The sequence below is a fragment of the Vigna unguiculata genome, chromosome 9 (assembly GCF_037176805.1).
Source record: "Vigna unguiculata cultivar grain cowpea cultivar isolate G323 ecotype 2 chromosome 9, ASM3717680v1, whole genome shotgun sequence".
In the NCBI taxonomy this organism is placed as follows: Eukaryota; Viridiplantae; Streptophyta; class Magnoliopsida; order Fabales; family Fabaceae; genus Vigna; species Vigna unguiculata.
Window position 1 is genome coordinate 27,788,792 of NC_140800.1, and position 63,685 is coordinate 27,852,476.

The 63,685-nt window shown below is 35.7% G+C and overlaps 2 protein-coding genes and 2 pseudogenes across 2 annotated transcripts; all 4 read left to right on the forward strand.

Moving 5' to 3' along the window:
• The first annotated feature begins 27,660 nt into the window (after positions 1-27,660).
• On the forward strand, positions 27,661-28,976 carry LOC146883843 (disease resistance protein RGA2-like; annotated as a pseudogene).
• A 15,001-nt stretch (positions 28,977-43,977) lies between these two features.
• Positions 43,978-47,335, forward strand: LOC114163593 (putative disease resistance protein RGA1). Its single transcript, XM_085666417.1, has 2 exons — positions 43,978-46,981; positions 47,102-47,335. Exon 1 carries the CDS (start codon positions 44,010-44,012, stop codon positions 45,807-45,809), a length of 1,800 nt encoding a protein of 599 aa, XP_085522543.1. The 5' UTR covers positions 43,978-44,009; the 3' UTR covers positions 45,810-46,981; positions 47,102-47,335.
• LOC146883844 (disease resistance protein RGA2-like) lies at positions 45,987-46,985 on the forward strand. Its single transcript, XM_085666737.1, has one exon. It carries the CDS (start codon positions 45,987-45,989, stop codon positions 46,983-46,985), a length of 999 nt encoding a protein of 332 aa, XP_085522863.1.
• Positions 47,336-57,704: 10,369 nt separating the features above from the next.
• Positions 57,705-60,707, forward strand: LOC146883845 (disease resistance protein RGA2-like; annotated as a pseudogene).
• Positions 60,708-63,685: the final 2,978 nt, after the last annotated feature.

Sequence of the window (63,685 nt, forward strand, 5' to 3'; positions counted from 1 at the left end):
TAGTTTAAATTCTCTTTACTGCTTTCCATGTTTAATGTACAGTTTGTGATGCTATGATGGTGTTTGAGCTTGGTTCTTATTTTGCACACAATTTTGGTTCCTTTTAGGAATCCATGTGACCCCAAAGTGGGCATAACCTCACGAGATGTCTTCTCGAGTGCAAAGAGGGCCATAGGTTGATCACCAAACCAGTATTCAATTAGTCATTCTGCAATTTTTGATTTTGATTTTTCCTATGCTATTTTAAGATCATGCATCAATTTACCTTTACTATCTTGCTTTAATTTTCTAGAGTAATTAGTTTGATTCAGGTTTCTATTATTATTTTGGTTGAATTCCTTCTTCCATGCACTTTGTCAGTTTCTTTGCATTTTAGTAGCAATCTTGATGTTGTCATAGGATGATTATTGTTGCCATCAAGTTTCTATCTTGCATCTGCATTGTGTTAATCATAATTTCACCACTTTGCATTAGTTTTCAGCTATGCACCCATTTTGCATTCATGAGTTGAACTTATTTGAAGCTAAAATTAGGATCTCAAGCAGTGCATGTAGATTCTATGGAAGCACATTGTATCCTGCATAGATTATTGACTCTATCATGATCTATCACTTTAGTTTTGCTGATTTATTCTTCTACTGACATGGTATGAAATCGCCTGCTGCCATATAGTGTTTGAACCTGCCTTTGAGTGATTTAATGAGAATTTCTACTACTAAGGTCTATATATATACTTTTAGTTGTATATATATATGTATATGTATATGTATATGTACATATACATATACATATATATATACAACTAAAAGTATATATATATATATATATATATATACTTTTAGTTGTATTTTTTTTTCTTATTTATGCTTTATTTTTATTTATTAACTAGGGTTATATAGACCTACTGAGCTCAAAGAGGATCTAAATTCAAAGTTTAAGTTAAGCAATATCAAGTGGACACCAATTAAGGTAGATTAGAATTGTGTATTTGAAGATCAAATCATATTTTATTTGAAGGTTAATACCAATTGTATTTGTAAGACCCATGAAATTTAATTAATTAAATAAATAAATAATTAATAAATGCGGGTAATGGGAGCCTTTATTGTAGGAATGAACCGTGACTCTAAACACGTGAGTGCAGCCTATTGGATCGCAAAACGATTAAAAGTTGTTAAATGGTAAATGTTGATAGGCGGCACCCAGTTTGCCGCCAGGCGCCCTACCAGAGAATTGGGTTCGTGTGCTTTGGTGTACAGTGAAGGTTAGGGATCAATTTGGATAAGGTGTGGCGTGAATTAGGAGTTTGGAATGTGGGGGGGGGGGAGGATTGGTATAGTGGAAAGGTAGTGTACGTATTACTAAGGCCTAATGGAGTTGAATTGGAGAGGAATTGCAAATTTAGTATGAATTAGCATTATGGATAAGGTTGGAATACATTATAAAATGGTGCAGTGGCTAATTTAGAGTGACCATAAGTAAGATGATAATATTCAAAGTTTACCTTGTAAGTAAGTTGATCATGTGTGCGTATAAAGGAGTTATGGAATGTTAATGGGTAATCCAGTGAGTTATAATAGGTAATGTAAATTTAAATTGCTGCTAGGACCATAACAGAAAATATATATGTACGGGTTTGGGTGGGGAACACATGGATGTTACCTAACTGTTTTAGAGCCCTTGGGAGGGAATAACCTTGTGGCAAATTGTTGAAATAACATAGCTACGTGAATACCCATACATGTATATGAAAGTAGCATATTAGTACAGAGGATTGTTGTAAGACCGGAGAAATTTAAATAATTAAATAAATAATTATTTAATAAATGCGGGTAGTAAAAGCTTTTATGACATTTAATATTAATTGTTGTGACGTGGAAAAGTACTAGCTTTAGTAGTTGAGAGTACTTTAATTGTGTGAGAGGACTTGGGTTCAAGTCCTATGTATGCCAATTATGTGTTGTTTGATTTATTATTAATTTTAATAATATGCAGGATTATGTTGAGTGATAACATATATAGAATTATAGGAATTATCATGAAACATGAATTGGTTGAATGGTTGTACATTGACTTTGTGATTCCATGGTTGTGTGTTCAAACCTTGCTGAGAATGGAAATGACTTGTTTATTTTTGCTAACAAGTACTTATTACTTCTTGGGTTGTAATTGTTATCTTATTGGTTTCAGCCATTCGAGTTATTCGAAATCTGCAAACCATTCCCACTTTCGGTCAGAATTTATTTGAATATGTTCTTGAATTCATTCGAGACGTGAGCAAAACTCAGATTGGAGAAGAATATGGTCTGTGGGTTCCTTTTATTGGAACTTTGTTTGTTTTTGCTAATTTAAGTGTAGTCTGAATGTGAAAGGGTGGGTAAACCCTAGAGACATTGGGCAGCCAGCCAAGGGGATGGGAAAAACAACCCATAATGAGATATGAAAGACAATTAAAAAGCCCTTTTCGTTTTTTTACCATTTACCATAATTAATGATCATATAAAAGGGAAAAATCAGGCAAATAGAAGGGTTTTTGGAGTCTGAAACCTAGAGTGTGGTAAAGAGCACGAGTTTTGGAGAGAAAAGTGAGTTAAAGGGAGTCAAAAGAGCTGAATTTGGAGGGCATCAAGGGAAGTCAATTTTGATGCAAGAAGAGCTATCATCTTCACTGTTTTAAGCAAAGCAAAAACCAAGTTACGAGAGCTCTATGCTTTAATGTTTACGTTCATGAATGATTTGCATGATTTTATGCTTGTGTGCCATGAATTTTCGTGATAAATCTGTTGTGAGTTTGGGGTTGGATGTTTGAGATTGTTTGAAAGGTATCTTATACCATGTATGACTATGAGGGGGTATTATTTGTGATGTATGATGGGTTATGTCAAATCTCAAAATTTGGTGATTTCTTTTGGGTCTAAATCGTGTCCATATGATTTGTGCATTGCTTAGGATTGCTAGGTAATGATTGAATGTGGTTTGGGCATTGTTTTCTGGTGTTTGCGTGAGTGAACAGGGGAGACGTCTGATATTTTCGCTCAGGTGAGCAAGACTCGCCCAGGCGAAAATAGCAGAGACTCAACTCTGATATTGCTCGAGTGTCTCGCTCAAACGGAAAGCCCAGGTTTTGGGCGACATACTAGCTCGCGCAGGTGAGAGTTACTCGCCTAAGCGAGAAATCGTGAGAGTTTGGGTATTGATGTTCGATTCGCCGCCTAGGCAAAAGTGGTGTGTTTTGGGCGAGGAGTACTCTCGCCTAAGCGAGAAAGGCCTCGCCTAAGCAAGAATTCGTACTCTGTCACTATCACATGCTCGCCCAGGTGAGAGAGCCTAGCTTAAGCGAGTGAGGCCTGATCGATTGAGCGAAAGCTTCTAGCCTAAGCGAGATTTAAATTTGTGGTTTGTGTGTGTTGTTTGGATACATTTGATGTGAACTTGGGTCAGGAGATGTTGTGCCATGAGCAGGTAGGTTCATGGATGGTGGTGAACACGTGATGATATGAGCGGGGAGGTTCATATCCAGTTACTCTCATGTGAGGATATGCGCGAGGCATGTTCGTATGGTTCGGCTCACACTTGAGAGATGCTGTGTGCGGGAAGGTACGTAGTTGGTGGATCACGTGTGCTTGACTACGGGCGGGTAGGTCCGTGGAGTAGGACTACGAGCGAGGAGGTTCGTAGAAGCAGGAACACGAGCGGGCAGGTTCGTGTGAGCATCTCAAATCCTATGTCCAAGGCTAACCATGTTATGTGAATTGAAGGTTGAAAAGCCTCGGGGAACTAGGGACTTGGCCAAGAACTAACTAAAGTTGAACCAATGGGTGCATTGTTTTTATTTCTATTATATTATATGTTATTTATTTATTTATGAGCTCACCCTTTCTGTTTATGTTTGGCGATGATCGTGTAATTCGTTACACAAGAGCAGATAATGCCATAGGTGATGTTGGTGATGCTTAGAGACGGAGAGAGGGTTAGCTTGGGACTCTTGATATATGGATTTTTACGATGTTATTTCATTATGTTGGATTTTAAGAACTTGTAAAAAGATTATTACTCAGTTATTTTTTTAATTATGGCGCCTTGAAAAATAATTTGAATCTTCCCGCGTTTGGGAATGTGAAATAAAATTATGTCGTTTGTTTTTTCTAGTTTTTTTTGTAATATCTATTTAATTAAGTATATTTCCTAGTAGGGATGTTACAATTGTTATGTGAATAAAGGTTGAATCCTATTGTAGTATTTACACGAACTTGGGAAAAATCAGGATGCAATGGAATAAACAATATAACTCCTTGTACTGGTGCATCGCTTGACGAAAAGCTTGGAGCCGCCATGCGGTAGCTTCAAAATCAGTGGCCACTGAAACGCATGGCGCCTGGCGGTGAGGATCGTTTCGTAAGGCGACATCTGCAGGTAGGGTGGTACCAAAGGCGCTTGGCGCCTAGCGGTATGTGTCCCCCGCCAGGCGGTCATAAGGCCTATTGCGCCTGACAATTAGTGTGCAGCGCCAGGCGATCTTGGTAAGGCAAAAGTGGTTTATTCGTCTTGATGTGCATGGTCTACAAGACTTCTATGATATCTCGAAGGTCGGCTTGCTGGTGTTCCTTGAGTTGTGGCTCAGAACGTATCCCTTGAGTTGTGGCTCGAAATAGGGGTTAAGCACGTGGCATTCCTTGAGTTGTGGCTTGGAATGGCATCTCTTGAGTTGTGGCTCGGGATGGCGGATGAAGACGAGGAACTATTGAGTTATGGCTCGGGTTGGCGAGTGTTGCCAATGTGAGTGTGCGCGTTGTGGCGTGTACGAATTGGTCCAGTAAGATTACCCTCCTTAGTATTGAGCTGACGAGTTTGGTAGTCTTGGGATGTTACAAATGTTATTCGTATTGGGAACTCCACCTGGCGTTATAGAGTGTGGTCCACAACATGGTTTCCCGCACTTGCTCTATTAGTTTTGGCTGGTAGGTGTGGCAGCAAGACATCTTGAGGTATTCATCAAAAGACGTAGAACACGGGTAACATGGTGGTGGCCATGTGATGTGGAACTAAAGGATAAGAATTCCTTTGGTGTACTTGCATATTTTATTTGGTGTAAATATATGTATTTATATATGTTTGTGTTATTGTAAGCTCACCCTATCTGCTTGTGTTTGGCGATGATTGTGTATGCGGTACAAGGGAGCAGATGATGTTGCAGGTGGATCTGGTGAGGCATAGAGACAAAGCATGGGCTAGCTTGGGAGATTTTTATAGAGTGGTTTTTATTATGGATTTTACAGATTGTAACCTTTGGTTTATGAACACAGATTTATTTTATAATTGAGTTTATAATGTGAATTTGAGATACTTTATAAATGAAATAAATTTTTAAATTTTTCTGCGTTTTTCGAAAATGATGTTTAATAAATGTCGCTGACATATTATTTACGTAATATTTATCTATTTTATTATTTAAATCAGTAATATCCAGTCGGGATGTTACAGTATTCATGTTTCTACTTTTGGTTTTCTAGTGTCCAAAACATACCAACGACCATGATTGTGGGTATTACATTTGTCACTATATGAAAGAAATTGCCACATATTTTGAAGTAGAGACAATTCCAATATGATGTAACTTATCTTTATTGTATATATAATTCATCTGTAATAGGATTTTGATTGACTAATGTAATTTTATTTTTCTTTGTTGTATTATTTTTCTAGTTGCAAATGTTAACAATATTCTAACAATCAAATCATTGAAGTCGGGGAAGATTGGTGTTTTTCTCATTAGTAAATGTTTATAAGTTAGTTGTATATTGCCTTATATACCTAAATAGGAGAGGTTAGGAACAATGTTTTGTCTAAAGTATTTTGGCCCCACAATCTGCCAAAAATGGGACATGATGGATGAGTGCGGGAAATTTGAGCTCTTTCTTATTTTTCACCTAATTTTATACTTTTTTTAAATATATCAATTTCATTAAGTTTTGTGTAACTGTGTAAGAATTTCAATGCCCTTTCATTTTAGTTTTGCTTGATAATTGTGTTGTTTGTTTCTGTTGGCAGAGGATCTAGTGAAATTGCTCATGTCTTGTTGGTTCCGTTAATCACATTATTAATTAATTAATCAACATGGTCATCATTATCATTGAGGATGCAATATATCCTTTAAACTAGTCAGTCTATAATCTGAATCACATTTGGTTAGTTTTTAATTGGTTGTTATAGTTGTCATAAATGTTTTTACAAAGTAATAATAAAATGAAAAGGAATGAACAAAATATTAAATAATTATAAAAAAATTAACCAAACCAATACACAATCTTTGTTTCAATAAACGCTATCTATTGATGAATTTACACTTTCCATTAATGAAAAATAGATAGCGCTTGTTTGAACAAACACTATCTATTGTTGAATTAAAAAACATTATCTATTGATGAAAAGTGCTCTGATAGACAACGCTTGTTGAGTTAAGTGTTGTCAATGAGAGCCTCGATAGACAACAATTTTTGTAAAAAGCGCTATCTGTTGGAATATATATATATATATATATATATATATATATATATATATATATATATATATATATATAGTGTTGTGTATAAGATGTTATTAGACGTCGCTTTTTTACAAGCGTTCTCTACCAATAGACATCGCTCCAATAGACCCTTAAAAAGTGCTATCTATTAGAAAAAAAAGTGTTGTCTATTAACAATTTTGGCGTAATGGTTGTCATCTCTTCGGCAACAATGCCATTTTGATAAACCTATCGTCGCACAGAAATTTAGCAAAAATTGAGGTTCCCCGTAATGTAGTAAGAAGTAAAGTGATATGGAATTGTGTAAACTAGTTTGGATGATTGAAAATATAAAATTATACTTAGCACTACTCTAAACTACTCTCAAAATGCAACAAGGACGATAAATGTAAATAATCCTAAATGCATGTGCAAAACTAGACAATGAAAGTTTGTTATGGTTCAACATGCTAAAATGAATTACAATGCATGTAAATGAGATACTAAAGTTTGTTATGAGTGAGTGAATGATATGCAATGTCTTTTGAGTGTTGGCATGATGTAAAATAGCGTAAAAATGTTAAATACGAAAGTGTTTGTGAAAATGCCTATGATAAAACCTAAAATGTAGAACATGTTTAATGAAATGCCTAAATGAAATAGGAATTGTGATTATGCAATGCAAATGTTGTGAACATGATTTAGATATTAAAATTAAATAGAATATGTATTAAGAACTAACTTTTAACATCAAAATCACTAAATTATAGGTCATATCTAAAGAAAATGTAGAAAAATTAATGTAATAGCAAAGGTGTGTGTTTAAAATGTCAACATGTTTGGAAAAGTTTTGAATGATTATATAAAATGGTAAAATAATGTAGCACAATGCTATTTGAAATATGAAGTTGAATTTATAAAAAAAAAAAAAAACATTGAACATAAGCGTAAATCCTAATATTAACTAATCTTGTGTTTATGAGATTAACTAACATAACAAAAACACCTACCTTAACTACCGAGTGCTAGTTTATGAGGTTTTCAATTAAAACACAGTCTAAATCCTAAAACACACTACAAAATGATAGAGCAAATCATGAACATCAAACATTGTGAATTAAAAAGGGCTAAAATTGGAATTACAAAGCTTAAAATGAGGAAACACGAAAGGCATGAACTAGTTAGCTAAGTCAAATTCAGAAATTGAGTTAAGAGTAGTGATAAAATTGTCATTAACGCGATCAAATTAATATTACTTATCTATAACAACTTTAGTATGGTTAAAAAAGTAGCCAACAAAATAGTAAGGATAAAGTAACTCAAAGTTGTCTCCAAACGAACACGAAATTGATTTCTAACAAATTAGTTGTTATAAAAACTATACAAAAGGGTTAGTCAAATAAAATTATATTGGAAAAAATAATAAAAGAAGATAAAGATAAAAAGATATAAAAAACAATGATAAAGAAAATAAATTGATTCCACTAACTTTTCAAAATAGATTCATCATCGGTTATCTAAAGATTATTGCACAATTAATTATTGTTGTAGATTTGCAAATTAATCAATATAAAGTCTCAATTAATTTGTTTGTGTTCTCACTTTTAATCAAAGTAAAGTCTTAATTAAAAGTGAGAACTTTTAGATTATCCATAGTAAATTCAACCAAAGTACAATTGCAATCAAAATTTATTGTCTATTTCTAATCTTTTATCTCCTCACCAAATAAAAAAGCTTAATTAATCAAAGTAAAGTCTTGACTAATTTCAGTTAGAGTAAATACCTTTAATCAAAGTCTCAATTATTGGTAAAAACTCATTTAATCACATGAAAGTTTCTAAATAAAATAAAAGTAAGTCTCAATTAAATTTAAAAATCCTTGGACTCATATGATTAACATGTATATATATTTAAAATCATTACTTTTTACGTGATTCAAAGATAAAAGACATAGATGAATGAAAACCACAACAATAATAAAAAGAACAAAGAAATTATTTCATTCTAACATCAGAATCCATAATGAAATTTTAGTGGAACAAACCCTTGAAGCTCGGAACTTCATGTAATCAAAATAAAATAAAAATAAAAGAAGATAAGGTGGAAAGAGAGAAAGAAATTAGGTCCCCTAAGGGTTCCTAAACTCGGAAGTTTCGAGCTTGTTTTTATGTTTACCCTTGGTCTCTGCGTATAGGACTTAGACTAGACTTTTTTGTCGCTAAAATCTCTCAAATATATTTTAAAATAAAGATAAAGATTATTTATCTATATAGTGATTATGAATATTTAAAAAAAAATATTTGGAGAGATATAGGCAATTTGACAAATATAGTTGGTTGAAAATTTATGATATAATTAAATAAATTAATTATTTAAAGATATCTAATATATTATTTTTTGAGTAATATTTGCATTAATTTTCTAAATAGCCCTTTGAAATCCTGTAGTCCAAATTTCTAGAGAAATCTCAATATATCAATAATTGTATTTTATCCCTCTTGATTTGACCAAACTTAGACCATACTTTAGATATATGACCAGCTTTTGAATATTTTGACCAGACTTTTACCAGGTTTGACCTATTGACTTATTGATTGTGCAAAGAGAGTCTGTCACGTGGCATCCCTTTCTCTCTCCAAAATTAGGGTTTCCGCCTCCATTACATGGTTGTTGTAAGTTTCTTCGTGAATGAAGTGTTGTAATGGCTTCATGGTCGTGTTGCTGATTGAAGGTGCATATCTGATGGTGGTCGGTGACGAGGTCTGGTTTGATTCGTTCTACTTGTTCGACGACGTGGCTGTGGTGGTGGCTAAACATTGAACCAAGAGTGTTGGAGGAGTTGTGATTGGTTGTTGTAGGTCCAAGTGCTATATAGGTCTGGTTGAGCAACGAAGTGGTTGGTGGTGGAGTCGCGAGGTTTTGCGTTGGGGGCATGGTGATTTCATGGCAGTTTTGAGCGAGGTTCATAAATTGACGGGGTGGCTTCAATATGGATTTACAGGTGTGTGTTTTCAAATGTCGTGTTACATTTGGGATAGGGTTTCTGGTTTGTGGGGGAGAGGATGAAAGGTTAAAGATGACGATGTGGGAACATTTGGTTGTCTAATTTTTGAGTGCTTTGATGCTGACACGTGTCATGTTCTAGTTGGTTAGTTTAATTAGTGGAGGATTGTCACATGGTATGATCTGGTTGAGTTGAGTTTAAATGATAGGAGGGGTGAAAATAGACAAAAGCAACGGTGTAGAAGTAGGTTTTGAGTGGCCCTCTAAAAATGGTGGTGTATAAGTAAAAACTAGGGATGCATTTAGGTCATGAATTGTTTCTTTCCAGAATTTAATAATTTTGGACTTAACTTGTAACTCGAAACATTTCAATTTACACTTTTAATGACCCAAATTAAATTTCAACTACATCAACAAACGTTAGAATATCCAATAATATTTTATGCAACTAAAATAACTTTTTAAGCCATTTTTATCTCATGAACTCAATAAAGCCCAATTATCACAAATCCCGATTAAATTAATCCTTAAGCACACAAATTCAATTAAATACCCAAAAAATTAAATATTAAATGAGGACAAAAATACAAACTCATCAAGTACTTGACTCTCGTTCTTACTCCAAAGCTCACTATGTTGTCACTTAGATAAGTTGATTGCTCTTCATTCTTTGAGTTTTAGCATGGCTCCACACTAAAATCAGTGTTAAATTGCTAAAACAAAGCTCAATTACTAAAATCCTAATGACATGAACTTTGTAACATCCTAGATAGATATTACTAATTTTTAAAAAAATAATACTAATAATAAATCGTATTTATTATCAATAATCTTTCCCAAAGCGCAGGAAATATCAACATTATTAAAATCACTAAAAACCAAAATTTCATAATTTATCTCAATGTTTACATACTAAAAAACTAATAGTAAAACATGTTTACAAAATCGTAGATTTAAGCCATAGTATAAAACTCCCATGATGCCCCTCTCCAACACTGTACCTCACCATCTCCACCTGCAATATCATTTGCTCCCGTGTAATGAATTACACGATCATCACCACACACAAGCAGATAGGGTGAGCTAACAGAACAAACAATTAATAACATAATAAAGTGAACACACTCTCATCGAAGAACCTAAATTCTTCAATTCCAGAAAACATGGCCACCACCATGTTCATGCACATTCTACATATCCAGATGATGACCTTAAGATATCCTTTGATACGACAAGCCACAACTCGTGGTTCCACCATTTACAAGCCACCACTCGTAGATACACATGCGAGACTATCCTGTTACGAAGCATTATTTGTAACGCCAGGTGGAGTTCCCAATACGAACCATAATTTGTACTCTCGACACAAGATTAGCAACATCATTGGCCACAACCTGTTATTAGAAACCATTTGTACGAGCCACGACTCGCACACTCACACTGGTTACTAGTATCACCAGGCCACAACCCGTGATCGCCACGTGTTTTACCCTCTATTCCGAGCCACAACTCAAGGAATGTCATTCTGAGTCACAACTAAGGGAATGCTTCAACAATTCTCCACCCTAAAGCCATCATCAAAAGCATTTAAAGATGACTCAACCCCTTTTGAGGACTACAAACCTCAGACCCAAGCATTCACTTCTTCCATTGTCTACCCTGATCCTACACCCTTTCATGATATCTTTAAGATGATTCTTGCTGCTACAAGCTCCAACTCATGGCCCCTCCATCTACCGACCACCACCGATAGATCACACGCGGGAATTATCAAGTTACGGACTACAATCTATAACATCGAGTGGAGCTCCCTAATATAGACCATAATCTATATTCATCACGAGACTACCAGCTTCACCGACTCCCACCGTGAAGGGCAATCAAGTGAACCATTCGTACTAACCACAACTAGCATGTTCACATTGAAATTCAAATACGATTAGGCTACAACCTAGAATGGCCACGTGTTTAACTCCCCAATACAAGCTACAACTTGTAAATTCCCTCAATAAGTCATCTCCTCAAGGCCTTCATCCAAACCTGTGTAGAAATCCTCCAACGCAATTTGTCCCTGCACACGTTATCGACTGATGCCATCGCTAGACGAAATATCGCTCCAAATTGCTTTGCAGGCACCACACGCTGTAAGACCCAAGAAATTTAAATAATTATTTAATAAATGCGAGTAGTAGGAGCCTTTATGGCATTTAATGCAGATTGTTATGATGTGGAAAAGTAGTAGCTCAAATGGTTGAGAGTACTTGGTTTTGTGAGAGGACTTGGGTTCGAGTCCTATGGATGCCAATTGTATGTTATTTTAAAATGTGCATTATTTTAAGGTTATGATTGAATGTGAGTAGTGATAATGTAATCCTAAAATTATAAGAATTATCACGAAACATGATTGGTTGAATTGGTTGTGCACCTTCTTTGTGATTGAGTGGGTGTGGGTTCAAACCTTGTTAAGAACGAAATTAAACTCTCTGTCTTAAACGTGTGAGAGCTGAATTGTGGAGAGTAGCAAACGAGAGGCTCTTGGGACTGCCAGGCGACGACGAGGAGTGATGATGTGTTTTATGTCTTTGAGTGGTGTAAGAAGGATAATGAGAGGAAGGGAAATGCTAATACTAATAACAATTTTAGTGCTGGAAAGCGTAGTTTTCTTTAGGTTGGTGCTCTTGGGATGTGTGATAGTCAAGCCTTAATGAGTTAAAGAATCAATCTTAAAAATTGTGAATCTTAATGAGAAGTGAATTGAATAAATGTGGTTGGTATTAATTACAGTATAGCAGAAGTAGGATGCCTGATTTTAGGATATTGGGTTGGTAACTCTTTTCTTATGCTTGATTAAGTCATTTGCCAAGATTAGAGAACTTGATGGATCATGTGCCTAAAATCCATGAACCTATGAATATGAGTTATAGGAAATTGAATTGATTGAGGTATGACCGGGGGATTAGGCCCCTGGTTACTGCCAGGCGACGACGAGGAGTGATGATGTGTTTTATGTCTTTGAGTGGTGTAAGAAGGATAATGAGAGGAAGGGAAATGCTAATACTAATAACAATTTTAGTGCTGGAAAGCGTAGTTTTCTTTAGGTTGGTGCTCTTGGGATGTGTGATAGTCAAGCCTTAATGAGTTAAAGAATCAATCTTAAAAATTGTGAATCTTAATGAGAAGTGAATTGAATAAATGTGGTTGGTATTAATTACAGTATAGCAGAAGTAGGATGCCTGATTTTAGGATATTGGGTTGGTAACTCTTTTCTTATGCTTGATTAAGTCATTTGCCAAGATTAGAGAACTTGATGGATCATGTGCCTAAAATCCATGAACCTATGAATATGAGTTATAGGAAATTGAATTGATTGAGGTATGACCGGTGGATTAGGCCCCTGGTTACTGCCAGGCGATGACGAGGAGTGATGATGTGTTTTATGTCTTTGAGTGGTGTAAGAAGGATAATGAGAGGAAGGGAAATGCTAATACTAATAACAATTTTAGTGCTGGAAAGCGTAGTTTTCTTTAGGTTGGTGCTCTTGGGATGTGTGATAGTCAAGCCTTAATGAGTTAAAGAATCAATCTTAAAAATTGTGAATCTTAATGAGAAGTGAATTGAATAAATGTGGTTGGTATTAATTACAGTATAACAGAAGTAGGATGCCTGATTTTAGGATATTGGGTTGGTAACTCTTTTCTTATGCTTGATTAAGTCATTTGCCAAGATTAGAGAACTTGATGAATCATGTGCCTAGAATCCATGAACCTATGAATATGAGTTATAGGAAATTGAATTGATTGAGGTATGACCGGGGGATTAGGTATGATGTCCTAATAATTGAGGGTCTAGTGATGCCTTTGCTAGTATTTTGGATTAAGGAATGATTTAACCTGCGTGCCAAAACCAGTAGAAATACGCTACTAGTATGGCGCCTAGCGGCAAGATGTGATACGCCAGGCGATAGACCCTGCAACACTAGGTCTGTAAGAGGCTGGCGCCTGGTGGCAAGGGGTGTTCCGCCAGGCGGTCTACACAAATTTTGCTTGGAGAGCTTAGGCTATGCCAGGCGATAATGTTCCAGGTATTTAACTTGTGTGAGTTGTTATACACAAGGATGCGAACTTGGTTCAGGAGATGTTGTGCCATGAGCGGGTAGGTTCATGGATGGTGGGGAACACGTGATGATATGAGCGGGGAGGTTTATATCCTGTTACTCTCGTGTGGGGATACAAGCGAGGTAGGTTCGTATGTTCCGTGCTCACACTTGACAGATGATGCGTGCGGGAAGGTACATAGCTGGTGGATCACGTGTGTTGGAGTACTGGCGGGCAGGTCCGTAGAGCAGGACTACGAGCAGTGAGGCTCATAGAGGTAGGACCACGAGCGGGCAGGTTCGTGTGAGCATCCTAAATCCTGAGTCCAAGACCAACTATTTGTGTGATTTGAATGTTGAAAAGCCTTGGGGTATTAAGGTCTTGGCCAAGAAATATTTAGAATCAAATAACTGGGTGATTTATGATTTTATTAAATTATGTGTCATCTTATTATGAGCTCACCTTTTCTGTGTGTGGTTGACGATGATCGTGTGATTTATCATACGGGAGTAGATGATAATCCAAGTGATATTGTTGATGCGTAGATGCGAAGAAAGGGATAACAGGGGATTTTTCTCTAGAGATTCTATTTTATTTTAAATATGTTATGTAGTCGCAATTTTGGAACTTATAATCACATTATATTGTAGTTTCATTTTAAATTTTGGCGCATTGGATAATGTTTTAAATTTTCTTGTGTTTGGGAATAATAAAAACTATGATGATTGAAATTCAATTATTTATTTATTTATTTTAATTAAGTAATTTCCAATAGGGACGTTACACACGCTGCCATGCACCACACGTTCCAAAGGCCACAATTTTGGCTGTTATCACCTGGCGAAACCTTCCTCATCACCAGGTGTCGTGCGCTCCAAGGGCTTCCATGGTTCCTACTATCGCTTGGCGGCACGGGGTGAGCCGTTAGGTGCCACACCAATAGCGTCAATGTTACTGGTTTTTAGCTCTTTAGAACAGGTTCCAAAGAACCCAGTCACCCCACATGAAATCCATGACACCAAAAATGCTCATCCAGTCATAATAACATGATTGAATCATACTCCAATACAATCATATACATCAATCCCTATATATTCATATATATACTCCACCATTTAAATCTATGGTAGCATTAAATTCAACTTATGAATAATACATGCTCATATAAAATATAAAGCAGTAGCACTATGACAACTTAAGCACATGATTCTATGAACCAATGCAAATTAATATAGCACTTCACACCTCTTATGCATCAATTGCATTTACATAGATACACATGGATTCACCAATAAATCAATTCTCAACATGTGACTAACCCAAAGGAACATTCAAATTCATGGAGACTCACAACAAAATAATGATGCTTCATTTATCCCAATGCATCACACCAAAACCAATATTTTAACTTGACATCATGTTCTCATGCTTGCCCAAAACCCATAATGATCATGCAACACTCGATCATCGTGATATCATCAATAATGACCTTTTTCACGCACTTATAACATCATACATTCAAGCTAACATATATATATATATATATATATATATATATATATATATATATATATATATATATATATATATATGCATTAACCAATCAAAGTCATACCAGCACTTAAGCATCCAATATTAATCTTACTCTTAGTGAATTCAAACCAACAATCATGAGTAACATATATCTCTAACTATAGACCTCCAATTCATATCTCCATCGTTCAAAGTAAAGAACACGTTATGGATCCCCTGTCAAAATTTTCGCTAAATAGGATGGTTAACGAACCGAAAAATGCAGTTTTAGGAAAACTGCACAGACTAGAAAAATCAGTGGCGCCTAATAACTAGAAGTCAGGGTCCTAGCGCCTGGTGGAATAAAACCAACACTTGATGGTCCCTGCTCTAGGAGAACATGAGAAACACACTAGTGCAATAAGGGCTTTTTGTCCCAGTTATTTTCCTCATTTTGCCTTGGGTTTGGAACCGAGGCATATTGAGACGAGGCCAAAAGGCTCATTTATTGTGATTTCCACATTTAAACCTGCATATTTTTTTCACATAGCAGCACAAACCAGAACAGAATATTTTCTCAAACATCCACAATCCAAAAACATTTAAAAGATAATTGAAATATACACAATCAAAATACATATATATATATATATATATATATATCCTAATCAATACTATTGTACATTTGAATTATGAATTTTGCATATGCTATCCTACCAAACTTTATGGACTTCGCGGGAATTGGCAAAGGACTCTTGAATGTCTGCAAAATAAGACATTAAGTTAAGTTAGTATATAGAAAGACAACTTTAGTATACAAAACTTTAGAATATTGCAAAGTAATTGTTTTAATTCAAAAATATATTACCGTTTCCCAATTAGTTGTAATACGAGTACGCACAATTGTTGTCATCCATTGCATTATATAGTAACCGCACTCATATGAACCGGTTTGTCTATTACACTACATTATGTCAACAACATTAAAATCAATTAATGAAGAAAATCAAATCAAACAATTATAAATATATGGATAAAAATATCAAACTTGGAGGGAACACCATGCAAGACATTTTGCTTTAGTCGTTGATCTCCCTAACAACATGTTATGTCCAATTATTGAACTATGATAAAGGGAATAAGTTAGGATACTTTTATATAACATGTCATTTTCATAAGATTGAGATTAGGTTTCTTACCAATCTATCACTTGTCTAAGATGGTTGGAAGGAGGGCGGTGTAAAGAGCAAAACCACACAACAAGGTTCTCCCTTAGGGAAACCACAAGTAATTGCCAATGACGTTTGAGAAGAAAATAAATTCATTATTATGCATTAAAATGACAGATTATATTCATAAATTAACAAAAATGACTTACCTAGCAACATAAGGGACAAAATAAATTTCTTTTCCGCGTTGAAAGCATCCAGTCACATATGATTGGATGTCATCAAACTTGTTGCCTTCATGAGTGAGTTGGGGGTCTACAAACCCATCTACATCATTTAGTCCCACAGTTTCAGTGACACTTGACAAATACCTAAACATAAAATTGATTTGATATAAGTAAATATATAAATAGATAATATAATTATATATAATGACTGAATGACTTACATCATCCATAATTGAATAATGGTAATATTCAGTTCCTCTTGTCCCTGTGCAAGCTCCAAGACATCTTGGGAATGCAAGTAAAGTGGGATGCCAAGATCTCTCCCAAAAATGTTAGCATCCAAGGAACCTACATCGCCTTATCAGCTATGATTTCTGCAAGTTGGAGCAATGCACCAAGAGGATCGTCCAAAGAGAGAAAAATCTTCTTTAATTGAGGTTTTTCCTTTATTGATGCAATTTCAGTTAAAATGGAATATAATTTAAGTTTGAATATAATAAACATGTAAACTTAAAAGTGTAGTATATTTGTGGGTTTAAGAGTCTGTACCGGGGGGGTCAGTAACACGGACAAAAATCTCTAGGCCAGGCGAGGAAGCACTGGAATGCCTGTGCCACAGTATACACCTCATCTGTTGGCACAGGAACTAAAGCAAATGGCATGAGAACCTCCTCTAAGGAAACCATCACAAATAAGATGTTCCCGAACTTGAGTTGCATTCAATTTTCTTCCATTCAAACAGTTGACACAAGGACATCTGAACTTCACCTTATCATCACTTCTCCCCTCATAACGTTGCGCAAATTTTATAAATTCGTCTACTCCATTCTCATACTCAGTGTTGATACGTGGTAAATTAATCCAATCTCGATCCATACTGAAATTGCGTGAACAATTTTAATAATCTTTGAATCAATGCTCACGTCGTAATCAAGGTGTGACCCTATCCCATTTAAGAAGATTCACTTTCTTTATTTTATTGGTACATATTACTTTTAAAATACATATCTTAAATTTCAGGAAATTTTGTCAGCATTTCGCATTGGCCTTCATGATACAAGAAATGAAAGTGATTATAAACCACAATCAAATATGCACCCGAAGATCAATACAAAACACAATTGACAAATATTCATGAATTTTATGATATGTATTTAAAAATATATATGCACTAATAAATTACTATAAAGTGATTAATCTTCTTAAACTGTCCAATCGGATAATTTAAGATTCAATACATTTAAATTATTAGTATTGTATCCCCTTATATCTAATTTTAAAAAAATGTAGTTTTTTCAAAATGAAAACTCGGGGACAATACATAATTTTTGTATTGAATCTAAAACGGGAAACTAAGGCTAACTCATAGTATGTACAAACAATCCAAACAATTTCAATTCCAATGAAAATCAATACTTGCAATAATCGAAATTAAAAATTAATATATAAAAGACGGAAAATGAAACAAAAATGAGTTAGAAACTTACCTTGGAGGAACCGCGGTACGACACTTGCCGGAAAAACCGAGAAGGAGAGTCGTGCACGAAATGGAGGTGCAGCACCAGCGAAGGCAACACCACGATGGTGGCCGGAGGATCGTGGTGGCAGTGACGGAGGAGGGTGGTGGTAGCGACGGTGGCAGGGAGAGAGACGAAAGAGTGACGCGACGATGACGGGAGGTGCAACACAAAGAGGGTTTGCCTTTGCCTTCGCCTTCGCGTGGTTGTAGTGGTCGGAGGTGGTCGGAGACTCTGGTGGCAGTATTGGAGAGAGAGAGGAAAGAGTTGCAGAGACGCGGGGAAGAAGAAGGGGATTCGCGAATTTGAAACCCTAAATAAACCCTATGGCTTCAGTTCCTTTAACAATCGAAGCCATATACCCCATTTTGGCATCGGGTCTTGCTAAACCGAGGCCAAACACCTAATGGCTAGCTCACTTTTTCAAAAATGCAGTCCCTTTTTGGCTTCGAGTCTTGCTGGACTGAGGCATATAGTTCTCTTTGGCATCGGGTTTGGGCGAACCGAGGCCTATAGCTCTCTTTGGCTTTGGGTGTTAGGTGAACCGAGGCATAAAACTTGGCTGGAATTGCAAAAATGCCACCGCGCCATTATATGCTTCAGTTTTTGGGTAACCGAGGCATATAAGGCGAGGTAAAAAGGAATTTCTGAAAAGATACATCGTGATATCATGAAAAGATACATATTCCCCACATCCCAAGCATCCAAATACTCGATCCACTCATGCAATTGCTCGAAAATTCAATCAATCATGCATCCAACATTCGTACACACACTATTAGACTACATTCATACAACTTTAATTACAGCATTGGCACCAAACATCATACTCATATCCACCATGGATAAACCAGAAATAAAAGGGAAGAAAATGGAAAATGTGTTTTCCAAACATAACGAAATTACAACAAAAATTAAACAACGTTTGCAGCTCCTTTAACCTTGATTCCTCCTTCCAATTGCACTCCAATTGTGGTTCAATTACAAGACCTTCTTCTAACCTTCTAATGCTCTCCTTGTTCTCAATTCCAATGCTCTAAAAATATTCCTCCACCAACCCTCATTATTATCCTCTATTTTTCTGCTCCCAATGCCTTTTTCAACCTTAAACTAATCATCAAAGGTCATAAAATGACAATTAATTTACTAAGTTAATACCCATAAACTTGGAGGTTTTTTTAGTCTGTGACGGCTAGGGTTTTTCTTAGCTTACAAAAATTTAAAAATGTGAAAAGAAGCAAGTTTGCGCTAGCCAAGATTCAAACTCACAACCCTCCAATTATTAAGAATATGCACAACCAACATGCCATCACATGATTCTTGATATTTTATGCACCCATATACTTAAACATCATGCCACGCGTTCATATGTGCATCATAAAATAATTAAATAATTTAATAACTCAATAATGGCACACACAAAACTCAAACCCAAATCCTCTCAACACAACTAAGTACTCTCAACTATTTGAGCTAGTATTATTCCACGTCTTCTCTCTCTGCATTAATTAATTTATGGATTCTCTCCCTCACATTTATTAAATAAATATTTATTTATTTATTTATTTTTCTCAAATCTTACGAACTTGGCTTAGGCGAGAGAAATGAAAAAGAAGCATTTTAATCGATGAAATTGCTTAAAATAGTAAGAAAAGTTGTATAGAGAAGAAGCAAACCTAAATTAATGATTGAATTTGTAAATCAATGTGCAAATCTTCAAGGAATCCACAACCAAGCTCACTATGCAGTCATGGAAATGAAATACCTCTAAAAGAATGCTTCTATTCTAAGGAAAACTGAGAAAATCTAAAGTTTAGTGTCGAATGTAATGTGTGTAGTTCGTCTTTTTTGAATATTACATCCTTTTTATGTTTAACTACCTAAGCAAATAACAACTACAAAAACACTACCTACAATAGGTCAATCCAATGCCAATAACAAGTCAAGTCAAGTTTAAGCAGTTTTGACAATGTACTCTTATTCCAGCTTCTACAAAGGGCAAGTTTTCATGTCAACATCCAAATGATGTCACCAATGAATGCAGATCAGGCAGCTCATCAAATTTGCCTCTTGGAAATCTTGACAAGCTAGTCCAAGTAAGTATGCTAGTTGGCTGAAGTTCCAACGTGGTAGTAGGTTCAGATGACTTGCTAAGGTTATGTTAAAATGCTTCTGCCATTTTTAATATTCAGTATTAACTTGGCAACATTCCCTCCTGTTAACTATATAAATACTTTACAGTAGTCACAATTGACTTCTAATTCTTCCAATTTGTTAGTTAGCTCATGTGAATTGAACAACTAAATAAAAACACAAAATTAGAACCTTGAACTTGCGCATGAGAATTTATTTACAAAATTTATCTATATGTAATATAGAAATAATGCCACCATAATAAAAGGTGAAACTCCTAAGATGCAATTAGTCTTTGGTTCTAAAAGTTAATATGCAAACCAAGAGTGAAATGAAGGCTAACGTAGGCTAGATTACTACTTAAGCTAAGCTACGAAAGTTTGACTATCTAAGAACTAATCTAAAAATGATCTAAAATTTGTTATTTAGAACAATTTTATAAAAATCAGAAAAATAACACTCTAAACTAAATTTACACTAAAAATTATGACTTAAGCATTAAAACAATCCTAAAAAGAGTCAAATGGTATAGAAAAATTACATCAAAATGAAACTTAACACACCTTTATTGTTGAACATATTTTCTTCATTTTCTTAGTTTTAACCTATGATTTTGTGATTTTGATGTTAGATATAGTTTTTAAATACAATTTCTATTTGATTTTAGTATTTGAATCATGTTCATAGCCTTTGCATTATATATTCTTTATTCGTAAGTCATTGTGACATTTCATCAAACACAAACACATGTTGCATTTTAGTTTTTGTTGTAGGCATTTCATCAAATGGGTTGCATTTTAGCATCTATGCATCATTTTAGCAAGTTTTAAACCTTAGAATAGATTTCATATAATTTTTTAATACATTGCAGGCATTCATATCTCATTTTATGCATTGTAATTCACTTTAGCAGATTAAACCTTATCATTCACACTATTTTGGACCAATTTTGAGTTTAGACATAGAAATATTTCCATTCATCTTCTCATTTGCATTAGGATCATTTTAGTGTATTTTAAAGTTTTATTTCAAATTTTCCCCCATTGTTTTACATTAAAATTAGTTTTACACATTTTCATTCACTCAAAATTTTGCACTCTCCTTGAATTGATACGTCGGTTGATTTCCTACTACATTAAGGAGAAAATCGAGTTTTTCATGAACTAAATTAAATCTTGTTCATCATACTCAAGATTATTATTATTTTTTATATAATATTAACTTTTTTTCACCATAATTAATGTGTTTTTTAATAATTTATTCCAAAAGCTTAGTGAAAGTCGTAATTTACTCCTAAGAAATTTGATTAACCAGTAGAACATCACAATATATGTTAAGAGTAATTCAAGTATGAGTATAAGCTCTACATTGGATAGAAATAACAAAGTTAAATGCCATCTAAGAAAAAAGACCTATAAACCCAATGCCTTGAGGATTAAAACTTGTGTCAATTTTTTATGTAGAATATATTCAAGTTAGTGGATTCGACTCAAGTCATATATATATATATATATATATATATATATATATATTCCTAATGAACCTCTACGAAAAAAAACATTTGTGGTATAGAGCCAATAATTCTTCTTCATGACCGACTTAGACCGTTATTTTTCTTAACTTTTGCCTCATTCAGTATATTCTTTACATGCTAAAATGTACTACTTTTCTATAACAATGTGAAACGTGTTGTGGTATAACGAATCCCAAATTGATACAAAAATGTGAACATCGGATAATAGATGTAAAAACACTAATATTAGTATTATATATATATATATATTTAAAATGGTTAAATATTTTTTTGTTCTTTTATTTTTAGTAAAAATTGTAATTATCTTTTCTTTGAAACTCTTGTTCAATTTAGTTCCCTAATTTTAAAATTACGTGAGTTTAATTCTTTTAACAAAATTTTGTTAAGTTTCTTTTTTACATTTTAAACGAATTTCAGGATAACATTTGAGTTTTTTTACACTGTTCTATACTTCTTCACTTTAATGTTAGTGGAGAAATGCATTTGAAATTTAGTTAAAAGGTATTAAATTCATGTATTTACAAAGATAAAGACTAAATTAATTCAAAATTTTGAAAATTGACTAATTTCAATTTTTATCAAAGTTAAGTAACAAAATCATATTTAACCTAATTTAAAAGAAGTAAAATATATTTTAGAAAAGTTAAATTTAAAAAATTTAATCATTAAAAATTAGTTGAAATAATTTTAACTAAATGGTAGTGGAATCAGGTCATTATTGCCTATAAAATATTTTTTTTGTTGAATTCTTAGTCAACCGGTGGTTGCACGTTAATCCTATCACTGAATTACAATTTCTGAAGGATATTATCTTTTCCATTTTCATTGTTTGAGTTCAAACTTTGGAAATGGCTGAAGTTGTTCTTGAATTAGTGCTTGAAAATTTGAGTTCTCTTGTTGGAAATGAGTTGTCTCTTTTTCTAGGTTGCCATGATGACTTGGAAAGACTTGCCAATTTACTTACTACCATCAAGGCAACTCTTGAAGATGCTGAGCAGAAACAATTCTCAGATAGAGGAGCTATACAAAGTTGGCTTTAAAACCTGAAGGATGCAGCTCTCACTGTTAGAGTAAGTTTATAGTTAGTCAAGGTAACCATATGTGGTTACCTTCTATAAGTCATGAAAGCTATTTAAATAGGTTTCCCCTCTTGTGTAAAGTAAGTTGATTCAAATAGTTTTATGAATAATAGAAGAAGTTTTCCATATCTCACCTGTTACCCTAGCTCCTTTCCTTCCTAATATGTTTCTTCATGTTCCAAAGTTCTTCCCTTTTCTTCTGCCTCTGTTGCAGCCATGGAAGCACCCACGCTTCTAGGGTTCTGTCTAAATCTCCTCCAAACCCAATATGGCATGATAGCAGATTCATGACATGCCCTGCTTCCGCTTTCTTCTTTCTTTCTTCAAATCTTATTACTTTCTTGAACAATGACAGACAAAAATGTTACAGATCAAGATCCTGCACAACAAAAGATATCATATCAGATCCTTAACCCCTGCAGTCCATACTACCTTCACCCAAGAGAAAACCCTAGACTTGTTCTTGTAAGTCAGCCCTACAATGAGACAAATTACTCTTCCGGGAGTAGAAATTTGAAACGTTGTCTTATTTCTAAAAACAAGATCAAATTTGTGGATGGTAGTATCAAGGTTTCTAAAAGAGAGGATCCCATGTACGATGCATGAGAAAGATCAAACATGTGGTCTTATCTTGGATCATAAAGACTTTTTATCCCCACACATAGCTGAAAGTGTGATTTATGTAGAAAATGGCAAGGATCTTTGGGATGAACTAAAAGAGAGATTTTCCAAGTCAAGATCTCTGACCTTCTGCAAGAAATTCACTCTATTCATCAAGGTGAAAGGAACATCACTCAGTTTTTCTCAGATTTAAAGATTTTGTGGGGTAATTGGAGTCTTTGAGACCCATACCACACTGTAGTTGATACATGTAGTGCAAGTGTGATCTATCCAGAAGTTCAGTGAAATACAAGGAAGTAGAGTATGTAATTTGTTTCCTAAAAGGCTTAAATGATAACTACAATCATGTATGTACCCAAGTATTGTTAATGGAGCCTCTTCCTAATATCAATCGTGCCTTCTCTCTTATAATACAACAAGAAAGACATATTAATGGCAATCTTGGCTATAGCAGTGAAAATAAAACTATTGTTAATGTTGCGGACAGACAAAGTGGTTGGAAATAGCAAGATCAGAATGGCTGGAAACAATCAGAACAAAACAACTGGAAACCACAGGGACATGGTAATGGTTGGCGAGGACAGAGTAGAGGGAGAGGAAGAAATCTTAAAACTAGGACGCAATGTTCCTATTGTCATAAAATGAACCACGCCATTGATGAGTGTTATTCCAAACACGGGTATCCACCCTAGTTGAGGCAGAGACAAGGATTATGCTAATCAAGATAAAGAAAGCAACAATCAACCTACATGCAACCTTAATGTCAGAGAATACTTTGCATAGAGTGGAACTTAGAAAGGTAAACAAGACTCTGTTGGATTTACCCCTGAGCAGATACAAAAACACCTACAAATCATTGAACTAACAGATAAACTAGGGCACATCATAAATCAAGTGTAAAGAAATAATTCTGACATTAATGATCATGCTCTCCAGCAAGGTAAAAATTCATGGATTTTGGATACTGGTGCTACTAACCATGTTACATATACAAAAAGGAACATTTTGTCACCTTTCATAAAATCAAGCTTGTACGCATAAAATTACCTAATTCATATACTATTACTGCATACTTTGCTGGAATAGTTCAATTTTCAGAAAATTTTGTTATCTCTATATTCCTGATTTTACCTTTAATTCGATATCTATGCAAACCTTGATTAAAGATTTGAATTATATTGTAACTTTCTCTGCCAAGGCATGTCAGATACAAAGCAATTCTACCTTGAGGATGATTGGGCATGCTAGATTCATCAATGGTCTATATTACCTACAATCCTCTCCTACATCGCATAAGGATTTTGTTTTCCCTAGTCTAGCTTTGAATTGTACCAAGAATGAAATTAATCTGTGGCATTTTAGACTAGGACATCCTGGCAACAAAATTATTGAATGAATCTGTATCAATTTTCCCTATATATAAACTTTAAATGAAACTATTTGTGATATATGCCATTATGCTAAGCATCACAAATACTTCTTAAGCATTGTAGATATTTGAGGTCCTATGTCTGTCATATTTGTTCATGGTCACAAATACTTCTTAAGCATTGTAGATGATTTTAGTAGACATACTTGGGCTTTTATGTTGCATTCAAAAGGTGAAACCAGGGCTTTATTACAGAATTTTATTGCCTACGTTAAAACTCAGTATGGGAAAAATATTAAAACCATTAGATCTGATAATGGTCTCAAATTCAACTATACTAAATTTTATAATAGAAATGGCATAACTCATCAAAAAAGTTATGTGGAAATCCCACAACAAAATGCTATTATGGAAAGAAAACATCAACACATTTTGAATGTGGCTCGTAGCTTCATGTTTCAATCTAACATGCCTAAAGCCTATTGGACATATGCTATTTCTCATGCTATTCATTTGATTAATAGAATGCCTACTTTTGTTCTTAAAACTAGATGATCCTCCTACTTTTCTTGATTTAAAGGTTTTTGGTTGTCTTTGTTTTGCTTCTACTTTGGAAAATAATAGGACTAAATTTGATGCTAGAGTTAGAAAGGTTGTTTTCATTGGTTATAAAATAGGGGTAAAAGGCTATATAGTCTTAGATATCCAGCCTATTTCATAAACAAAAATGTTGTTTTTTACGACAATGGTTTTCTTGATTGCATTGGTATTTAAAGTAACACTATTCTTGCTATGCAAACTGACTCTAACATACATGTTGAGAATAATTCTACAACAACATCTGAACGAAGAGACCTTATAGAGTCCCTGCTAGAGGCTAACATTAAACATGTTCAGATTAGAAAGTCTGACAAAATTAGGAGCATTCCAAGTCACCTCAAAGACTATCATCATCAAGTCAAATTTTCTAACACTACTCACAGTTATGCACATTTCAAAAATGCTCTCAAAACACCCTATCCTATATCCATTGTTCTTTCATATCACTCTTTGTCTATAAAACAACTAACCTTTACTCTTGTCGTTTCCTTTACTAATGAACCACAATCTTATGATGAACTACACTCAACCTTAATGGATTAAAGCCATGGAAAAGGATATTCAAGCATTACAATTCAACAGTACTTGGGAGTTAGCTCAACTACCTAATGGAAAAACTGTTATAGGTTGCAAGTGGGTATATAAAGTTAAACACATGGCAGATGGAACCATTGAAAGACACAAGGCAAAGCTTGTGGCAAAAGGGTACACCCAACTAGAAGGCATAGACTTCTTGGATACCTTTTCTCCAGTGGCAAAGTTAACAATAGTCAGGCTTCTCCTTGCTCTTGTTGCAACTAAGAACTGGTATCTACAGCAATTAGATATAGACAATGTTTTCCTTCATGGGGATTTGAATGAGGAGGTATACATGACTCCCCCACCAAGAAGGCTGCAAAAATCCCTATATGGCCTGAAACAGGCCAATAGATAATGGTTTTCTAAACTCTCAACCTTTCTAATTTCTGTTGGTTTTATCTAGTCTCAATCCGACCACTCTCTTTTTATACAAAATAAATCTTGCAGCTTTATAAATCTTCTTTTGTATGTAGATGATGTTATTTTGACAGGAAATTCTCTAAAAACCATTGAACATGTCAAGACTCTTCTACACCAGGCTTTTAAAATAAAGAATCTAGGAAATCTCAAATATTTCTTCAGGTTTGAGGTTACTAGATCCAAGAAAGGCATACATTTATGCCAAAGCAAGTACACTCTAGATATTCTGAGCCAAACTACTATGATGGGTTGAAAACCATGCTCAACTCCCTATCTTAAGGACACAAAGGCCCTTTATGATGCTGTTGAGCTCCTGCCAGATCCTACTGTCTATAGAAGGCTCATAGAGAAGCTCCTATATCTCACTAATACTAGACCTGATATAGGTTTTTCCATTCATCTTCTCAGTCAATTTATGCAGGCTCCTAGTATCCATCACTATGTTGTTATACAACATGTCTTACGTCATATCAAAGCCAACCCTTCACAGGGATTGTTCTTTGCTGTTGACAACAACATCCAACTAAAAGGCCTTTAGTGATTCTAACTAGGGCACATGCCCAAACACTAGAAAATCCACCACTGGATTCTGCATTTTCCTAGGTTCCTCTCTTGTTTGATGGAAATCCAAGAATCAAGGAACAATCTCTAGATCCTCTACTGAAGTAGAATATCGTTCCCTAGCCACTACAGCTTGTGAAGTTCAGTTGCTGAGTTATCTTTTTCGTGATCTCCAAGTTGAACCCACTCACACTGTTATCATGTATTGCAACAATAAATCAGCTCGTCATATCGCCCACAACCAGAGCTTCAATGAGTGCACCAAACACCTTGACATCAATTACCATGTCGTCCTTGAAAAAGTACAAGCTAATCTCTTCCATCTTCTCCCCATACGATCTGAAGAATAACTCGTTGACGGCTTCACCAAAGTTCTTCATCGGTGATAATATCATACCATAACCTCCAAGCTTGGCCTATTGAACATCCATAGTCCATGTTGAGGGGGGATGTTAGAGTAGGTTTATAGTTAGTCAAGGTAATCATCGGGCCCATCTTGGTTGTCTAGCCCGCTGTCATCGGGCTCGTCCTGGTCATTATGCTCGTCCGGGTCGTCGAGTCCGTCCGGGTCATCAGGCTCGTTCGTGTCGCTTGACTTGATCTTTGACTCTGGCTTAATGTAGTATTATTTGGGGGGCTAACCCACCTTAGCCCTAGCCCTAACCCACTAGAGAGGGGGCTTTGGGGGCTAGGGCTTTTTTTTGGCCCCCTCATTTGGGGCCCCCCTAAAAGGGGGCTTTATGAAGAGTAGGCCAGGGCTGGCCCATGGGCTATGGGTCAAATGGACACCTCTAGATCTGTGGATGGCTAATGGGTTTATTTCATCCAGTGAAATATTAGATGCTGAAGATGTGGGTGAAAGTGTGTGGAATGAATTGTACTAGAGATCATTTTTTAAGGATATCAAGACAGATGAGTGTGGCAAAGTTAAAGGTTTCAAGATGCATGATCTTGTTCATGATCTTGCACAATTTGTTGCAACAGATGTTTGCTGCGTTTCAACACACAATCATGTAGCTACTTTGTCTGAAAGAATCCACCATCGCTCAATGTATATAGTGGATTCAATCCAGTTACATCAACGCAATTATTAGAGGACCTACATAAGACTGCCACCTCCTTATTATGACAACCAATTATCTAATGATGTATTGAAATGTCATTCTTTACGGGTTCTTCTCTACCAATCGGGGGAACCATTGCGCCTCCCATCTTTAATTGGTCATTTAAAACACATAAGGTATCTAAATCTTTCTTTCGGAATGTTCCAAACTCTTCTAAAATCAATATGTACATTATGGAATTTGCAGATATTGAAATTAGACGATTGTGAATATCTCGAAAATTTGCCTGACAATTTGGTACACTTAAAAGGTATGCAACAGATATCTTTGAAATGTTGTTACTCCTTGTCAAGCTTTCCTGCTTATGTAGGGAATTTGACATCCTTAAGGATTTTAAGCGCGTTTATTGATGCCAAAAAAGCCAACATGTTTAGTAAGCAACTAAATAATTTGTGGTTATCATGGAGCAGTTATGACCAAGAGTTTGAGTTACATGAAAATGTTGAGGATATTCTTGAAGTGCTTCAACCTTTCTACAAGGATATCAAGGGAGGGTGAGGGAAAACATGTTCCCACACCTTTCTACACTTGAAATCATTGAATGTCCTAAACTACTGAGTGCATCAGTAGGTTTTGAATGCTTTACTTATGTTAAGGTTTTACTGAGCAAAAGTTGTAGAGAAGAAGTGGAAGGCGTGCACAAGGCTTTAAAACATATGACTACTCTGAAGAACTTAACCTTAGATGATCTTCCAAATCTTGAAACCTTGCCTGATTGCATTGAAAACCTTTCCTTACTTTAGAAATTGACCATCCACCACCACTGTTCTAAGTTGTGGTGTCTTCCAACTTGCCTAAGCCGCAGTTTGGAACATTTGACAATTTGTGGTTACACTCACCCCGAGTTAGAGAAGCGATGTGAGAAAGAAAAAGGAGAAGAATGGCCAAAAATAGCTCACATTCCCCATTTCAATATTTTCACGTGGAGGTGAACATTTGGGTCCTATCCCTTCCTACATCTCTACATTGCTAAGTTTTTCTAACTTGCTTTTTGGATCCCTTTTGGTGTTTTTATCAATGTAGTTAGAAAGTGGATGATGGAGTCACACATGGTTTGATAGTCATATTCACTCGATTCCTGAAACCATAACAAGGCTTCATCTGCTAAACGCTTCTAATGTTCTTCCTCAGAAAATGGTGTGCCATTTGTGCACTGTGTATTGAATAAAATTCATAAACTCCTCAGTTTTAATGAGTGTGTTGACAATGAAGAATGGTTATAAAAATGTCTATTGTTTATGCAAAAGCTAACTTATGCATATTTGTTAGATATGTATAAGTCATGACAGAAAGAAGAAAGGATGCATACAAAAATGCCTAAGAAATGTTTGTTGAAAAACAATTCAAAGAGAGCTTGCTTGCTTATTGATTTAATAGAACCTTTGTTAAATATATAGAGTACAATGTCTCATCATATAGAGGGAAAGGTAAAACCTAATAAAACATAATATTTGATATTAATAAAAGAGAATCAAATATATGATATTTCTATCAATATAAATGAAAGCAAGAGATATATAATACTTTTATCCCCTCTCAAGGTGGGCATGAAGATTGTAAAGACCCAACTTGGATATAGCAACCCGGAAAGTAGAATGATGTAAAGACTTAGTAAACATATTAACAAGTTGACTTTTAGAAGGAACTCGGAGAAGCTGAATAAGACCATAAACAAGCTTTTGTCGAATAATGTGGCAATCAAGTTCTATATGCTTGGTTCTATCATGAAAAGTGGGATTTTTGGCAATGTGAATGGCAGAATTGTTGTCACAAAAGGCAGTGTAGGGAGTGGGAACAAAAAAATGCAAATCCTAAAGAAGGTATTGAATCCATTGTAGTTCACATGCTAGGGATACCAAGGCGCGATACTCAGCCTCAGAAGAAGACCGTGAAACAGTGGTTTGTTTCTTAGACTTCCAAGCAACCAAAAAGGTGCCTAAGAAAACACAATATTCAGAAAACACATGTTGCCCAATCAGAATAAAAAAATGCTTTAATTTTAAGAGAGATATTGGATTTATACAAAAGGCCATATCCAGGAGCATTTTTCAAGTAGCGAATGATCCGTAAAGCCTACTACATGTGTGGTTTACGCGGAGAAGAAACAAATTGGTTAAGTTGTTGGACAGCAAAACTAATATTAGACATGGTGTTATTAAAGTAAAGTAATCGTCCAATTAGACGCCGAAAGGAAGAAGGATATGGTAGAAGAACTCCCTCGTCGACATGAAGTTTGATAGAAGGATCAGATGGCATTGGTGCAGGTTTACATCCAAGCATCCCTGCCTCTGAAATGAGGTCCAAATAGTATTTCCTTTGATACTAATCCATCAAGAGAACGAGAAACTTCAAGGCCCAAAAAATACTTGATAGAGCGAAGATCTTTAATATTAAATCTAGAAAAAAGATGAGCTTTTACATTATTAATTTCATCAATGCTATTGCCAATGAGAACCATATCATCGATATAAACCAATAAAGCAGTAATAACATAAGCATATTTCTTCACAAAGAGAGAGTGGTCAGCAGAGCTTTGTGTGTAACCAAGAAGAAGTAGCTCTAAAGTTAATTTTTTATTTCAATTACAACTCACTTGTTTTAAACAATATAGAGACTTGTTAAGCTTACAAACAAGATTTGGCTGGGGAAGAAAAAAGACTAGGTGGAGGCTTCATATAGATCTCTTAATGTAAGTCTCCATGGAGGAAAGCATTATCAACATCCAACTGATGAATAAACCAATCAGTAGCAGTGGTCAAGGCTAAAAGAATGCGGACAATAGTAAGTTTAACAACAAGAGAGAAAGTTTTGATATAATCAAGCCCTTTGGCTTGAGTAAAACCCTTAGCCACCAATAGTTCTTTAAACCTATCAACTATGCCATCTGGTTTATGTTTGAGTTTGTAAACCCAGCGGCAACCAATTGGCTTGTTGCCTGAAGGAGGAGGAACTAAAGTCCAAGTCTGATTTCTGTCAAGAGCATGTAACTCAGCATCCATAGCCTGTTTCCAGCAGTCGTGTTGAGTGTAACATCCCTACTGCAAATTACTTAGTTAAATAAAACAATTAAGAATTTGAAATTCAAACATCACGATTTTCTTTTTATTATTCCCAAACGCGGGAAAATTTAAAATATTATTCAATGCGCCAAAATTTGATTAAAGCTAAAGTAACATCCGACAAAACCAAAAAAGACATAATTTATTTCCTAGCTCAAGTCTCCAAGCTATCCCTGTAAGACACGGGAAAATTAATTAATTAAATAATTAATTAATTAATAAATGTGGGTAGAAGGCGCATTTATGGCATCATTTATTGTTTAATATGATGTGCAAAAGTATTAGCTTAAGTGGTTGAGAGTACTTTGATTGTGTGAGAGGGCTTGGGTTCGAGTCCTAGGTATGCCAATTATGTATGTTGTTTTATTATTGATTTTTAATAATATGTATGAATATGGAATTGGTATTGTAAACTTACATTGATTGGAGTGTATCACAAAATGTGAATTGGCATAGTGGTAGTGCGTTGGCCTTATGAGTGGAGGGTCACGGGTTCAAACCTTGTTGGGCATAAAGTAGGCTATATTTTTGCTAATTCTACCATGGAGTGGAGTTGAAAGGGAAAAGGTAAAAAAAACATCAGAGAGAGGAATGGACAAAGGGTTGAAAAACCTTAGTGAACAATGAATAAGAAATTAAAAACATAATTAAACCCATTTTTCGTTTTAACCTTTAAACCCTTAATTAAGACACCTATAAAGAAAAGAAGGGTTTTGGCAGTGTTGGGAATTGGCTTTTGAGAGGAGCACGGGTTTGAGAGGGTGAATTGAGTTTTGGGTGTGCAAGGGCTGAAGCAAGAAGGGATTTTGAATCAAGGGGGTCCTGTCTTCACAATTTTTGAGCACTTATTCCAAGTTAGGGGAGTTGTATCTTTTGCGTGTGTAACTTGCATGAATTGTATATGATTATGTATCTTTATAATCTCGATTTCAATTTGTATGGTATGAATTCTGGATTATGTGCAATGTGGTTCAGAATTGGCTAAGTTGTGGTTGGTTGCAAAACCCTTTCATGTGTTATTGGTTTGAGAATGAGGGTTTTGGGTATGGAATGGTTAGAGATGATTCAATCTCAGATTGGGATATTTTAAATGGATGATATAGGACCTGTTCAAATGATTGTTGGGCATTATTTGTGCTTGGTAATGTGTAATTGTATTATGGAATGTTTTGTTGTACGAATTGGGCAAGGTTGGGTGAATTGAGTCCGTGATCAGACTTGAAACCCTGCAAGTCTCACCTAAGCGGGTCCATCTCGCCTAAGCGAGAGTTGTAGAGTGGTTGATTACTCATCTAGGCGAGGTTTGGGTGTGGTTTTGGGCGAATGTGTGGCTCGCCCAGGCGAGGGGATCTCGCCTAAGCGAGATAACGTAATGTTGTGGCTGTTTTAAGCTCGCCCAAGCGAGGTGAACTAGCCTAAGCGAAGTTGAGGACTTAACTTGGGTGAGAGGCTCTGGCTTGAGTGAGTTTGTGTGGATTTCTCATGTTTGAATGATCTTGTGTGTGTGGAATGACTACATTTCTTAAATATAGGAAGTATATGCATGTGTTGTGGTGTGTGGGCTTGAAGGACTAAGTCCAATAGGGGTCTGGGATGTGCTCAGTGGTTGGACACATGATGAGCATGGAACTCGTTGAGTTCCCGTCGACTACTAATGGGCGACGAGTCCTTGGTATGGTGATTGCATACGTGTCAGGGTCCAAGTTATGAGACTTGGATGTTTATACTATAGGCGAGGAGTCTGTAGGGCAGGACTATGAGCGGGATAGGCTCACAGAGTTGGACCACGAATGAGTTAGTTTCGTGGGAGCACTGGGAAGTCCCAAGACCTAGTTCATGCATATGACTCATGAAGGACTATGAGGTCATGGTCGGGTGTTTTGAAAATTATGAGATTTGTATTTATGTTATGTTGGGTTGGGAAACATGTTTATTTTATATATCTGTTTATATTTTTATTATGCATAGCTCACCCTATCTGTGTGTGTATGGCGATGATCGAATAATTTGTTATCCAGGAGCAGATGATTTGACAAGTGAGTCAAGAGATGCCTAGAGACGGAGAGCATGTGCTACTTGGAATTTTGAAAGAAACTTTATTGTTTTGATTTTGATGTAAATATTTTTATGTTGAACTTTAATAACGTTTATGTATAACGATATTGTACATTCGGATTATGTATGGTATCAGTTATGGTTTTAATTTTCCCGCGTTTTGGGGAAATGGTATTATATTAAATGTGGTTTTTATTTTAATTCGGAATTTATGTATTTAAATATTAGTAATATTCTTAAGGGATGTTACAATCCCTCTCTTCGTCTCTATGCATTGCTAGCATCACTTGTAATATAATCTACTCCCATGTAACGAATCACACGATCATCGTCAAACACAAACAGAAAGGGTGAGCTTATAATGAAAATAACACGTACATTAATAATATCAATTACCCAACTAATTTAGTCTAGTTAGTTCTTGGCCAAGACGTTAATACCCCAAGGCTTTTCAACATTCAAATCTCACAAATAGTTAGCCTTGGATTTAGGATTTATGATGCTCACACGAACCGGTCCGCTCATGGTCCTGCCTCTACGAACCTCCCCGCTTGTAAGACCCGAGAAATTTAAATAATTAAATAAATCATTATTTAATAAATGCGGGTCATGGGAGCCTTTATGACATTTAATGTGGGTTGTTATGACGTGGAACAGTACTAGCTCAAGTGGTTGAGAGTACTTAGTTATGTTGAAAGGACTTGGGTTTGAGTCCTATGTATGCTAATTGTATGCTATGTTAATAAGTGTAATATTTTAATGTTATGTTTGAACTAAGTAGTGATAATGTAATCCTAAAATTATAGGAATTATCACGAAACATGAATTGGTTGAATTGGTTATGCATTAACTTTGTAATTGAGTGGTTGTGGGTTCAAACCTTACTAAGAACGAATTTAAATTTCTTTTTGCCAAAATTTCCTTTGGCATGGAGATGAAAAGGCATAAAACCCTAGCTGCCAAGGGAGGCAACTTAGTGGGCTGGGAGACAACCAATAATGGTCTTTGAATGGTCATTAACACCTAATTCAAAGCCATTTTCGTTTCCCCTATCATTAACAAGCATTAAGGCTTAGTTAAGGGTCTAATTAGAGATTTTTTGGGTGAAGAAAGAGAGAAAAACGTGAAGGGGTAAAGAAAAACGAATTTGATAGTGGAAAAGAGGGTTTGAAGGTGAGTGTTATGTGGAAATTGATAAGAGCATCAAGTATACTGGGAGAAGGCCAAGGTTGGACTAGTGGTGGCACAATCGAAGTCTTGATTCCTCCATTTATAGCAAGGATTAACAGGTTAGGGGAGTTCCTTCACGTATATACATGCTTTATGATTGTTTGGTATTGTAATGTATAATCATGATGCCCTGCATAATCCCAAATCGTGGTGTTTTCGAGTTTCTGGAAAAATTTCCAAAAACTGCTTGGTGGATTTGAATGTGCCGCCATGCGACGCATGAGTAATAACCCAATTCTGGGTTTTTTTGTGATGAACCGCCTGGCGGCAAGGGTGACTCCACCAGGTGATGCGAACATTGTGAAAAATGCTATTTTTTCGTACTTTTCGCGCAGCAAGAACGTCGGGCGCAACTTTGATACTGCCAGGCGCCAAGCTTTGATTTTCTAAGCGCTAGGCACCACATATTTTTCTGGTTTGTGTAGTTTTCATAAAATTGCGTTTCCCGATTCGTTAGTCGTTGATGTAGGTGAAATTTTGACAGGAGATTTATAACATGTTGTTCTTCACTTTGAACGGTGAAGATTGGAATTTGATGTCTGCAGCTAGAGATGTACATCACTAATGATTGGTTGTTTTAATTCCCTAATAATATGATTATCAATGGATGATTAAGTGTGCTTAAGTGCTGGTCTGGCCTTGATTGAAGAATATATATATATATATATATATATATATATATATATATATATATATATATATATATATATATATATATATATATATAGATGAGTGATTGATGAGTATGTTTTAGTAGTGCTTGCTGAGCCATGTTAAATATATGAACATATATATGTTATCTCGAATGTGATGTTATAAGTGTGTGAATAAGGCCACTATTGATGATATCACTATGACCGAGTGTTGCATGATCATGACAGGTTTTGGGAAAGTATGGGAACATGATAATCATACTTTAAATGTAATGGAATTGCGAGGGCATGCAGAATAAGTATATAACTTTCATTGTGTCTTTTGTGGGGTATGTGAATTGTAAGCATGAAAAGGGTTGGTAAAATGAGAAGGGGAAAATAAAGTGTGTGTTGGAATTGATTTAAGAGGTAAGTATATATGAATTATAAAAGAGAAGAATGTGTGCTTATACTTGAAAGATGCATATGTGTTGTGATGTTGTAATTTGGAATATATGAATGTGTATGTTGATTTCTGGATGTTTGAGAATTGAATGGTTGAATTCTAGGAAATGAATTAGAGTACCTAAAACCAGTAGTGTCACATTACTAGTGTAGCGCCTGGCGGTGTAGACTGAACCGCTAAGCGATAGTAGGAAAGAGGAATGTATTGTGAGTTATGGCGCCCGACGATGATGTGTAACCGCCAGACGGTCTGTACTGGCATTTTGCCTAGTTGCGCTTAGGCTGCACTAGGCGATGGTGTAGTGGCAGGGTTCGTTGTCATATGTTTTGCATGACTTGTTGTGTTGGTCTTGGTCTGGGATATGCTTGATGTTGTCATGAGCGGGTAGGTTCATGACTGGTGATGAACACGTGATGATATGAGCGAGGAGGTTCATATCTTGATACTCTCGTACGAGCAGGGAGGTTCGTATGTTCCGTGCTCACACTTGAGAGATGCTGCGAGCGGGGAGGTTCGTAGCTGGTGGATCACGTGTGTTGGACTACGAGCGGGGAGGTTTGTAGAGCTGGACCACGAGCGGGCAAGTTCGTGGAAGCAATGGAATCCCTAAGAGCATCTTGAGTATGTACCTTGTGTAGCGTAGTGTGATTTTCTTGTTTTCATTATCATATTGTGATGTGAAACTTGGATCAAGGGATGTTGTGCCATGAGCGGGTAGGTTCATGGATGGTGGTGAACACGTGATGATATGAGGGGGGAGGTTCATATCCTGTTACTCTCGTGTGGGGATACGAGCGAGGTAGGTTCGTATGTTCCGTGCTCACACTTGAGAGATGCTGCGTGCGAAGAGGTACGTAGCTGGTGGATCACGTGTGTTGGACTACGGACGGGAGGTTCGTAGAGAAGGACTACGAGTGGGGAGGTTCGTAGAACAGGACTACGAGCGGGGAGGTTCGTAGAGCAGGACTACGAGCGGGGAGGTTCGTAGAGGCAGGACCACGAGCGGGTAGGTTCGTGTGAGCATCATAAACCCTGAATCTGAGGCTAACTATTGGTGTGTTGTGAAGGTTGAAAAGCCTAAGGGATTAAGGTCTTGGCGAAGAACTAACTAGAATAAAATAATTGGGTGTATTGTTGAGTTTATTAAATTAACTGATTGTTTATTTTGAGCTCACCTTTTCTGTTTGTGTTTGGCGATGATCGTGTGATTCGTTACGCGGGAGCAGATGATGTTACAGGTGATGCTGGTGATGCATGGAGACGGAGAGAGGGCTAGCTTGGGGCCTCTTGAGCTAGGGTTTTTTATGATGTTCTTTCATTATGTTCGATTTTGAAAACTTGTAATAAGATTATTATTTAGTTATGTTTAAATTATGGCGCGTTGAAAAATAATTTGAATTTTCCCACCTTTGGAAATAATAAAATTTTGTCGATTGATTTTCTATATTTTATTTTATTTATTTAATTAAGTAATTTCCAATAGGGATGTTACATTTGGTATCAGAGCAATGGTTTTCAAATGATTTTTAGGCCTTGGGGAGTGAGCTTGTGTTTTGGTTGCGAAACCTTGTATGAATGGTTTTGCAGTCTATCAATCATACTATTGATTATGGACTGCGTAGAGTTACAAAACTGGAAGCATTAAGAACAAAAAATATCTTGATAAAGTGATGAGGGTGCACACTCATGACTATATCAGAGATAATTTCCTTTCTTAATTCTAAAGGTTTTGGTAAAATATAGGGAAGTTATAGGTTGAGTTCCTCTCCTATACCTTTTCTTGTTATGTTTGCACTTCTTTGTTATGTGATTGTTATTTGTGGTGGCAAAGGAATGCAGATTCAAGGTCAAACTTGACCTGCTTGCCTTGCAAGGGTTAGAGTAGGGCGTTGGAGACACTCTCTTGGTCGAAGATACGAATATGCAGAAGGTTGTGTATCAGTGTACGAGTGAAGTTAAGTTGTGAATTTGTAGGCGAAAAACACTGGAGGAGTTTAAAAACATCGCGTTAAACTAAGGGTAAGAATAGGTTCTTGGAACGAATACCACAAGTTTTGCGAAAGGAATCAAATTCAAAGGTTAGAATAAGGAGAGGTGTTTAGTGCATGCTTGTGCAGCAAAGTTGAGAAGTCAAATTGGTACTACATCCTAACATAGGTCCGAGGTCAGAGTGGAAAATAGTGAAACTTATGAGTTTAAGGATAAACCAAAAGGGTAGAGATAAGGAAGTGAGAATCTCAAGTGGAAGGTAAAGTTGAGGCAGAGCTCCAAAGAATAGGTCGACCAGGCAATGTTCTAAGAAAGGGGGAAAACCAATCATGTGGTAAGAATATCGTATGTTCAAGGTTTTATGTCGGTCAACCTCCATGAGAGGCAGTTAAATCTTCTCGGCAATAACCACAATTTAAGTCAGCGGTAGAATGGATGTCCTAAGTAAGGTGGCTCACAAGAGATGAAGGTTTGACTTGGGACATAAGATGAACGGTTTCAAGTATCGAAAGAAGAAGTACTTCGTTAAGTTGTTCTTATGGGAATGAGGCAGTTGGTAATGTCATGGTACAAGGGAGGATGAAAGGAAAAGAGGAAAGTATTATGTAGCTGAAGGAGTATCTCTACAAATTGGTGTTGGATCGGTTAAACTAAATAACTAAAAAGATACAAGGTATAAAAGTGGTGTTTGGGGTAGGCATTTTGGTTTTGATCGAGATCATATACTCCTTGGTATTGCTAGTATGAGAATTAGGTTTTGGTTGTCCGCAAGCGGGAGTTGGTAGTGAGATGTTGGTTTACTCTACAGTTGCGGCTAGGTATGGACTACTTGGGTTTGGTGGTGTCTCGGGATGATCGAAGAATTCATACTCAGGGTTAATTGGAATTGACTCTTTTGTGAGCACGGAACATACGGACCTGCTCGCTCGTAGTCCAACACACGTGATCCACCAGCTACGTACCTCCCGCACGCAGCATCTCTCAAGTGTGAGCACGGAACATACGAACCTACCTCACTCGTATCCCCACACAAGAGTAATAGGATATGAACCTCCCTGCTCATATCATCACGTGTTCACCACCATCCATAAATCTAACCGCTCATGACACAACATCCCCTTATCCATGTTCGCATCAATGTGTATAAACAACACATGCAAGTCAGATACCTGCAACATTATCGCTTGGCGTAGCCTAAGCACCGTCAAGCGAAACATGTGCAGACCGTCTGGCAAAACCTCCCCGCCGCCAGGCGCCAAGCCTATCCCAAACCAACTATTTTACGGATATCGCCTAGCGGAACACACCTTGCTGCCAGGTGTCACACATTGCAGAGCACATCCCTGATAGTTTAACGCCTGGCGGCCACACCCGTGCTGCCAAGCGCTATACCAGTAGCGTACCAGCTACTGTTTTAACACCCCAAAACACATTATCCTACAATCTTCTAATACCTCCAAAGGTATAAATGTGCTCCCATTCATTAGAGTACGATTCTTGATAATTTGTCACTCCATGTATGGCTTTAGTATTTATAATTCCCGTTTCCAAATCCCTATAATTCAAGACATAGGATTTCCCTAAGTGTTCTATGCTTTTACAATGACTTAATCTACTTATGAAACTAACTCATAGTACAGTATCATATAATACACAACCTGCCCACATCCCATTGTAGTAGTACCACTAAATCCACTTCCAATAACCAATTCCAATCACCTTCCTTTTGTGTAACTATTCTCAATACCTCATATATACCTCACCACTTCATTTACCAATATAGTGGTTCCCAATACCCCATACAATTAATATATACTAAACCTAACCCAAGGTTTCACTTTCAATCCTATTCTAACCCTCCTCTTTTAGCCTTTGATTTCACCTTCTCATAATTATAAATGATAGGATTTTCACTTAACCCACACAAAACCAAAGTTGTGCACCAACTGTCAAAAGCTGCAATCGTCGCTGCTGCATTGCCTTTCGCCTGGCGAAACATTCTTGCCGCCAGGCGGCACATCATTTTCTGGGTAAAAATCCAGATATTTCTCATGCCAATGACCATCCCAAAACCCCAATTTGCATTCCAACCAGTTAATTACATAACACTAGACCACATCAAACTCACCTTCTTAATACTCTTCCAGTAAAATCATAGAATCACAATTTCATTCTTATTACACTATACAAATCAATTCAATGAATCATTCCCCAAACCCTAACCATGTTACCGTAATCGAATGCTTCCCATTCAATTCCAAAGATTCATACACACAAGTAAACATTCGTAATATAACACATCTCATAATTTCACATTTTACACATGAACGATTCCAGAGAATCCAATCAATCACAAAAATTCATATACATACTCATCAATCACACATCTATGAATAACAACATGTTCTGAATCACTTGTCAAAATTTCACCTAAATCGGACGGTTAATGAATCGGGAAACGCAGTTTTACAAAAACTGCACAAACTAGAAAAATTTGTGGTGCCTAGTGCCCAGAATTCAAGAGCTTGGCGCCTGGCTGTATAAAACCTACACTTGCGGTTCCTGCTACGCGAAAAATAGTATTTTTGCACAGTGTTCGCATGGCCTGGTGGAGTCACCCTTGCTGCCAGGTGGTTCATCACAAAAAAACGCAGAATTGGGTTATCACTCATGCGTCGCCTGGCGGCACATTCAAAGCCGCCAGGCGATTTCTGGGAACTTTTCCAAAAACTGGAAAACACCACGATTTGGGATTATGCAGGGCATCATGATCATACATTACAATACAAAACAATAATAAAGCATGTATATACGTGAAGGAACTCCGTTAACTTGTTAATCCTTGCTCAATTTGGAAGAACCAAGACTTCTCTTGTGCCACCACTAGTCCAACTTTGGCATTCTCCCAATGCACTTGATGCTCTTCTCAATTCCACTCAAAACACCTTCAGACCCCACAAGGTTTGAACCCACAACGCACATTCACACATAACATTAAAATAAAACACATATTAAAATAACATACAATTAGGATACATAGGACTCGAACCCAAGTCCTTTCATACAATTAAGTACTCTCAACCACTTGAGTTAGTACTTTTCCACATAATAATAATTTGCATTAAATGCTATAAAGTCTCCTTCTACCCGCATTTATTAAATAATTATTTATTTAATTCTTTAAATTTCTCGGATCTTACATTGAACAACTTCTTTGAAGGAGAAAGGTTCAACTTGGGTAGTATTATGACAAAAAGCAGTGTGGTCAGAAGAACAATTATCATAAGAAACAAATGAATGCATTGGATAAGGGGTGGAAAAATTAGAGCATGAAGTAGAAGCAGCACCACAATAATATTGATCTAAGTGTCGAGGCCTATTTTTCACTCTATGAGAAGTTCTAAGATCATGATTAGTAACTTCAACATTATCAGAAACAATACTAGTAACAGAGTCCGTAGTAAGGTCAGTGACAATAGAATTATCAGATGGCAAAGAGAATGAGTAAGGAAAAATATTTTCATGAAAGATAACATTCCTAGTCATAAAAATAGACTTGGAGTGAAGATCATACAAAACATATCCCTTTGTTCCAGATTTATAACCAAGGAAAACACATTTTAAGCTTCGAGAATCCAATTTAGTTCTTCTAGTATTGGCAGAACTAGCGTAAGCCAGACAACAAAAAACTTTTAGATTAGAAAAATCAGGTTTAGTAGAATAGACCAATTCATAAGGAGATTGATTACTGAGAAAAGGAGTGGGTAACCTGTTAATTAGATGAACAACCAATTTAAGGGGATAGGACAAGAAAATGTTTGGTATTTTTGCTTGGAAAAGAACAGCGCGACACACATTAAGAAGATGTTGATACTTCCTCTCAACAATCTCGTTTTATTCAAGAGTTGCAACACAAGAAGTTTCATGAAAAATACTCTTGTTATTATAAAAATCATTAAGAAGAAACTCTTTGCTATTATCGGAACGTATTTTCTTAAGCTTGCAAGAAAACTGATTTTTTAATACATAACAATTACTTAATACAAATATTTACATAAAGAATAATGAATCATATGAATATCAATCATATGAAGAAATGTATCAAATCAATAGATAATCATTAATTCATAACAAATCTAATAAAACAGAATATGTAATTATTTGATAATAATAAAAGAGAATCAAATATATAATATTTCTATCAATATAAATAAAAGTTAAAGATATATAATATCTTTATCGATATCTTGTATTCTTGAACAAGTTAAATAAAAGAGCTACTTAGAAATGTATATCAATGTCCATTTACCAACCTGGGATTTGTTTTATACCTCTCTCTCTTTTCAATTTCTTCAATCAGTTTCAATGAATTTTAAAATATAATAAAGCTCTTTTCAATTTCTTCAATCAGTTTCAATGAATTTTAAAATATAATAAAGCTAGCATTGTATTTTCTTTTCCTGCTGCAGGGTATTTGGTCATGTGCTTATATATGCTTGACTTGGTCTCTCTGTCTGTCATTTTGTCTAGTTGTGGTTGAATTCAACATGTTCAGTGTCTTTGAAATCATAATTTAAATAAGTCTTATTTTAATGAAATTCAAAATTATTTTGAGAACTTTCCCTATAATGTTAGTTTAAACCCCTTTTCCTTCTTGGTAATGGGACTATGACAGCCCTCACTACCTCTGCTGATACTTTATGCCACAACTACATAATCCCTCATTTTTACTCACCCTTTCCTTGATGGCTCCTATTATCACAAATGGTGACCATGACATTGGAGATGAATAACAAATACTTGGTGAGAGAAACAAAGACTAGTATAATTAAACAAAATAAAAAAAAAACTTAAAAGTTAATAAATTTTTTAGATAGTAGAAAGATATCCATCTACGATCATTATTCTTAGCAAATATATAATTTTACATGAAATTGTTCTGAGTTTTTGTGTAATTTAAATCTAATGAGATATATGGAGAGGTAATGCGAGTTCCAGGTTCTCATTACTCTTTTTCTGGTACTGAACTAAAATAAAAAAGCAAACTACTTGGGAAAACAAATAACCTTATTAATTAATTGATTCAAAATTTGCAGAAATCGTTTTCAAATCTTAAAAAGAATAAATTTTTTAAAAAACCAATTTACCTTTGATTTTTGGATACTACCTGTAATATTTAAACAATATACTCAAGATTTTTTTATATAGTAATAGCTTCTGTTACCTTAATACATATGTTTTTTAAGAATTTAGAAAAGTCCTAATCTACTCCTTAGAAATTTGATTCACCAATAGATCTCTCCTTCATCTCCAAAACTATGCACACAAAATTTCAAAAGAAAAACAATTCAAAGATTTAGAGAATAAAAAAAGTTACTCAAAACAAAATTCAATCTGGTCCGATTGTTATTTTTCATTGTAACACAGATGTGTGATTTGATAATAGAAACAAATAAAAACTTTCTAGAAAATTGAAGGTAGAAAAAGAAACAAAATAAACTGAAGAAAAAAAATAAAAAGAAGAAAAAGATAAAACATTTGAAGCTTACAATTAGAAGAATGTTCCAACTTCACATATAAAACAAAACTACTTATTAAAAAAACATATTACACTAATATTTTAATTCCTTATAATAAAAATATATAAATCTGTTTTTCCTAAAAGTACGTAGTTCCATAATTTTGCCCGTAATTCTTTCATAAATGACCTAAATTTGAATGTTCACACATTTGTCATAAGCTAATCTTATGTTTTCTGTAACTAATGATGCCTGTAATTATATTTTATTCTTTCCTTCTATTGGTTAAAAACTTAAATATTTTCTTATATAGAATATAATGACCTTTTATTGAAATTTTTATTTTTTTGTTACAAGAACAAAGTTATATATTTTTCTTAACTTTTGCCTCTTTCAATATATTTTTTATATTTTTGAAATTAAAATGTACTATTTTTCTACAAAAATGAGAAGAATTTCATGTGCCAAATTAAGAATAAAAAAGTGAACGTTGGAAAATAGATGTACATTAACATTGGACACTTATAATTAATATTTAACTATATATATATATATATATTTTGTTGGGAATAGTTCAAGTGTGAGTCAAAGTCCCACATTGGATAGAAAAGACAAAGTTAAACACTATATAAGAATAAAGACCCATAACAACATTGCCTTAAGGTTTTGGGGTTAAAATGGTGTTTAAAGTCTTATATGTGTAAGACTAATATCATATAACCATATGAAACTACAATCACCATAACCCATATGAAACATCATATAATTGAACATCATATAATTGAGAGAAATTGTTAAAAAAGTTGTGAATATCATATACCTTATCTTAATTAGTAGTGGAAACAGGTCATTTTCATTACCTATGAAATATATTTTTTTTCTCGGGATTGGAAATTTGACTTCCTGAATCAATGCAGAACGGGATCTTTGCATGTTAATCCTATCATTGCATTTGCATTAGAATTTCGGAAGCATAGAATCTTACATTTTCATTTTTTGAGTTCAGACTTTGGAAATGACCGAAGCTGTTGTTGAATTAGTGCTTGGAAATTTGAGTTCTCTTGTTGGAAAGGAGTTGGCACTTTTTCTGGGTTTTCATGATGACTTGGAAAGACTTGCCAGTTTACTCAATATGATCAAGGCAACTCTTGAAGATGCTGAGCACAAACAATTCTCAGACGGAGCTATACAGATTTGGCTTCAAAACCTGAAAGATGCAGCTCTCACTTTGGATGACATTATTGACGAGTATGGCTATGAAGTTCTGGGGATGGAGTTCCAAAGACTAAGGAATGTATCAAATAAGGTACAAATTTTTGGTTCATCATCCTCTTTTCATCCCAAACATGTTTTTTCTCGTTACAAAATTGCCAAAAAAATGAAGAGGATAAGTGAGAGGTTAGAAGAAATTGCTGAGGAAAGGGCTAAGTTTCATTTGACTGAGATGGTTTCTGAGAGAAGAAGTGGAATCAGTGAGTGGCGCCAAACCACCTCGTTTGTTTCTGAACCACAGCTGTATGGAAGAGAAGAAGATAAGGATCAAATTAGAAACCTTTTGGTTGGTGTTGCTTCTCGTTCTGAGAATTTATCTGTGTATCCGATCTTGGGTCTAGGTGGACTAGGAAAAACAACACTTGCTCAACTCATTTTCAATGATGAGAAGGTGGTCAACCACTTTGAGCTAAGAATTTGGGTTTGTGTTTCTGAAGATTTCAGTTTTAAGAGGATGACAAGGGCTATCATTGAAGCAGTTACCCAACGTAGGTGTGAGGATTTGGATTTAGAACCACTTCAAAGAATACTTCAAGATCTTCTTCGAAGTAAAAGATATTTACTTGTTTTGGATGATGTGTGGGATGATAAGCAAGAGAATTGGCAGAAGTTGAAATCTGTTTTAGCTTGTGGGACAATGGGTGCTTCCATTCTGATCACCACTCGTCTTTCAAAGGTTGCTGCAATCATGGGAACAATACCTCCGTATGAACTGTCAGAGTTATCAGATAGTTATTGCTGGGAATTGTTTAGAAGTCGAGCCTTTGGAGCAAATGAGGTTGAACCTGAAGAGCTAGTGTTTATAGGGAAGGAGATAGTAAAGAAATGCAGGGGAGTTCCCCTTGCAGCAAAAGCACTGGGAGGTCTTTTACGCTTCAAAAGAGAGGAAAAGGAGTGGCTCAACGTTAAGGAGAACAACCTGTGGAGTTTACCCCAAGATGAAGACTCTATAATGCCTGCCTTGAGATTAAGTTACTTGAACTTGCCCATAAAACTCAGACCATGTTTTGCTTATTGTGCTATATTTCCCAAAGATAAAATAATAGAAAAGCAATATCTCATTGAACTGTGGATGGCTAATGGGTTTATTTCATCCAGTGAAATACTAGAGGCTGAAGATGTCGGTGAAGGTGTGTGGAATGAATTTTACTGGAGATCATTTTTTCAGGATATTGAGACAGATGAGTATGGCAAAGTTAAAAGTTTCAGGATACATGATCTCGTCCATGATCTTGCACAATTTGTTGCAACAGATGTTTGCTGTGTTTCAAAAGACAATCATATAGCTACTTTGTCTGAAAGAATCCACCATTTCTCAATTTATACAAGGGATTCAATCCAGTTACATCAACTCAATTGTTTGAGGACCTACATAAGCCCGCAACTATCTTTCCAACGTTTTCATGATGTATTGAAATGTCATTCTTTGCGGGCTCTTCACTACGAACTGTGGAAATCATTGTTCCCATCTTCAATTGGCGATTTAAAACACCTAAGGTATCTAAATCTATCTGAGGGAACCTTCCATACTCTTCCAAAATAAGTATGTAAATTATGGAATTTGCAGATATTGAAATTAGACAATTGTAGAAGTCTCAAAAAGTTGCCTCACAATTTGGTACTCTTAAAAGGTCTACAACAACTATCTTTGAAAGGTTGCTTATCCTTGTCAAGCTTGCCTCCTCATGTAGGGAACTTGACATCCTTAAGGATTTTAAGCATGTACATTGTTGGCAAGCAAAGAGGGTCACTTCTGGCTGAACTGGGACCACTGAAGCTTAAAGGAGACCTTTTTATCAAGCATATGAGTAAAGTGAAAAGTGTAAAGGATGCCGAAGAAGCTAATATGTCTAGTAAGCAATTAAATACGTTGCGGTTATCATGGCACAGGTTATTTTGGGACTCGATCTCACATGACAGGTTATCAATGGACAGATACGACGAATACTTGGAAGTACAAGAATATGTTGAGGATATTCTTGAAGTGCTTCAACCTGATCCCAAACAACTTGAGAGTATGACGGTGATGGGATATAAAGGTGCTTATTTCCCACAATGGATGTCCAGTTCTTCTCTCCAGCTCTTAAGTTTTATAGAGTTGACGAACTGTAGAAACTGTTTGAAACTTCCACAGCTGGGAAAACTGCCTTCTCTAAAGACTATTCGCTTGTGTAACATTAGTAATGTAAAATACCTATACGAGGAGTCTTGTGATGGTGGGGTAGTTTTCATGTCTTTAGAAATTCTGTCACTAAGGTATCTGCCAAACCTGACAAGGTTATCAAAGGAGGGTCGGGAAAACATGTTCCCTCACCTTTCTACACTTGAAATCATTGAATGTCCTAAACTACTGAACGTGTCATCAGGTTTTGAATGCCTTACTTGTGTTCAGGATTTGAGGATCGAAAGTTGCAGAGAAGAAGTGGAAGGCATGCATGAGGCTTTACAACATATGACTGCCCTGAAGAACTTAACCTTAGTTGATCTTCCAAACCTTGAATCCTTGCCTGATTGCTTTGAAAACCTTTCCTTACTTCACGAATTGACCATCCGTGACTGTTCCAAGTTGAGGTGTCTTCCAACCTGCCTAAGTCGCAGTTTGGAATCTTTGACAATTTTTGGTTGCACTGAGTTAGAGAAGCGATGTGAGAAAGAAAAAGGAGAAGATTGGCCAAAAATAGCTCACATTCCCGATTTAAATCTTTCCATGTGGAGGTGAGTATTATGATTCCTATCCCTCCTTATATTTTCTTGTAGTTTACCACATGTAGCTCTACAATGCTAAGTTATTCTAACTTGTTTTTTGGACCCCTTTTGGTGTTTTTATCAATGCAGTTAGAAAGCGGATGATGGCTTCTTTCTGCTAAACGCTTCTAATGTTCTTCCTCAGAAAACGGTCTGTCATTTGTGCACTGTGTATTGAATAAAATTCATAAACTCCTTAGTTTCAATGAGTGTATTGACAATGAAAAATGGTTATAAAAATATCTATTGTTTATGCAAATACGATAAATAGATGGAGAATTTTCTTATTAGAGAAGAAAAATATAATCAAACCTGTCATATTAGTCAAAGCTAACTTATGCATTTTTGTATTCTTGAACAAGTTAAATAAGAGAGCTATTAAAAAGTGTATATTAATGTCCATTTACAAATCGGGGATTTGTTTTATACCTCTCTCTTTTCAATTTCTTCAATCAGTTACAATGAATTTTAAAATATAATAAAGCTAGCATTGTATTCTTTTCCTGCTGCAGGGTATTCGGTCTTCTGCTTATATACTTGACTTGGTCTCTCTGTCATTTTGTCTACTTGTGGTTGAATTTAATATGTTCAGTGTCTTTGAAATCAAAATCTAAATAAGTCTTATTTCAACGAAATTCAAAATTATTTTGATAACTTTCCTATAATGTTAGTTGAAACCCCTTTTCCTTCTTGGTAATGGGACTATGACAGCCCCCACTACCTCTGCTGATACTTTCAGCCACAACTACATAATCCCTCATTTTCACTCACCCTTTCCTAATGGCTCCAATTATCACAGATGGTGACCATGACATTTGAAATGAATAACAAATACTCGGTGAGAGAAACAAAGACTAGTATAATTAAACAAAATACAAAAACAACTTAAAAGTTAATGAATTTTTTAGATAGTAGAAAGATATCCATCTACCATCATTATTCTTAGCAAATATGTAACTTTACAGGAAATTTTTCTGAGTTTTTGAGTAATTTAAATCTAAGGAGATATGTGGAGATTGCGAGTTCCAGGTTCTCATTACTCTTTTTCTGGTACTGAACTAAAAAATCAAAAACAAAAAAAAGCTAAGCAAACTACGTGGGTCTAGAAAAAAGTCTAGATCACATTCAATAAAGATTTTTCGAATTTTGATGCACAGAAGGTAGTTCAAGGATGAGTTAATAATCTGAACTTAACTATTTTCCAGAAAAGTATCCTCATAGGAAAGACCGCAGACCAAAGTCTTTGAGCTCATCGCAGTGTTTGAATCTCATTGCTTGTGATATTGGTGAAAATTATTAATTTGGTGAGTTGTCATAGGTTGTATGTGGTTAGAAAACCTTGTTTTTTTCGTGAAAAAACAACAAATGACAGATAGCGGAAGGAAAAATTGAGAATACACTCACTTTATGCTTTTTTGTTTTTATCTAGATATGGATTTCAAACTCCACAAGTCATGGTTAGTTCATTTCACAAATTCTTGTATATCCAAAATGTGTTCTAATGATGCCAGAAATCCCCTCAATTTCTTACAATTTGATGTGTTAATGTAATAATGAACCATGATTATCGCCTACCTATAATGAGTTCCTACTATTAATATTACAAATTGCATATGGACTCAACACACCATCCTAGCTATGTAACTTCAAATAATATAATTCTAACACGACATATACATAAATTCAATATATACTTACATAACTCATGCAAACTTAAGAATCTACTTTCAACGCATATTATCAAATTCATAAACATCCAAAATCATATGCACCTCGTAAACTTCTAAACACACAATTTGCTATATGAATCGTTATTTCCTGAGTAAATTTTTATTCGCTAGCTAGACAATTAAGTTTTTAATTATCATTGCTTTACTTTAGCGAAACAGTAAATATGGTAATTGAATCATAATTTATTGAGTGAATTTTAATTCTCTAAGCAATTAGGTTTTTATTACATCATTTACTCTATGACATAGATTCACTCAACGAACTATGCATAATTAAGAATTCTGCGAAATTCACTAGAACTTGTCGACAATCCAAAGCTATCAATTCTAACTCTCTTAGATAGTTGTAAACATCAAATGTGATTTTTTTTTTCTTGGTCCAACTCATGTGTATACTTACTCAAACAAAGTATAGTTATTAAACACTCATGATAACCAAAAACTAATCTCAAATAGATATAACACACCTACTTTCTAAAACATAACTTTTGTATATTCAACACAATTTTTACTCATTGAATTCACCATATGTTAACACTAGCTCATACCTGATGGGGAAAACAATAACACAAACAATATACCTGCAGCAGATATAATTTTTCCTAACTTACAAGAATCTATGAGGAGCAATAATCAAAGAGCAACAATAATAAATCACCAAAGACACAAATAAAGGCACTAAGATTTTTAACGTGGAAAACCCCTCAAATCAAGGGTAAAAACCACGAGTCGTCCAGACCAAAGAAATAGCTCCACTATGATGAACAAGAGTACAAAAGATTCTCAATCAATAGCACAAATTAGTGCCAACACCCAACTAAATAACAAAGCAACAAAGCTTTCAAAATAGAGAAGAACAAGAGGAAAACCTATAATATCACTGCTGCAGTGTGAAATTAATATCTCCCAACTCAGACCTCGTATCAAAAATCCGACCGGTCAGAATGACGAGCAATGAGTTCCAAACTTGCTGTAAAAATTTCAGCCCGATCCAACGGTGAACGAATCCGCAGTGCCAAATTTACGGTGACAGCTCTGTGAAAAACGTGAACAGAATTTTTCCTCTACCTCTCCCTCTGTGTTAGGGCTTTCAGTGTGTTCTGACTCTATTGTTCTGCCTCTCTCTTTATTTTATAGCCCCCTCTCCACTAGGTTAAGTGAGACATGGGCTTTTCAAGTTTTGGGCCTTTTCTCCACATGGGAAGGGAGCCAAATACCCAACAAATCTCGCCCTCACAACTATGTGGAGATAACCGTCAAACCGGCGATCTCACAACAAACTTCAAACTTCCCTCTTGGTAATGCTTTAGTCATCATATCAGCACCATTACCATCTGTATGAACCTTTCCCAACTCCAACAACTTAGCATCAAAAGCATCACGTATCCAATGATACCTCACATCAATATGTTTGGATATATAATGAAAAGTTGGATTCTTACCAAGATGGATAACACTTTGGCTATCAATGAACAATGAATAGTTATCTTGCCTAAAACCAAGTTCCTGCAAGAATTTCTTCAACCATAGCAACTCCTTTTATGCTTCAGTAATAGCAATAAACTCTGCCTCTGTAGTAGACAACGCTACACACCTCTGTAGTCTTGATTGCCAAGCCACAGCCCCCCCTGCAAACTTTATCAAATAGCCCGAAGTGGACTTTCTAGAATCAATGTCCCCAGCCATATTTGAGTCTGAGTAACCCATCAAAGTAGGTTTATCACCTCCAAAACAAAGCTTCATATCAATTGTACCATGAAGATACCTCAAAATCCATTTCACAGCATTCCAATGCTCTCTACTTGTGTTTGACAAAAATTGACTAATTGTACCAACAACATGTGCAATATCTGGTCTTGTACACACCATCGCATACATCAAACTACCCACCGCAAATGCATAAGGAACTCTACTCATATTGGTCTTCTCAACTTCATTTGAAGGACTCAATTTAACACTCAGTTTAAAATGAGTAGCAAGAGGAGTACTCACAGCTTTAGCATTTTCCATCTGGAATCTCTGCAACACCTTCCTAATGTATTGCTCTTGTGATAGATAAATCTTCTTTTCTCTCCTATCACGTGAGATATGTATGCCAAGAATCCTTTTAGCAGCTCCCAAGTCTTTCATGGCAAAAGACTCGCCAAGTGTCTTCTTTAACAAGTCAATTCTGGAAATATTTTTCCCAACAATAAGCATGTCATCAACATATAATAGCAAGATAATAAAGTCATCATTAAAAAAACGTTTAACAAAGACACAATGATCAGAAGTAGTCTTCTTGTAACCTTGCTCACACATAAAGGACTCAAACTTCTTATACCACTGCCTTGGAGCCTACTTCAAACGTATAGACTCTTCCTTAGCCTACACACATAATCTTCCTTACCTTTATCAAGAAAATCATCAGGTTGCTTCATGTATATCTCTTCCTCCAAATTACCATGAAGGAAAGTTGTCTTCACATCCATCTGCTCAACCTTCAAATCAAGAGTAGCAGCTAAACTTAGCACAGTTTTGATGGATGACATTTTCACCATAGGTGAGAAAATCTCATTGAAATCAACACCTTTTTTCTGTCTGAAAACTTTCACCACTAATCTAGCCTTGTACCTTGAAAGCGTATAATTTGAATCTTGTTTCACCCTGAAAATCCACCTAGTTTCCAATGCCCTTTTGCCCTTAGGCAATTTCACCAAGTCGTAAGTGTGATTGCCATGCAAAGATTTCATCTCATCTTGCATTGCATCCAGCCATTGTTTCTTCTCTTCACCATCCAATGCCTCTTCAAAACACTCAGGTTGTCCACCGTCAGTCAAGGTTATGTACTCATCACAATAATATCCTGTAGAAGGTTGTTTCTGTTTATTAGACCTCCTGAGTTGGACTTGAGGTGATTCAGGTATATCACAAAGATCATCATCATCATGTTCCTCTTAAGCATCATCAATTGGAACGTCTACTCCACTTCCAACTTGTTGATCATCAACATCACCATGTTGCTCATTGTCTTGAGCTTCCGTTTCAACATTCTCCAAATTGTGAGCGGACAACCTCATCGAATTACCATCGGTGAGATTACTATCTTTCTCGGGTGTGGTCTTCTCCACCTTATAAATGTCTTCAATGGTCTGGTCTTCCATGAATTGTACATCACGGCTTCTAACAAGCTTCTTCTCAACATGACCATAAAACTTGTAGCCAAATTCATCATCACCATAGCCAATAAAGATGCATTGCCTTGTCTTTTTATCTAACATGGATCTTTCATCCTTAGGAACATGAATAAATGCCCTGCAACCAAAGACACGCAAATGATCATAGCTAACATTCTTACCAAACCAAATTTTGTCTGGCACCTCAATATTCAAAGAAACTACAGGACTGAGATTAATAACATGCACAGCTGCAAGCAATGCCTCTCCCCAAAAGTGCTTAGGCAACTTTGCTTCCGAAAGCATACATGTAACCCTTTCAACCAAGGTCCTATTCATCCTCTCCGCTAGACCATTCAACTGAGGAGTTTTAGGAGGAGTCTTCTCGTTTCTAATACCATGCTGCCTGCAATAAACATCAAAAGGTCCACGGTACTCACCATCATTATCACTACGGATGCATTTCAGCTTCTTGCCTGATTGTCTCTCAACCATAGCATGAAATTGCTTAAACTTTTCAAGTACTTGATCTTTCCGCTGAAGAGCATAGACCCATTGCTTCCTGGAACAATCATCAATAAAAATAACAAAGTAAAGTGCACCACTAAATGACTTTACCTTTAATGGGCCACAAACGTCAGAATGCACCAATTCAAGCAATTCTGACTTCCTTGAGGGAGGATGCTTCTTAAAAGATACTCTAGTTTGTTTACCAGCCATGCAATGAGAACATTTCTCCAATTCTGCATTCCTCAATCCCATAAGCACATCCTTTTTAGCTAAGCAGTTAAGCCCTTTCTCACTTATATGACCAAGCCTCTGGTGCCACAAAGATGCCTCCATATACATAGCATTCACACTGTCTTTAGCAACCAAAGCTTTAGTCCAATACAATTAAGATTGTTTCTCCCCTCTGGCCATAACCAAGTTATCTTTAGTGAGCTTCCATTTACTAGAACCAAAGTGATTGTCATAACCATAATCATCAAGCAACTACACAGAGATTAAATTAAAACGGACATTCGAAGCATGTTTGACTCCTTTAAGCAACAACTGCACTCCCATGTTGGTTTGCATACAAACATCACCAACACCAATCACTTTAGACTCACCATCATTACCCATCTTCAACACTCCAAAATCACCAAAAGTGTAAGATGTGAAGAACTCCTTCCTAGGTGTAACATGCAGTGTAGCACCACTATCAATAATCCACATGCTCTCATCAGATATAAGATTAACGGACTTAAAGTCACGAAGAAGAACAAGATCACCATCTGTAGCAGTAGTGACATGATCATCATTATCATGGTCATTCTCTCTCTGCTTGCCTTTCTTGTCTTTGTTCTCCTTTTTCCATTTAAAACAATATTTCTGAATGTGCCCAGTTTTATGACAAAAATGACACTCTAAATTCTTGTATCTTAACTTGGACTTGCTCCTACTCTTCTCTATACCACTTTTATGTTCCTTCTTCTGACTTCTCCCCCTAGCTTTTGTAACAAGCATCTCAGACTGAGATGAAGAACCATGTGCCTTCCTCCTCATCTCTTCATTAAGAGCACCACTCTTTGCCATCTGAAAAGAAACAACACCATTCGAGGCAGAGTTCGTAATTGAAAGCCGAAATACCTCCCAAGACTCTAGTAAAGTATTAAGCAACCATAATCCCATAACTTCATCATCAAACTTTATGCCCATTCCTGATAATTGATCTAGGAGCCTTTGAAACTCATTTAAGTGATCAAAAATAGAAGCATTCTCCCTGTACCTCAAATTCATCAAGCAATTTAACAAATATAATTTATTATTGCCCGACTTAGAAGCATACAAAGACTCAATCTTCTCCCACAAAGCTCTGGCATGTGTCTCATTAGCAATATGATTATAAACATTATCTTCAACATATTTTCGAATAAAACCACATACCTGTTGGTGCTCAAAGTCCCATTCTTCTTCAGACATAGAATCTGGCTTCTGTGTAGTAAAGACCGGAAGATGCAATTTCTTGAAAAATAATAAATCTTTCATCTTGCCCTTCCACAAATGATAATTTGTACCATTCAAAGCAACCATCTTTGCATTTGCCTCCATCATTCAAGCAAGTAAATATAGCCTAACTAAGAGCTTTGATAACACTCTGATGGGGAAAATAATAACACAAATAATATACCAGAGAATGCAGCGGATATAATTTCCCCTAACTTGCAAGAATCTATGAGGAGCAATAATCAAAGAGCAGCAATAATAAATCACCAAAGGCACAAATAAAGGCACCAAGATTTTTAACGTAGAAAACCCCCCAAATTAAGGGTAAAAACCACGAGTCGTCCAGATCAAAGAAATAGCTCCACTATGATCAACAAGAGTACAAAAGAGTCCCAATCAATAGCACAAATTAGTGCTAACACCTAACCAAATAACAAAGCAACAAAGCTTTCAAAATAGAGAAGTGGTATCCTAACAAGTGGTATCAGAGCCGATGGTTGAAATCGGCTCAGACCAGTGCACTATGGTCTTTGTATCAGGAGTGTACCAATGTGGTTGAAGGGACTCACCCTTGAGGGGGAGATTGTTAGGAATCCAAGTGTGATTCTAAGTCCCACATTGGCTAGAAATGAGAAAGTGGAGCATTATATAAGAATAAAGACCCATAAACCCATTGCCTTAAGGTTTTGGGTTGAGAGTGGTGTCAATGTCTTATGTGGTTGGACTCAGGTCTCATTGGTGTGTTGTATCTCTCTAGTGAAACCCCCTCATTTGTAATCCTAACAATACCATATAAATTGACCAATTAAACCAATTTTCAAGATGACAACTAATAAGAACACAATGGACCGCAATTCAAACCAAACATCGCAATACACCAACTGCAAATTCTAATACAAATATTAACTGAAAACTAAACATCTACCAATTCCATCTAAACATACTATAACAAAATCTCAGGAGTTATACTAATAATAACTTTATACTCGATATCAAAATTTCTTTATAATAATAACCTCTTTTACCTTAATTCATGTGTTTTTCAATAATTCACTCCAAAGGCATAGAAAAACCTTAATTTCCTAAAGAGTTTCATTCACCAATAGAACATTACTACATGTCTAAACTAACCCAAATATGTTTATCCTGCTTAGATCTCTCCTGCATCTCCAAAACTAAGCATGCTAAATTCCAAAAGAAAGAAATTCAAAGATTTGAGAGAATAAAAAAAATTACTCAATAAAATTCAATCTCGTCCGGTTGTTACTTTTCATTGTCTACACAAATGCGTGATTAGATAATGAAAACAAATAAAAACTTTCTAGAAAATTGAAGAAAAGTATAGAAAGAGAAATAAAATAAAAGGGTAAAACATATGAAACTTATTACAAGAACCATGTCCCAACCCATTTCACATATAAATATTTACACATTTAAAGCAGTTATTTATAAAAAATAAAAAAAACATATTTCACTAATACTTTAATTCCTTATAATCAAAATATATAAATATGTTTTTCCTAAAATAGTTCCATATTTTGCCCATAATTCTTTCCATCAATAACCTAAATTTGAATGTTCACACATTTGTCATGAGTTAACTTTATCTTTTATGTAACTAATATTTCCCATAATTATATTTTCTTCTTTGCTTCTATTCATTAAAATCTTACACTTTGAAAGAAATAATTTTTACATAAAATATAATAACCTTTTAGTGAGATTTTTAATTTTGTATATAACAAGAAAAAGCTATATTACTTTCTTAACTTTTGCCTCTTCGAATATATTCCTTATAATTTATAATCTGCCCTAGTCTCACCTCTTTCCCTTCACTATGCAGGAAACACAATCGTCAAGCTCTCTACTCTCTCCAAGAGCTCTGCTAGGGTTTAACCCCAATCCCGATCCAGTGAGCCCAGCTTCGTCTCCTTGATTCGTGTAAGTATTCTACAACTCCCTCTTTCCCAATCCCTCGCTCCGCTTTTCTGTTCCAGCTTGTGCGTCTGTCCCGGGAACTGTCGCGTCCCCGCTATTGGAGTCGAACCCTCCCTCTAGATATTTCCAGGTAAGGGAAGCTAGGGTTGCCTGTTTATTTTTGAATGACTGCTTGCTTTGCCTCCATTCCATGATTTTATGACTTGGTTGTTGTTGTTAATCATTTGGGAATCTGTTTAAACATTGTTTGGGGTCAAATGTTTGTTTGTTGTGTGAATGAACAGTGGCGGGCACTGGTTTTCTCGCCCAAGTGAGCATGCCTCACCTAGGCGAGACTAACAGGGGGCTCGCCCAAGCTCTTCTGCACGACTAGTCGCTCAGGCGACTTGGCTTCATTTTTGAGCGAGGTACAATCTCGCTTAGGCGAGAAGGGTCTCGCTTGAGCGAGACATCACAGAACCCATTGTCCCCTTGTCGCACCCTCGCCTAGGCGAGAAGGGTTTCCCCTAAGCGAGAGGGTCTCTCTCGCTTGAGCGAGATGGTCTCTCTCGCCTGAGTGAGACCTGTTAGCTTGAGCGAGGCTGCGAGCAGGTTTTGATGCTATTGTTGAATGGTTCATTGAGGTGTGGCTTGCTTGTCTGATATAACTGCTTTAGTAGAAGGGTTGCGGGATGATGCCATGATTAATATATTAGTTTAAGATGAAAATGGTATATTACCTTATTGGGTATGAATTGGAAAGTATGAGTTGTATGATTTGTTGCTTATACATGATATTAGTGTTATGGGAACTTCCTGATTGGTGGGTGGAACATGTATAAAGTGTGGGTAGGGCGTAATTCCATGACTCTTGTAGTGAGAGCTCTTGGTGGTGCCTCATCTGTTGGACGTAATCCCGTGGACCTTCCTATTGGGAGTTCATGGTGGTGCCTCAACATAAGGACGTAATTCCACGCGAGTATCGTGGTGGTGCCTCAAGGCCAGGACGTAATTCCACGAAGGCCACGTGGTGGTGCCTCTTGTAAGGGTATAATTCCGCGAAGGCCTCGTGGTGACGCCTCATTGCTAGGACATAATTCCACTGTCACATGGTGGTGCCTCATTATGCGTATCCGGATAGTCAAGTCTTGGGGGTCTTAAATGATTTTGGTAATCCACGTGTGAATGTCTATTATTCATGTTTGACCTGAGATTGCATGTCGACTGTTGTGATATAAGATTTCTTTACACTAGCTTACCCTGTTTGCTTGTTTGGTTGTCTTGTATGTGGCTCTTCTCTTATTGCGATGATCATCAATTCTATTGATGGGAGCAGATAGGAAAACATCTGGCAGTGGTAATGATGATAAGAATCATACAACTTGATGGACTGGATGGCTATTGGGCCCACTATGGGGCCCATCGTTGAAGAATCTATTTGCTATGTTTTTTTTCTTTCTTATCTGTACAAGACTTAGTACTATTAGTTCACTAGTGTATTTTGTTTTAGACCGTGCGGGGCCTCTTTTATGTTTTATGGATATGTTGGGGTACGGAGTACTTCATAATCCAAATCTTCGTATCCTCTAGATATTATGTATGTAGCGTTTTTATTAAATGAGCTTTATCTATTTATTTGGGACATTACATGCTTGATTGACACTAAAAATGTGAACATTGGACAGTCGACGTACATCAAGGTTGGACGCTAAAATTAATATTTTATGCGTATAATTTAAGAAAAGTAAAATATATTTTGATAGAGGTAAATTTAAAAAGTTTAATCATCAAAAATTAGTTGAAATAACTTTATCTAAATGGAGAGTAGAAACGGTCTTCATTAGCCATAAAATATATATTTTCTTGGAGTTCTCGTTGTGTTGATTTCCTGAATCAATTCAGGACGGCTCTTTCCATGTTAATCCTATCATTTCATTACAATTTCTTAAGCATAGAATCTTTTCCATTTTCAGTTTTTGTGTTCAGACTTTGGAAATGGCCGAAGCTGTTGTTGAATTTGTTCTTGGAAAATTGAGTTCTCTTGTTGGAAAGGCGTTGGCACTTTTTCTGGGTTTACATGATGACTTGGAAAGACTTGCCAGTTTACTGACTACCATCAAGGCAACTCTTGAAGATGCTGAGCACAAACAATTCTTAGACCGAGCTATACGGATTTGGCTTCAAGACTTGAAAGATGCAGCTCTCGCTTTGGATGACATCATGGATGAGTGTGGCTATGAAGTTCTGGGGATGGAGTTCCAAAGACTAAGGATTGTATCAAATAAGGTACAAATCTTTGGTTCATCATCCTCTTTTCATCCCAAACATGTTTCTTCTCGTTACAAAATTGCCAAGAAAATGAAAAGGATAAGTAAGAGGTTAGAAGAAATTGCTGAAGAAAGGGCTAAGTTTCATTTGACTGAGATGGTTTCTGAGAGAATAAATTGAGTCAGTGAGCGGCGCCAAACCACCTCGTTTATCACTGAACCGCAGGTTTATGGAAGAGTAAAAGATGAGGATCAAATTATAAACTTTTTGGTTGGTGTTGCTTCTCGTTCTAATGATTTATCTGTGTATCCGATCTTGGGTCTAGGGGGCTAGGGAAAACAACTCTTGCTCAACTCATTTTCAATCATGAAAGATTGGTCAACCACTTTGTGTTTCTGAAGATTTCAGTTTTAAGAGGATGACAAGGGCTATCATTGAAGCAGTTACCCAACGTAGCTGTGAGGATTTGGATTTAGAACCACTTCAAAGAATACTTCAAGATCTTCTTCGAAGTAAAAGATATTTACTTGTTTTGGATGATGTGTGGGATGATAAGCAAGAGAATTGGTAGAAATTGAAATCTGTTTTAGCTTATGGGACAATGGGTGCTTCCATTCTGATCACCACTCGTCTTACAAAGGTTGCTGTAATGATGGGAACAATACCTCCGTATGAACTGTCAGAGTTATCAGATAGTTATTGCTGGGAATTGTTTAGAAGTCGAGCCTTTGGAGCAAATGAGGTTGAACCTGAAGAGCTAGTGTTTATAGGGAAGGAGATAGTAAAGAAATGCAGGGGAGTGCCTCTTGCAGCAAAAGCACTTGGGAGGTCTTTTACGCTTTAAAAGAGAGGAAAAAGAGTGGCTCAACGTTATGGAGAACAACCTGTGGAGTTTACCCCAAGATGAAGACTCTATAATGCCAGCATTGAAATTAAGTTACTTGAACTTGCCTATAAAACTCAGGCCGTGTTTTTCTTTACGTGCAATATTTCCTAAAGATGAAATAATAGAAAAGCAATATCTGATTGATCTATGGTTTGCTAATGGGTTTATTTCATCCAGTGAAATATTATATGTTGAAGATGTCGGTGAAAGTGTGTGGAATGAATTGTATTGGAGATATTTTTTCAGGGTATCAAGACAGGTGAGTGTGGGAAAGTTAAAAGTTTCAAGATACATGATCTTGCACAATTTGTTGCAACAGATGTTTGCTGCGTTTCAAAACACAATCATGTAACTACTTTGTCTGAAAGAATCCACCATCTCTCAATTTATGGAAACGATTCAATCCAGTTACATCAAGTCAATTCTTTGAGGACCTACATAAGACATCCCTGTTATATCGGCCAATATTGTGAAGATGTATTGAAATGTGATTGTTTGTCGGTTCATCAAGACCAACTGTGGGAATCATTGCCATCTTCAATTGGTCATTTAAAACACCTAAGGTATCTAAATCTTTCTGGGGGAACCTTCAAAACTCTTCCAAAATCAGTATGCAAATTATGGAATTTGCAGATATTGAAATTAGACTATTGTAAACATCTCCTAAAGTTGCCTGACAATTTGGTACGCTTAAAAGGTCTACAACAAATATCTTTGAAAGGTTGTCGGTTCTTGAGAAGCTTGCCTCCTCATGTTGGGAACTTGACATCCTTAAGGATTTTAAGCATGTACATTGTTGGCAAGAAAAGAGGATCGCTTTTGGCAGAATTGGGACCACTGAAGCTGAAAGGAGACCTTGAAATCAAGTATATGGGTAAAGTGAAAAGTGTAAGGGATGCCGAAGAAGCTAATATGTCTAGTAAGCAATTAAATACTTTGCGGTTATCATGGCACAGGTTATCTTGGGACTGGTTCTCACAGGACAGGTTATCAAGTCATACGACAAAGACTTGGAAGTACAAGAAAATGTTGAGGAGATTCTTGAAGTGCTTCAACCTGATCCCAAACAACTCGAGAGTATGATGGTGATAGGATATAAAGGTGCTTATTTCCCACAATGGATGTCCAGTTCTTCCAGCTTTTAAATTTTATAGGGTTGACGGACTGTAGAAACTGTTTGAAACTTCCACAGCTGGGAAAACTGCCTTCTCTAAAGACTATTAGGTTGTGTAACATTAGTAATGTAAAATACCTATGCGAGGAGTCTGATGATGGTGGGGTAGTTTTCATGTCTTTAAAAATTCTGTTACTACGGTCTCTGCCAAACCTGACAAGGTTATCAAGGGAGGGCGGAGAAACCATGTTCCCACACCTTGCCACACTAGAAATCATTGAATGTCCTAAATTATTGCTTAGCAGCTATGAAACACAGATACAAACACGGATGCGCCACTATGAATTACAGTTACAGGCATGGAAACTACACCGACATGAATATGATAGGGCTAAATTGAAAAAATATAGAGGTATATAACAGAAATTGCATTTAATCATATTGCTTCCACTACCAGGAGATTTCCTTAACTTTGAAATATATCTCCATAGAGATTTTGTTTCATGTTCTTGCTTGATGGCTTGATTAGGTATATTCATCTTAATTTTATAAAAATTTAGAAAATGACTTTAGAGTAGTGGTAGTTTTTATAAGACTTAAATATATATTTGGTCCCTATTTTTGTTGATTTTATTCAATTTGGTCCTTATTTTCGTTTTATATTCAATTATGTCCTCATTTTCGTCAAATTGTAGTCAATTTGGTTCTTTTCACTAACGGTGTTTAAATAGTTAACGTTTTTTTGAACAGTGCATGCCACATGTCAGCTCTTGGTTTTTTTGATTTTTTTTAATTTTTTTTTAATTTTTTTTTAATTTTTTTTTAATTTATTTTAATTTTTTTTCAATTTTTTAATTTCAAAAAAAGTGTCCACGTGTCAAGTCACAATTGTGTCACGTGTCAATGCTAGTGCCACGTGTCAGTTTGTAGTTGTATTATTTATTTTTGTTCAATTTAGTTCTGATATTGGTTATTTTTGTTCAATTCAGTCCCTATATTCGTTATTATTGTTTAATTTAGTCCCAAATTTTCTTAAAATAAAACCATTTAATTTTTAAAATTGACCTTATTATTAGTTATTTTTAAAATTTAATTATAAATTATAATATTTAATTATTAATTGAATATAATTCTTAGATTCAATTGTTAAATAGAATATAATTATTTAAATATTATTAAAATATAATTATTAAAATTTTAAAAATATATATTAACATTTGTAAAATTTACATTTAAATTTAAAATATTTAATATTTTTACTGAATTTTAGATATTAAAATCTAAAATATTTTATATGTAAATGTTAATTTTACAAATATTAGTTTATTTTTCAAAAATATTTTGAATATTTAAAATATTTTTATACATCAATTCTAAAAAATATTTTAGAATATAAATATTAGAAAAAATGTAACATCCCATTTAATAGACTTTTCAGCTATTAAACAAAACATCATATCAGGATAGAGCAAAACAGATCGACGGAAGGCATACAAAAGTTTAATACAGTCATCCCAAAAATAATTTGTTATCAAACCTTGTACCACTCTCAGAAGCAAGCTTAGGGAAAAGTACAACTTATACATTCCAAAATGCTCTATTCTAAAAACACGAGTCCATAAACAAAGGAACACTAGGAGTCACTGATCAGGTCCTGTTCGCGGAAGAAGTACCATCACCTGGATTCTTCTCTGCTCACACCAAGTCGTAGGTGGTCATCGCAAAAGAAGATATTCAAGGAAAACATGCCAAGCAAGAAGGGTAAGCTAACAACTCATATAAAAATATATAAATATATATAATAAACAAACAATTTTACACACATAATAATTTAGACCAAGTCGCTACTACCAGACACACCAGTACCCGACTCTAACTCAATATCCAGATTATGTAAGCAAATTGGATCTCTTGGTAGCTTGCACCTGTGAAAGTTCCTAAACTCTGCAGAGTTTAGGCTCAAGGAGTTATCACCCAACCACTCCCAAGGTAAGTCCCCTTCGCTCTATGACTGATCGGGTCCATAGACTAGGACCTCCTGCTACTCCTCACGACATAACCCATCACACCCTACATGAGCCTCAATGGGTTATTGGAGCGTCAGGATGTTAACCAGAACTGAGTCCTTAAATGCTTACACACACTAAGTACTTTTTCTAGGAATTCCCATGAAATCCTAGTTCACCTCATCCCTTCATAATTCTCATTTCACCAACTTTCATCATACAATTTATATGCATACACTACACATCATCATCATCCAACATACTGTAAGCAAACATCATCTTATCTCAATCCATAAAACGATCATTCGTTTAAAACAGAGAAGAAAACATAACCCTGCAGTGAAATTCGCCTAAGCTAGCGAATCTCGCCTAGGCTAGGAAGTAGTCTCTCTTAGGCGGACTATCCTCGCCTGGGCGAGACCCCCTACAGTGGGCAACTCGAATACCTGAGCGAGTTCTCGCTTAGGTCAGGCTGGTTCGCTTAGGCGAGAAGATGTCTCGCTCAGGCGACCCCAGCTCGCCTAGGCGAGACCTCATGCAACGATCAGAGGCGACTCCCTGATACTTTCGCTTAGGCGAGAGCCACTCGCCTAGGCGAAATTATCAGGTTTTCCACACTGTTCTTCACATGCAATGTTACGAAATCCACACCACAATCCAATTACACATCACAGCAGTTCAAAAGGGAAATTAAACTAAGGATCATCTCATTCAAACATACAAGGGACCTAATTACTCGAAATTTAAGCGAAGGTTAGCTTCCCGTACCTCTTTTGCTAAGATCGAGCTTGGTGAAATTTGAAATGGGCACCAAGGGGACAGAGGTCTCAAATTAACCTAGAATTTCATCACCAAGACATAGAGCAGAGGGAATTTCATAATTAACTCAGAATTCAGGGATGAACAGATGAGTTCTAGATGGAATTGGACTAAAATGGAAAAACGGAACCTACCGAGGAGGGAGAGAACTGAGAGACGAATCACCAGAGGGTCCAACTGAGTCTGATCTTGCAAAATCTGGTCACAGAACACAAGGAATTGGTGAGGGGATTAAGGGACTGGTAGAATCAGGAGGAGAGAACTGAGAGTAGAGAGGGAGAGTGGAAGTTGTGTTTTCTGATAGTTTTTAGAGAGTGAGAGAAGGTAGTTTTTAATTTAAGGGGTTTCACAAAAAGAATTTAATAATTATATTCTTATAATATTTAAAATAATTATATTCTATTTAGCAATTAGATATAAGAATTTATTCAATTTATAATTAAATTTAATAATTTATAATTGAATTTAAAAAATAATAAATTCAAAGGTCAATTTTAGAAAAGATATTAATATAATTTGTATAAAAGATATTAATATAATTTGTATAAAAGATATTAAATTTAGTGTCAATTTGAAAGAGACAAAATTGATTTATTTTAACAAAAATTGGGACTAAATTGAAAAAAAATAACGAATATAAGGACTAAATTGAATAAACAAAATAATACTACCACAAACTGACACATGGCACTAGCATTGACACGTGGCACAACTGTGACTTGACACGTGGACCATTTTTTTGAAATTAAAAAAATTTCAAAAAAAATTAAAAAAAAAATCAAAAAAACCA

Excerpts from the sequence above, each read along its gene's own strand:
- LOC114163593 (XM_085666417.1), top strand. The coding sequence starts at position 44,010 with ATGACCGAAGCTGTTGTTGAATTAGTGCTTGGAAATTTGAGTTCTCTT.
- LOC146883844 (XM_085666737.1), top strand. The coding sequence starts at position 45,987 with ATGTACATTGTTGGCAAGCAAAGAGGGTCACTTCTGGCTGAACTGGGA.